At 39.4% G+C, this 71,438-nt stretch overlaps 3 protein-coding genes and 1 long non-coding RNA gene across 9 annotated transcripts in view; 1 reads left to right on the plus strand and 3 right to left on the minus strand.

Moving 5' to 3' along the window:
* Positions 1–2,590: 2,590 nt before the first annotated feature.
* On the minus strand, positions 2,591–27,882 carry LOC103476862 (EGF containing fibulin extracellular matrix protein 1). 3 transcript variants are annotated; one of them, XM_008429559.3, is made up of 11 exons: positions 27,656–27,881; positions 27,010–27,118; positions 26,854–26,899; positions 26,485–26,763; positions 9,356–9,478; positions 9,108–9,227; positions 6,653–6,772; positions 6,414–6,533; positions 5,580–5,706; positions 5,280–5,472; positions 2,591–4,374 (listed from the first exon to the last, which is right to left on the minus strand). In XM_008429559.3, the coding sequence occupies exons 2-11, from the start codon at positions 27,088–27,090 to the stop codon at positions 4,213–4,215; spliced, it is 1,371 nt and encodes a 456-aa protein (XP_008427781.1). In that variant the 5' UTR covers positions 27,091–27,118; positions 27,656–27,881; the 3' UTR covers positions 2,591–4,212. The 3 variants fall into 3 exon arrangements, with proteins under 3 accessions (XP_008427781.1, XP_008427780.1, XP_008427782.1); XM_008429558.3 differs by having other exon boundaries at positions 27,646–27,880; XM_008429560.3 differs by lacking the exons at positions 9,108–9,227; positions 9,356–9,478 and having other exon boundaries at positions 27,646–27,882.
* A 2,064-nt stretch (positions 27,883–29,946) lies between these two features.
* Positions 29,947–45,832, minus strand: LOC103476863 (uncharacterized). Its single transcript, XR_535559.3, has 4 exons — positions 42,919–45,832; positions 40,402–40,503; positions 33,735–33,884; positions 29,947–32,441 (listed from the first exon to the last, which is right to left on the minus strand). It is a non-coding gene; the product is annotated as an uncharacterized LOC103476863 (long non-coding RNA).
* Positions 45,833–53,640: 7,808 nt separating this feature from the next.
* On the minus strand, positions 53,641–66,646 carry xpo5 (exportin 5). The gene is made up of 33 exons (XM_008429562.3): positions 66,285–66,646; positions 65,667–65,788; positions 65,514–65,586; positions 65,277–65,414; positions 64,142–64,324; positions 64,038–64,064; positions 63,772–63,957; positions 62,792–62,868; positions 62,660–62,704; positions 62,458–62,548; positions 62,257–62,340; positions 62,006–62,131; positions 61,770–61,860; positions 61,554–61,682; positions 61,221–61,336; positions 60,976–61,131; positions 60,712–60,753; positions 60,513–60,602; positions 60,224–60,423; positions 60,015–60,117; positions 59,719–59,900; positions 59,370–59,470; positions 59,175–59,271; positions 58,938–59,074; positions 58,725–58,822; positions 58,568–58,614; positions 58,257–58,366; positions 57,802–57,861; positions 57,624–57,718; positions 57,412–57,519; positions 56,759–56,896; positions 55,677–55,841; positions 53,641–55,454 (listed from the first exon to the last, which is right to left on the minus strand). Exons 1-33 carry the CDS (start codon positions 66,384–66,386, stop codon positions 55,308–55,310), a joined length of 3,666 nt encoding a protein of 1,221 aa, XP_008427784.1. The 5' UTR covers positions 66,387–66,646; the 3' UTR covers positions 53,641–55,307.
* An 898-nt stretch (positions 66,647–67,544) lies between these two features.
* The window catches only part of tp53bp2a (tumor protein p53 binding protein, 2a), a 25,904-nt gene continuing 22,010 nt past the window's right edge, over positions 67,545–71,438 (plus strand). For 2 of the 4 annotated variants that reach the window (XM_008429563.2, XM_008429566.2), the window contains exons 1-2: positions 67,545–67,654; positions 67,953–68,115. In XM_008429563.2, coding sequence (XP_008427785.1) covers positions 68,089–68,115 — 27 coding nt within the window. In that variant the 5' untranslated portion in view covers positions 67,545–67,654; positions 67,953–68,088. Of the gene's footprint in view, positions 67,659–67,952; positions 68,116–71,438 lie in introns of all 4 variants that reach the window. The other 2 variants (XM_008429565.2, XM_008429564.2) reach the window with 2 other exon arrangements.

The raw sequence follows: 71,438 nt of genomic DNA on the forward strand, positions 1-71,438 counted from the left end.
CTGGATGTATTTTCCATTTAAAAGTCTGGCAGTGGATAAACGATCTTTTCAAGTTGTTTACATTTTTACAGCATTTTAACTATATATTTGCTTCGGCTGTGAGTGTGCATCCTGATGTCACATGGGCAAACATAATAAATAAACTGTTCCACAGAATGTCCCATTTGAAGCACCGCAACCCCAGATCGTTTCCTCTTTTCAACCAACGGTTAATGACAAACGCTTTACGAGGCAAAATAAAATTATTAGCTTTCCCTCTTCAGTGAACTTGTATCCTCAAAGGTAATGACACTTACCGTAACTGTTCTCTGGGATGATTATTAACTTTGTGAAACATATATTTCCTTGTAATTATGTGATAATTCAAAGGCTTTCCTGAAGATCTGAAAACGGTAAGGCACATCTTCATCTAACAAGCTCCTTTCTGAGGACTGGGCCTAATTACTGTCAGGATATAATTACATTCACAACACCCCAAGGGGCCCGTCCTTTCGCAGTCATCTCAGAGTTACTGCTCCAAACAATAATTAGGGAATGTGATCATACAGGTATGGACTTCCAGGATTTATTTTTTCAGTCTGACAGAAGACTGATTGAAACAACATCTGAAGCTGTATATCAAGCACCGGGTGTTTACGACCTGGCGCATGTTCAACAGGCAAAGTCAGGGGCACCTGGTGGCAAACCAAATCAGAGGAGCAGCTCAGACAGTTCATAAACACACGGACTGGATGCTTGTCAGTTCTGTGATTTCTTAAGTGGCATGCATTTACATCATGCTTTACCCTGTGAATGTCCCTGTGTGGCACGGTTTCCCAGTGTCAACAAGTGACTTCATGTCGTAATGACTTTACAATGTCAAAGGCCGGCCAACGAACAGCCCCCTTTCTCATTGCTTCATGCACCGACTTTCACTTTGAAAACTCCTCTGGGCTTCAGGATACCCCTCCCGAAAAAGGCCAGAACTATTGGGTGAAAACATAAAAACTGTACAGTGATTCTGAGGTGGTGGAGTTTGAATTTTATGAACCTGGAATTTAAAAAGAGTGGATCAAGCAAATGTCTTCACTGATTTTGTTAATCAGCTTGTACATATCTACAAATGTATTTTACTTGAAAAAAATTAAGTGTTTTGTGAAACAAACAATCCTGCTGCATATGTGAAAGCATACCACATTGTCAAAAGTTGCTAATTCATTGAATTCAGGTGTTTCTACAAATTCCTTATTATGAAACTTTGTATGCTGGCTATAAATCAACAATATAACAAAACATTACACGATATTAGCCTGATATCAACATGGGTATGGCAGCTGTTTGACACTGAAGGCCTAGAAACGGGCTTTTGTTTTGCCTCTTAAAGGCATTTATTTCACAAGGTACTGGAAACGATCCTGTCACGTTGGACTGTGTGAGCATGACTGCATTACATAATTTTAGCAGATTTGTCAGCTGCACTCGCATTCTGCCAATCTCCTGTTTCCACAACTCCCAGAGGTGCTCTATGGGAATCAGATGGCTGCCAGTTTCAGCTTGGCGACACGGTGCGTTATTGTGCTGGAAGCCGTCCTTTCAGGAAATAAATTGTAGCCGTAAAGAGACCCAAAGGATGATGGCACTTCTCAGTGATATTCAGGCAACAATTAGTTGGTATTGAAGATTAAAGTGAGAAAATATTTGATCCGCCATTAAAGCACCGCTAACAGCTGCTCACCGTAGGCCCATGTGATTCGTTGATTCAGAAAAGGAAAAATGAGGATCATTAACATCTCTCTCTCTGATCCCAAGCAATTTGCTAAGCATAAAAACTTTCTTAAAGACGGGATTAGTGATCACCTCATATGTATATTGCACAGGAGAGATGACAAGAGATAACTATTAAACAGGATCTCCTTTCCTGTGATCTGTAGCCAATAGATTGAGGTTTGATCTGATCAATAAGTTCTCCTGTGATTAATGAGAAGTCTCACAATAAGCAGGGAGATTATGTTAATTATCCCCGAAATTATCCTGAGTGGAATACTAATCACGAGTAAAGGAACAAAAATGGTGCTCAGAAGCTGTCCACTCGGCTGACCCAAACAGTAAGTGGGTGAGCAGTGTTTACTCATAGGGGTTTAATCACGCATGGACAAGCAGAAACACAGCTTGGATGCAAGGGTCGCTGAGTTTGGCGTTTGGGGAACGATGACACACCATGTATCATCTTTCCCACCCCAGTGCTGCTCGGACTAAAGCCTGAGACGGGAAGATGATTGAGTAACAACTTACCATAAGACCGCTCCCATCCAGCCTCGTATCTAAATATGATGCATGCGCAGGGTTCACATTAGTCCCTCAGCACACACCGACTCAGCTGCATTACTGTATCTTCTCTGGATGTCTCTAAACAAGATAGATATGATGCCTTTGGCATCATGCGAGCTGCATTTGTCATTGTTAATTTCAAATGAAATCATCGTCAAGCTTCCCTGAAGCATGGAAAGGACGACACAATGTTTTTCACCAATATGTTCCTGTTTGTTGTGTGTGCTAAGAAAAAGCTGTGAATCTGGTGATTGCTTTTCACAGAGAAGAATGAGAAAATCCATATTTTTACATCACATTTTATTTAACAACATAGCTTTTGCTCTTCAGAGTACAATCAATACAAGATACATATGACAAAATATATATTTAAATAGAAACTGAAAAAAACCCAAAACATTAAGGCATCTCATGAAGGAAGTTAACAGTCTTGACAGCATGAATGATTAGATTAGTGTTGCAGGTTTTGTACAGGGCTTGAAGGCACAACGGCATAATGAGAGCTGAAACCACACAAAAGGGATTTCTTAAAGCATAGCTGGGTAACTTTCTGCACTTACAGAGTGATGACAACATGTAAGTTTTTCAGTGGTGTGAATCAACAGTTTACAGTGTTTCAGCACTGAGGCAGAGCAGACACATGGAGCCATAAGAACAGGTAGTGAAAGATCTCTCCCTCTGCCAAATGTCTGGTGGCATTGTATTAACACTTTAATAATCCCCTGTGTTGAGCATGAACCGAACCCGCTCCAGGGCAAAAAAAAAAAAAAACTGCAATTATCTTTTATAACGCAAGCCAGCCCGGTGCCAGTGTGACTTCTAGACTGGGAGCGACATTAGAGGGGCTTGCAGCGACTCTGGAGAATAACGGCAACAGAGAGCGATCAAGTTGCCAAGGTGTGTTAGCAAAGCCATCATTTCCTGTATGTGTTCTTGAGTTTAAGGGTCTCTGTTATTGGTTCTGTGACCTAAAGCTTGATGGGATGGCATCACAGAAACACATAAACAGCTCAGTCACATCCACCAAACCCCAAGGAGGAAAAGCAAAGGCTTTCTCATTCTTTCCCCTACTCTGCCGCCATTTCACACTTACATCTGCATGCAGGCATAAACAAAGCTCGTGGCACACACGCACATGCACTCATCAACATTCGCACATACACAACGACAACTATTGTGTTTTTATCTTTTATATATACATGTTTAAGCCTGCTGTGACACAGCGTTTAACACTCTCTCAACTCGTTGGGTGATTACCTCTCTTTAAACTTTTGAACTGTTCCTATAGTTCTCTAGAAATTTTCACTTATGAGGCAAACTATAGAAACTTGCATCCCTCATTCCTAATATTCATCAATAGAAGCTCTGAAGTGCAAACAGTAGATTACTGTTGCATACAAAGCTGCTACCCTTGGATATTTTCTTTGTGCTTATGTGTTGATTTCACAAATAATAATAATAATAATAATAGATGCATCAAAAGGTTACTCAAAGCACTTTTGATTCGAACAAAGGCATAAATGAACAATAGGTAGAGCTGAATTCAACTATTCCAGTTAGGGTGTCTACCAGGCCTCTTCTCATGAGTGCCGTCACACTGTTTCCAGTTGTTTGGGATATTGCGAAGAACAATTTATAAAGATTACCTTTAAGGCGTTAAAAAAAAAAAGGCACATCTTTAAAGTTTAGGGCATCCTATCAAGAGCAAGACACCCAGTAGTGATAATATAACACAGATTTGGTGTGATTTGAGCAACCATATAAGAACCACTTTTGCTGGTGTTTGAATGATGCAGGCTATGCTATTTGCATAATTGAGAGTGAGAATGTAGAGTATGCTGATACAGGCATTTTGCTATGTTTGCTGAAACCAGACTTATGGGGTGCTGCTGGGATCTCTAAAGCTCAGAAAGGGTAAGCCCCCACTATGATGGTGAGCCGCAGCAGTGAGCTGGCGCGGTAGTTCATGGTCAAATGGTGAGTGATCATCTCCAGGTCTACCACGTACTCCTTGGGCCCTGACAAGGGCTTGGTAAGCACCAACATGGCACTCACATTACTGGAACGCTACAAGATAAAAAGAGAGAGAAGAGGAGGATGGTTACTGCAGTTTATTTTGCAGGAAATCTGTGTGACATTGAAAGAACAAAAATGAGCTACAATAATGATTCAAATAAAAAAGCTTCAGAAAAGAGTTACCTCAATTACAAAAATGATTGATTAATTGCAACTTCTATAATTAATTCAATATATTTTATTCACATTATGCCACTGATTACAATACGGTATGAATATGTTTTAGTTTAAGTCACATAATCAATTAGTGGTGGAACCAATCCAATCAAATTGGTGTGGAAACTGATACTGACAATTTTCTTGGATGTGATATTGGGCTGCGGTCACCGATCCATTCATTAACCCAAACAGAACAGCTGTGCTGCCAAAAGGCACATTTTGTCTGATTACAGTAAAACATAAATATTTAAGTTTACAGCTACAAAAAAAGACCTCCACCCAATTAGACAAAATATTGACACAAAAGCTGTATAAATATTTACGGAAGAGTATTAGGGCCACTGGAAAAAAAAAAAAAAACAGTTCTAACTTTAAACTCAGAATTCTGAGATTAAAGTCAGAACTGTTTTATTTTTTTTTCCAGTGGCCCTAATCCTCTTCCGTAAATATATCTTTAAAATGTGAACTGATGTATTTTTTTTTCTATGTAAAAGATTATTGAAGCTGTAAATGTATGGGTGAATGCTGCTTCGAAACCCTGTTGTCCGGTGACATATTTTACTGTTGAGAGACGGATACACAGCCCCCCCATTTGTTGTGTGTTTTGTGGAAACTCTGGGCTCTGCAGAGGAGCATCGAGGAGATAAGTGTAAAAAATCATAGTGAAATAGTAAAAAATAGTAAACTCACACCTGGAAGTTGTTCATGTAACAAATATGAATCATTTTCAAACTCACCCGAAGGAAAAACTCTCCTCCGTCATTCCCAGCTTTAATTCTGAAGCTGTTGTGTGTGTTGGTGTACACAGTAGTGGCCTGAATCTGGAAAATGTCTGCTGGCACAGATCGCTCTGACTGGATGCTCATGTATTTGTAGACTATTGACGGAGGGAGACCCTGGCACTCAGATGGAGATCGACAGATACAGCGACTGCAAATACAAAAAAAAATAATTAGGTGAAAAGATTTTTGAAACCAGCTGATAAAGATATGCATGACACAGGAGAAGAACAAAAAAAAAACAAACTGCTCACTGACTTTTCAGAGGTCAGGGTGTAAAGAGGCTCGCAGGGGTTTCTAGGGTAACAGCGAAAACCTCCATAATAGTTCCAGCACATTTCATCATCTTGGCAGTCGTGGGTCCCCATCTCGCACTCATTAATGTCTGGTGAAGGTAACAGAAAGAAAATTGCCCCAAAGTCAAAAGCAGCAGGACTTCCATGCACTCTTTATGCACTCAATGAAGCAGATGTTGAAGCTCAATCAACATTCAGGGTCTGTAACTTGTAATTTGCGGGTGGTAACTGCAGGAAAACCTCCATGTCTGCAGTTGAGGAGAAGCCCCTGATGCAATCCTGCACAGGGCAGCAGCTCAAGCTCTCTCAGTGAAGCAGCGTGAAAACAGAAACATTAAACGTTCTAACCACGGCGCTATTTCTGGCACAGCAATCTGAATTCAACACCTGGATGGCCGTCAGACCCAACAGGCTGGAGTCATGGTTAAAGGCTGCACCTGATGAAAGGGGAAAAAAAACTAACAGCTCTCCCTTTGAAAGAGTCCCACAGCTTCAAATAAGTACACCTAAACAAACCACGATCATGCATATGAATTTGATTGATCTGACACTGAAGGGTAACATAAAGTGCAAGTGCTCCCTAGCTTTTGCATTACTTCCACGACAGTCCTGCCTGAAAAGTGGAACACCAAATGGTATTTGTGATAAATACTTGTGATCGTCAAAAGCTTTGGGAGCAGGAAGGAAAGATAAAAAAAAAACTTGCTTATGAGCATTTTTTTGTGTAAAAAGTTAGGTTAGGACAGACAGGTAAATAAATGACATAAGAGGGGAAATGATTTATGGACCACTTTACCTTGACACAACCTGTTTCCCTGGAGCTGATATCCTGGCGGGCACTCGCACGAGTAACTTCCAGGGGTGTTAACACACTGGTACTGGCACATGTAGGTAGACAAGCTGCATTCATCAATGTCTATTCAAAATATAAACACACAAACACAAATTAAGGCTATGGTACGTGTTGAAAACCTGTTTATTTTATTTTTTTTATGTAAATGCAGAATATAAGTGTGGTTTTCTGTATTTGTCCACCTTCGCAGGAGACCTTGTCTGGAGCCAACTCGAAGCCGTGATCACACTGACACAGGAAGGAGCCAATCAAGTTGTAGCAGTGGTGCTGACACGTAGACTCCGTTTCGCATTCATTCACATCTGAAACAAAAACAGCACTTTTTTTTTTTTTTTTTTTTTTTTTACACACATTGATTTAATACAGATATTTCTGCTGAATTCCAGTGGACCTGGTACTGCCAGCGATTGTAAATACGATTTTTGCTCTTTGTCTTCATTTTGCAGAATATACAGCAGATCAATTGTCTTCGTTTAGAAACATATAAAATTATCTGGGTTAATTTTACATGTTTGGGATTGTTATATATTACTGTTTTGTCTCTGTAAGCTTGCTGCTGTTACCTCAGTTTCATCTTTACTTAATAAGGAACCAATTAAGTATGGAGAAAGCAGTGAGAAGGAATGAAAAGAAAAATATACAAGTAAATGTCAAAATTTGATGACATTCCCCCTCAACAATTTTTACTGATGTTTATTTTGTGTGTAACAGTAAATTAATGTTTTTTGTGAAACATTTTTATGGATAGTTTGCTTGTTTTTGCTGTGGCACCATTTTGCATAGTGCATGTGTATTGGGATGAAAGGTGTAGAACTCATGGTAACTCGATACTTCAAAATGTGATCGTTTTTGTTGCGATGTCACTGTTTCACCCTCCCTCCCCCCCAAAAAGAAAATCCAGTTTGCTTAATGATCTGAGAATTAAAGTTTGGTGCTCTTCATACAGTCTATCACTGCCCCCACGTGGTCAAATTATTCTTAGATTCATTTATCAGAAATTAGGTCAAACTTTTATCAGTTGCCAGAGGCAGGTGAATCAGTGGAGACGGCATTTGCAAAGGGTAGCGCAGGATTAAGTAAAGTCAATCTGTCATTGCGGTGACATTTGAGTTGCGTAAATTAAATATGAGTGGCTTTATGTGACGTTCCGGATTTCTGTCTGTATGCTAAAATGTTCAATGTATCGAGAGGCAATGCAGGAAGATATGTTGTTTAGCGACATATACAACAAATTCCAGCAGGTCTAGCATTAAAGTTAGTCAAATACAATTTCTAAAACCACCAAATCAGTTAGTGTCATTTGAAATGCTTTTATTTTTTCAGTAGAATAGACAGATAAAGTGATTTGCAAATTACTGTTCTGTTTTTACTGAAAATAGACATAATATTCCAAACTCCATGCATTAACCTCTGATAACTGGAGGTCAAAAGTGCACAGTGAAGTTAATAAAATAGACCAACTTGCACACATTCAGCCTAAACACATAGATGCATGTTGCAGCATAGATAGGGGGCAGTTACAGGTCAAGAAGGATTTGCAAGAGATAAACATCTCTCTGTCACACGCTCAGTAAGTCCATTTGACTTTAGCAGAAGATGTGTTTCTTGGGTCCTGGATAAAAGCATAGCCGCATGATAATTAAATTCTTTCTTCCATTTAATGCAGAGTAATTTACTAGATTAATTTCTTTTAATTACATTCATTAATTTGAATATCTGCAACCTAACAAAATAGAGAGAGTAAGAAAATGTGCTAATATCTAGTAAACTGACACTCTTTGCTGCTTATTACATTGTTCTAATTCAGCTTAGTTTTACTTCTTTTGAGTTTACTTTTCAGTGATATTTGCTTAGTTCAGAAATTTCTTGCTATTTTTGTAAATAAAAAATAAAAATATCTTCAATAGGAAATTTGACAAAATTATATATACCTTTGTTGTTAAGCATTGAGGCCTAACTGACGTAGGTAGGTGGAAGGTAGTGCCGGTTACTGGGATGCCGTTAAATAAATGAAAAGGGCAGAAGTCAAACCTTAAACGATCGCAAACAGCATAAAATATTAGTACTTAATGGCACAAACCAGAGATGCGCAAAGACTAGAGATGCAACAAGAAGTGACCAGAAAATGCTAAATTTCAGCTTGAGCAGTCCTTATTGGAAACTGGCTGGTTGATAATTCAAAACTCAGATCTTTTTTGAATCAGTGAATGCATCATATCTAAGTGCAGTAAGTGCTTACAGTAGCATCTTTCACTGTGGATGCTGTTACTAAGAGAAGAAATTTCAAAGCTAGCTATTATTAACAGGTGTTTTAAAGAATAGCACAGAAGAGAAAGCACAGGGAAAATATTTCTGTGTGTTTTCTGCAACAAATTGACACATCTGCTGTTCATTTACACTAGAAGTGAGTGAGAAGAAGAGTTGGGCTTTCAGTAGGTAACAGGAAGGTGCAACCTATTACAATGCATCTTATATTTTGTAGCTTTAAACCTCTGCTGTCAGTCTTTTAGAGTTAAGGCAAACATCAACATTCTCCACTCCAAATTATTTTGTCTTTGTTTTAAAATAATTAAAGGAAAAGCAGGAATTCTAATCGGAGTATCTCTAATTATAACACTTATTTTCTTAATGACTTACCAGTACATGAGTAATTGTTGTGGGCTAATTTGTAACCGGGATTGCATTCACAGTAGTACGAGCCCAGAGTATTCACACATCCGTGCATGCAGTAGTGGCTCAGGGCACACTCGTCTCTATCTGCATTTGCAAGAGAGTCATGAAGGTACAGGCGGGAAGATTAAAAAAAGAGTTACTGCCAAGTTTGTTCATCTTTTAAGTGATAAAGTGAGAGGGAAGTGTTATTTTGTTTTGTGTCTGTGGCTCACCGACACAGCTGTCCCCATTCCTATAGTAGCCGAGAGGACACTGGCACGTGAAGGAGCCTCTGGTGTTGTAGCAGGTCTGTTCAGGCCCACAACTGTGTATGCCTGTTGCACATTCATCTATGTCTGCAGTAAGCACACAGAGAGACTCTCAGAGGAAGTTAAAAATGGCTGCATGCAAGAAAAAACACGGGAAATCTACAAAGCAGAGCAACATGCCTGAACTGCAAGCACGCGATAATGCATTAACTGCTTTAAACAGAGGGCTAAATCCGTGATCACTAACGCCATCAAATGAAGCACAAATGGGTATGCACACACACGTTCACCTGTGGAGTATGAGATTAAATAAAGAGAGTGTTTATCCATCAGCTTTGGTTGAAGGGGAAAACACAGATTATATCCTCTACCATTAAGGCAGCTTCTTGATGGGGGAGGTCTGTATGTATAGCTGGGAAAAACATGGATCTGTTACTGGCATTAATTTATTGCAAGGCTCCACAGAGTCATGTTTAATAAATGTAACTAATATTTCTTAAGAGTTAATTTATTTCAGAAACTTAATTCCCTAGTCAAAACACATTTATAGATTATTGTAAACACCAAGATGTTTTTTACAGGTTTATTTCTGTTAGTAGTGCTGATGAGCAGAAGACTTAACATTAAAATGTTACCTGAAATCGACATAAAAATATTATTAAAACATAGTTAATTGAATATGACTTCGTTCATAAATATAATGTATTTGTACCTTTAAATTTTCCGTTTTTGTTCAATTTAAATGCATTTCATGGGGATTTAATCTGATAGACTAATCCAAGGTAATGTTCAATTGACAGAAAATGATTCTGGGCTTTTCCAATTTTTTTTTTCAAATAAAATCCAAAAAGAATTTCATTCAGGCCTGTTAAATCTGATACCCCTAAATAAAATAAAAACAAAAAAACAAAAAAATCAACAAAACAAACTGCTTTCAAAAGTTACATAATTAGTAAGATAAGATGAGGTTATTTTATTTATATAGAACATTTTCAGCAGCAAGACAATTCAAAGTGCTTATACATACAAATCCTGTGGTTAATTTATTCTCAGCATAAATACAGCTGTTTTGTGGAGTCTGATGTTTGTCATGAAAAAAAAGAGCACACCAGTCAAGTCAGGTCAGGCCATGGACTGCAAACCTACCAAGACATTGTTGTTCCCCTAAACCAGGGGTCTTCAGCTCCAGTCTTCAAGGTCCAATGTCCTGCAGCTTTCAGATGCATCCTTGGACTAACGGTTCTGAATGAACTGGCTGAATCACCTCCTCAGTAAGCAGAGAAGTTCTCCAGAGTCCTAATAACAACCTTATTATTTGATCCAGGTGTGTTGAAGCAAAGACACATCTAAGCTTTGCAGGACACTGGACCTCGAGGCCTGGAATTGAAGACCCCTGATGTAAGCCGACAGTAAGCAAGACAAGCATTAAAAAGAGAAGCTGTAAAGATAACCATGGGAGCTGCAGGTCTACAGAAATCCACATCTCAAGTAGGAAAGCTGGTCAGAGTTGATGGAAAGATGTTTGTAGGTAAGTACCAAACTCAATGGAACTGAACACCACTGAATACCACAGCCTGTTAGATTTTGTTTTGTTTTGCAAAAGGTATTAGATGTAATATATAGTTTTCTTCCAACTTCATAATTATGCACAACATTTTGTTGGTCTGTAAAATCTCAATAACATGCATTAAGTTTGTGAATGTAGCAGGACAAAAAAGGGAGAAGCTCAAGGTTAAGTAATACTTTCGGAAATAAATATGACAAGTTATGCTTCCAACCCAGAACGTAACCATAAAATTTCTAACATTGTTCCTGTAAATAAATTTTTTCTCATTTGGTCTGTGCAGATCCAGAGCTTTTTCAAAACAGCTTTCTCAGCATATAACCCACACACATAAATATGTCAGTAGTGTATACTGTCATCCCCGAGGCCCACCAGCACTCCTCTTGGGTGGTCTGATGCAACCCATCATATCCAGACAGCTACTGGGCATCAGTTTTACAACATGACAGACACTCATCCTCAGTACCACACACACAGCAAGAGAAAAACTACTATTACTGCATCGTAACCTAATAACAATTGGTCCAAATGTGATTTTAAACATAAACTAAAGTTGAACTTTGTTTAAGAGACGTGGAAATGCCGAACCCAAGCTTGTCAAAAATGAGAGAACGAAACCAAGTTGCTGCTCCGCTAAAAACCTCAAACCCATATATGTTCGTACAGCTGGACAGTTTCACATCCAAGTTCTTCAGGTCCACTGATAATTCAGTCGCTTAACCTTCACTCGGTCAATGGAATACTTTGCTACAAAAGAACAGAGGGAGAGAAAAAGAAAGGGAAGAAGCCTGAAATGCCCTCGACTCCATGAGGGCACAGTGATGGCATGAATCTGCACCACGGAGGACAAAAGCAAGGCTTATCTGAAGGTGCTCCACTAAGACAACAGGTGCAAACTGCACAAAGGGAGGAATGCACCCACAGGGCTTGATGCTCACTGGGCCGTTAAGTAAAGAAGGAAGATAAAAGAAGTTTTGTTCTGGAAAACCTGCGCCCTGATGTGGCATAAAATGCTTCTTGAGCAGTGCATCAAGCAGAAATGAGTAAACAATTTACTGTCCTGACATCATCTATCAATGGATGTGAAGCGTCCATAAATTATTGTTTCTTTATTATGTGAACTGGATGCATTCTTAAACCAGAAAAAGCCAGATTAAACAGGTGAAACAGAAAGCAGATGCAGACTGAAGGTTTCTAACAACATATTAAAGGAGTCAATAGCCACGTAAACTACGAATTGGCAGAACAATGGGATCTTTCTGTTGTTGTGCGAGTACTGAAGATGAACACAATGTCTGAATGGCTCTAAATTACTTGGACAAGATGTAACAATCAGAATCCTTGATCATGTCCTTGTGAGTCATAAACCAGCCCAGTTCCTGGAGGTATGCAGTGATTCATGCAGACTGGAAATGCCCTGCCCTCCAGCATTAAAGTAAATTTAAACAAACAGAAGTCTGACGCTTAATGACTAAATTTTCTCGATCTAAAGCCAAACAGGCAAACAGGCAGCAAACCCTGAAGCTAATGAAATGCTGCGGTTTTGGTGACACAATTGGCAAACTTCAACTGGTTTTCAGACGTGTTATTTTAGAGATGATTTAAGATGCTGGAGTGCATAACAACACCTGTGTTTGTGAGGTCGTGCTTAAGCATACCGTGTTAAAGCTATATCTGTGTATGCATAGCTAAATCCCTGCCGACAGGATTATTCTTTAACTGCAATTATTCTCATTGTAGCGCTTAAGGATTACGTGAAATCAGATTTTTTTGATAATTCCACGGGATTTAAATGAATTGTTAAGACAACTCATGAAATCTTAGGTGGCACGCTGAATTCTGCCTTCAAGGTGTGGCCGGCGGTGTTTTTCTCTGAAAAAGTTCTACATAAACGATTTTTTGATAGGTAATTGTAGCCAGCTGTAGATTTGGGGATCTACTACATGCAAGACAAATTGTAGGTCCATTAGTGAATTCCAAAAGGTCCCAAATGGTTAATATTTTCTCATGTGTAACAATCTTCTCATTGTGATATGAAAGCAAACACTTGGCCACGTACAAAATAAAAAAACAGAAAGTGCATCTAAGAACTGTGGGGATGTCATAGAGGTTTTTTATTAGACCTGTCACAATAACAAATTTTGCTGGACGATGAATTGTCTCAGAAGTTATTGTGATAAAAAATAAAATTGTTGCTTTGAGACCATTTTCAAGTAATATGATGATAATTGCATAATAAAGCAAGAATATATTCTTACGGATCAATAAAGTTTATATTGTTATATTTAACAATGGAAGATATTTTAAATATCCAAAATAAATTAAATGTATCAGGGCCCTGTTATGACTTAGACAAAAAAAAGGCTAATGTTCACTTCAGATGCTGTTCACTGTACTTATCTTCAAATGAAAAAAAAAAAAAGTTGGAAAAGCTGTGTGGCATGTGCACAACAAACATCCAAGAAGGCTAAAACAAAACAAATGTGCACAACAAACATCCAAGAAGGCTAAAACAAAACAAAACAAAACAAAACAAACAAAAAAAACAGAAGTACTAATTCATTGCAGCTCAAAAGTGCGTCACGCTCAGTGTTACCACTGGAGTCTAAATTCAGACAAAATAATCATAATGCTAAAAACATAAAAGAAAGCTGTGACCAAAAGTGCAATATTCAATTTGGAAGAAAATACGCAATAAAATACAACCTCCCAATGATGACATCACGTGACTCCCTCGCGGCGCGCTTTGATCCGGAAATAGATTCGTCTGAATATCTGAACCGGAAAAATGTTTCACACTGCAACATCAACTGACGCAGGAACACCGTGTGTGCGCCCACGACGGACCGCGCCAGTTTGGGCTAAAACCAAAACGTAAGTTATGTCGGATGTGTGCATGTATGCGTGCGCGTGTGCAGTACGTCGGCACGGACTTTACTGTGGGACTACGTCACAGCTCGTGACTGCTCCTCCTTCACACAAAACAACAGAAACAACAAATAAAACTAGAAAATTCCTGCAGAAATTTTAAAGGGGCATGCCAAAGTGTGCCCGTCGGCTTTGACGCAGCGCTATGATGTTAAAAATTAGCATTAATGCTAAAGAAAGCTGCAACGTAGTCAATAACCTGTGGAGAGGCAGAAGCATGTTTAATAAACTGTAGTTGTACCATTCATTATGTTAGAATTGATGCATAAGCTAAAATTAGCCAATATGCTAATGTTAGCTTAAATGCTGGCAGTAGCATGTGGAGCAACACGACCATGTTGTTTTAATTTTACTACTCTATTCAGTATACTAAACATGTCTAATTAATGAGAAAATTAGGTAAAAGCTAACTTTAGGTAAAAGTGCTAGTGCACTAGTCATAGACAGTGAAATGCTAACTTTTGTACAAATGCTAATGACCTGCCTTGCTGAGCATCACCGCTCTTTTCCTACGAATCCTCTTCTGCTCTCTCTGTCAGGTTTGTGATCTGTAGCATCGCAGGCGCTGCGTCTGTGCCGCTGGTTCCTTAAAGGAGCAGCGACGTTATTTTCTGTCCATAGACTTTTAATCAACTATTTATTCTTATTTATGTCAGATTTTAACATGGGGGACATATGTGTAATGGTTATAGTCTTGAATCAGTAGTATAATGCTGAAAACACAAGCAGTTGTAAATACCAGTAAACCCTACAGTGCAGTCCTGGGGAGCTGCAGTTCCAGACACTGTGTTCTTCTGTTGCTATGGTAATTAATCCCCTGCAGCTGTGAGAGCCAAAGAGCGGGAAAATCCTCTTCAGACACAGTTTCTATACTTGGGAGACACCAGGCGTCAGTCTGAAGGACCCTGACAAAAAGCATAAGCCCTAGCAAATTTTTGTAAACATTGTACATGAGCATGCATGTGTATCTATGTTATGACCAACTTTCAGACCAATAGGGCGATATTTATGCCTGTGAGGGGGATTTAAAAAGGGTTTTTGAGTCAGCCATAAACAGTCCTGTGTGTGTGTTTCATAGAGAAAGATTACTGATTCTGTGAGACACAAAATCTCAAATTTTTTCGTTTTTATTAATTTATGTAATCATTTTAACTCCGATCCCCAATAAAAATAATAGCAATAATGCCGGCCTCGAGCCGCACGATTTGATACCACTTTTGTGGGTGGGCACGCAGCGGTACGAGCCGCATTAACGGTGATGGAAGAATAATAAATAATAAAGAGGCGTTCTATTGGGTGTAGAACAATAGGTGCCTGCCATGCAATGCATGGAGGCAGTACTGACTTGCTTCGCAAGTCAGTACTGCTCTCCTTATGCATTGCTATGGCATGCCCCTAATTAATTATGAAATATCCGTAAACAGATTTGTCCTTGAAAAAAAAGGGCTAGTTGAGACCAATGCACCAGAATGAAGAATTGAATTATCTTGCTAATTGCGACAAGCTTATTTTTGATATATCCTATTATATCAAAAATCTTTATCTGGTCATGCTAAATCTGTCAGAGGAGATTTGAAGGTGGATGCTTTCAGTTAGAATGTTTGTGTGATGTTTTAGACACTTATTTTGAAATAAGAGAGGAAGTAGTATTTGAGTTGTCACGCTGTACTGACAGAGTTGGCCGTAAAGACTTTGTGACTCGATAGCCCCATCACTTAAAAAAAACCCAAAAAGCTAAATGAATGAAAGAATGCATGTTTTAACATAATGAAGAATGTCTTCATGTCTCCTTGAAAATTCATCCACCATCAACCTTCACATTTCCCTGTGCTTACATTACTACAGAAAGAACGACTTTGAACAACGATTATTTTCATCTAGGCGAAAAACCTTTCAGATTTTAATTTTTTGGAGATGTCAGCTTTTTATTGAATAATTTTTTATGTTTTATTTTTTATCACTGTGCATACAAGGCAGTGGGAGGCAGAGCAGCTCCAGAGGGTGGGCATTGACCTCCATGGGGTTGTTTTGGTGGTGCCCCTGAGACGGAGTCCTAAAGCGAACAGAATCCTGCTGGATCTGGATCCCATGCAAGAAAATGCAATTCACAGAAACAAATGTGGCAAACTGTATGTGGCTTAAATATGAAGATGGCAGTTCCAAGGAAATTCTGTGCGTGGAAAAGCGAGAGTCATCTTCTCACTCCCTCAAAAGTAAGCCCAGAGAACTTTAAATAAAGACATATGTGCTGAATGAAGTCCAAAGGTTCATTTTCAAGAATATCTTGTGGTGACTCCTACTTTGTCACTAAACCTCTAAGAAGCTGCCAATACAAAGTTACACAAAAGTTCGTGTGTGGGACTGGGTGGGGTGGGTATTCCACACTGTATCGTTCCCAGCTCCCATAAAACCTTGACCGCTTGCCACATGCTTTACAGTTAATACAGTTTACACGAGAAAACAGATTTTACTGCAACAAGCCATCAGGAGTGATGATGTGTTGCGTGTGGGGAAAAATGACTCCTTTCACTGAGGTCAGATTTTTTTTTTTTCCTTCTTTTTTTTCTTTTTGGTGAAATTTATTCAGCATCGCTTACAAGTTCCTTCCAAGTGCGAGCCTGCTGAAACATCACAGGGAAAGATAAGCCTGTCCAGCAGAAGATGTGAAAGGAAAGAATGAGGAGAAAGGGTGGAGGCCGTCTTCCTTTTTTCTCTCCTTTTCAAACAAAAAAAGGGGTTTTTAAGATTTGAAGCAAGATTTACGGCTGTGTGTGCTTATGTGATGTCAGGGTTAAAAACTCCTTGGTTTTCAGGGAGATTAATTCTAAATGCCTCGCGGGAGCAGGGGGAGTAACGGGAATGGCGGCAGCTCAAAGAATGCGAGTGTGTGTGTGTGTGTGCTTGTGTGTGTGTGTGTGTGTGTGTACATCTGAGGTCCTGTTTGAGGTGCTCAACAAATGGCCTTTCTGCAGAGCTGTGAATGTTTTATAGAGTGGGCTGGTTCAGAGTAAAGAGCTGCCATAGAAACAAAAAAAAAAAAAAGAAGAGAACAAGTATCTGTAATGGGTACTAGACATCCTTTGGCCTGAATGCTGAATAGATTGTTGTCTTAGTGACATTATATAACTTGCTGTAATTATCACTTGAGAGCATTTAGTCCTGTTTTCACTGAACCACCGCAATGGAAAGCAGGAGCTGTTCCAGGGAACAGTTGGAGGCATCCTGCTGCTGTTGGAGACCGGCTCCGTTTCCCCTCTGGATTATTGGATAATTCAATCTTTGGGAAAGCAGGGGGCAAAATGTGCAGCGTTAATAACCCATAAAATTTTACAACATTTAATTTATCAGCATGTCCAACACCATGCTGTGAGTGGCTGGTGTTGCTCAACCTCGAGCAGCCTAACGCAGTCAGTCGCTGCACTGGGCGACTTCCTGTAAATTTGGGTATAATTATCTCTGTGATGTAGTGCAAGCGAGTTCAAACAAAATGGAGTGGGGGGGCGGTGGGGGTGAATCAAATAAATCTGATCTTATACTATGCCAAAAAAAGAGCATGAAGCATTTCCTTATTCCCAAGATTCCCCTGTCATCAGGCACCGATCAAGAGCAGCAAAAGTTGTAGTTACTGTGCCTTTTCAAAGGTGTTCACATGCCTTGAACTTACAACCGCACGCTTTAATGTATTTTATTTGGATTTGAATTTTTATTTGGATTTTTCAGACTTGAGATGAGGAAGGAAAATTCTAGTTTTATAAACGTTATTGCCATAAAAAAAAGGAGAAAGTGTGGGTATTTCTCTTCCAGATTTGCAGATAGGGACTGATTCAAACAGTTCAGTATTAGTCAGATTAGATGCTGAAGCTCAAGTCTTGCTTCAGACCGCAGATTAAATTAAGCCTGGCCTTTAGCTGGGCCAATGTAGCACATTAATATGCTGTAATGTAAACCACTTCTCTTGTAGATTTTTCTGTATGTCCTGGGTTGTTCGCCCACCTACTGGAGGGCGAAGTGTTACGCAGCTTCTAACAAACCTTAGGCCTTCTCAGAAAGTTTAAGGGTGTGAATATTTGTGCAAAGCACTGAAATGTAACACTTTGAAACAAAATACTGGTCTTAAAAATCTTCACAATGTATCTGCTTTGGTTTTGATCGATACCCATCTACCTTTCTGCACAGTCAATATTCACAGAAAGAAACCTTGAATCCCAGATCAGCCACTCTGGCACCCTAACAATACTTTTCTCAGGTCGCAAAAGTTATTGTCATTGAAAGAAAAGAAAGATAGAAATGAATAAACAGGTTAGACTGATTATAGAAAGGGAAGAATCAGTGTGCGAAGCATGAACTCTCGGATCTTATGCAAGTGTCACCCAACTGAGCGAAAAATGGTGATTTATAGCAGCTCTGTTACAAATCACCATTCCCTTCCATCATGAGGTAAACGGAAAGATCAACACATGCGAGCACATCAGAGGAGGAAGCAGCTGGCCGTTGGACAGGCACCGACCTCGGGGAGGATAACAACATCAACATTAAGCACCGAGGAGGCACGGCAAAGCTGCTCCCACTTCAGTTCTCCCTGCCTTCAGTAATGTGATTGCAGCAAGGAGCCAGTGGCAAACCGCACGCATTAACAGTGTACTGCATGGCAGCCCTTCACCGACCAACAGGAGGGACGCCTGCATGATGTTTATGTTAACCGAAAAGAAAGGCGCTGTAGTCCTCCGTCTGGCAGCAAGACAAACCTGATGAAGTACTGTCAATTAGGCCTTAAAGGAGGATTGTTGGGAGTACGCCTCAAGAATTGCCTCAAGAGATTGTAAAGTTCCTTCTGTTTCACTCTTTGATATACAGTTGCTTGCAAAAGTATTAAAGTTGCCTGATTTATTTTACACATTTACCCCATTTTAGCCATTAACTAAAGTTTCTGAAACTCTGGGCTAATCTTTTACAAATGAAACAGAAAAGAAAAAAACATATAATTTTCTTATTAGTATGTCAGACCATAACATTAATAGCTACAAAGCTACTTTAAGCTCGAATGACGATGAATGCAGGATGGGAAATAAAAATCACTCATGTCAAAGTTTGAAAATGAACTGAAAGAAATAAATTGGATGGATAGGACTTTAAATACAAAAAAAAAAAAAAAACAACTAGGGATGGGTGTGAAAATGTGATTGATAATCTTTTTTGTTGTTGCCTTCATATTATTTTAAAACCTAAACCTTATCAGGCTGGTAATTATTGACAATAAGTAAACTATCTGGCTATTTTCTTTATAATCAAGTGGTGTACTGACTTTGTCATTTTGATCTAAATTACTAGTTTTATTAATAATTCCCCTGACTAGTTATTTATAGTTATTTATTGCCAAAAATAGACTCTTATATTGTGGCACTCTATATAAACTCTATATGTTAGTTCAAACGTTAGGAACTCTGGCACATTTAGAAAAATATCAGATTAAGTACTTCCATCATTTGTAAACCACACAATGTTTAATTACTTTTTGCCATGTCATGACCAACAAAATATTTTTCTTTTATTATAGTTGAAAATTCATTGAACATCTTGGGGTCAAAGTTCAAGGCTTTATTTAGTTTTTAGCTGACTAGATGCAGTCATCTCAGCTACTTCAAAGATTAGACATGCTGATGTGAGTTAGCTGCAGACCTATTGTAGCATTACTGTCAGTTTATTGATGCAATATTTGCATAGCTTTCATGTGAATTTCTTTGCCTTTTTCTGCAAAGAACAAGGCAGTTATGCTATACTGAGCAACACTCAGATAATTTGATGGTTGCTGCATGAAAATGTGATTATTAGCTGATTAGTTTACAGATCTCTAGTTGGCCTAAATCTGCGACAGTCTGGCGACCTGTCCAGGGTGTACCCCGCCTCTCGCCTGGTACGCTAGCTGGAGATAGGCACCAGCACCCCTCCCGACTCCACTAAGGGACAAGGGTGTAAGAAAATGGATGGATTGATAGTTGGCCTAAATTCTGCTTGCTTCCTGATATAATAAGTTAAAGCTTATTGTGTGCAAGAATATGAATAATTAATTATGAATTGTACATGTCGCTGAGGAAATTAAGGGTTTTAGAATAAATGCAGCAAATGTGCAATTGTGGGAAGTCAATAGCCAACCAGCCAGCCGTCGTCGCAGAACATCTACTAATGAAAGGCAACGTGGCTGTTGCAGCTAAAGCCGCAGTGCAACAGGTGCAATGAAGTGGACAAAACAAATCCCAGGGCACCATAATGACTGTCTGTACATACATGCATACAGATCCAAGACAGACAAAATCATCCCTCTGACGGTCAAAGGAAGACTGAGGCTTAGACAATAATATACAGGTTTTACTGGGACAAAGCAGTGCCTTGTCATTTAACTAACAGTGAACTATGTGAACCAGTTTTATTTAATTCTAACTTAGTGGAGCAATAGCATATCTTATTTCATACCAACACCAGGGTTTCCAGGATTATGTTTTTGTGTGTTTGAAAGGTTTCCTCCCTCTGCAATAATGTTTTCTTAATAGCTGCTCCCTATCTTGGTGAAAGTTTTGAAAAAACAAACACAGTCAGATAAAAATCTAAAGGAATTTCCAGGGGAAAAAAAACTGTAATGACTTTATTCACGTGGATCCAGAAAGACTCCCGAAAGGGCCTTGTCTTTTGTAGATGCAAACGTCAGGATGACACAGCAACAAGCAGGACTGTTAGGAATTAACAGTAAAGGTCAAATCGTGGCTGTTGGCAGCTTCTTCTCCAGCTTTGCAGTCACTGCTTGCTCTGCTTTCTGCATTCCTGCTTCTCACAGATCGATCTGATCCTTATCTGCACAAAGGTGGTGAGGCATTCCTACCATCACAAAAGATGGGGGGGGAAACGGAGAAAAAAACAAAACAAAACACCACTGACATTCCAGAGATATTCCTCCCAAGTGCATTGCATCTGTGTGGAAAAATAAATTTTATTGCCTGTGCTTGGCCTTGTTTGGAAAAGTACACAAGTTCTCCATCGCGCAGGGCTTAATGGTCTTAGCTTAGCATACTTGGGAGATGTTTCCAACCACTTCCAGGTGAGAAGCTCCCAGATGTAACTGAAAGCAGCCAGGCACGTAGGTGATAACACGGCTGCATGACCTCAAGAAACCAGACAGCCAAACAAGAGTGACATGTTCCTTCATGCCCAATACTGCAGCGCATAAGCATCTAATTTAGACATGAAAAAGTAAACAGGCAGCAGAGGGGGGTAGGTAAAGTCAGGACTTATGAGCAAAACAACATAACCCACAACATGACATGCTTAATGATCTATGTCATTAAAAACACGGTTAAATCATGGGACTCAAACTTTCTGTGCACAAAAAAAAATTACTTTGTTTGAAAAAGTATTACTTTAGATTTCTCCATTCCAGTCATGATTTAACTAGTTTTACGGCAAACAGTAAAAAGAACATTAAAAACCCTAACCCGAACATTAAAAAAAATCACCGTCAGAAAGAGCTAAATATGTGTGTGATGAGATCTATGGACATGATATTTTAGGCTATTATAACAGCAAAAACAAATGTTGACTAATGCTGGGTGCATTTTGAATGCACGCAGCCAATTTAATGAATGCATCATTAAATTGTAATTATGTTTTTTTGGCCAAATGTGATTTAGTTTTCCGCATGCTCGGGCTTTTAGTTGCAATTTTGTCTTCTGTGGTCACTGTAGGTTTAATCTGGTTTCAGTCAGCTTCATTTTAGAGCACAAAAATAAACGTCAATTTCCTCAACTAAAATATAAAATCACGATAACGTGTTAGCGCATCTTACACTTTGAGAGAAAATAATTTCTTTGCACTTAAATCAGGAACGCAAGTTGCGTTTTGCACTACATAGGACCAGATTTACTTTAGTCATTTGTAACAGCTTCGGATTAAAACTCATCCGGTATTTTCTGCACAACTACAATTGTGCAAGAAAAAAACCCACGTTGCACAAGTATTAATACGCTGTGAACTTTAACAGATTTCTGCAGCTTCACCAAAGTTGCAGTTGACCTCCTGGCTGCTTTTCCGTCCTTGCTCTCCATGCTCTGCTTGCAAATTTAGATGGATGGCCACATCCAGGGAGGTTTGCAGTTGCGTTACTCTGTTTCCATTTTCAGATGATGTACTGTACTGCTCTGTTAGGCATTTAAGGCATCTCTTTTTGTTTTATTGCGTTATTATAGCTCTGATTTACACTTCTCCATAACTTTGTCTCTGACCCAGCTGAAGTGTTCATTGATCTTTCTGATGCTGTCTGTTCAATAATGACCTTTGAGGTCTTCAGACAGCACCTTGATTTATACTGAGAATAAGCTACAAATGTGGACTGTTTAAGAATCAGGTGACCTTTGAAGGCAACTAGTTACACTGGGTATGATTAAGGATATTAGGGCGAAAGTACAAAACAAGTCACACTTTTCACACTTTTATTGGTAAACAAAGATTGCATATTTATTTTATCCCTTCCCGCAGCAATGCATGTGTTGGTCTATCACGAACAAATCCTAATAAAACACATCATTGTGGAAAGACGTGAAATAGTTATGGCTGTATTAATATCTTTGCAAGACAGTATCAATCTGTCTGGATTAAATCTACCTGCAATATGTGCGTTTTGTTTTTATAAACTAATGAAACTCAATCATTTTAGTCATAGCTCAAATCATTCTTGGTTCTATTCCGTTTTTGTCCAGAACAAACAGTTGAAGAAAAAACAATTTAGCTAATAAAGTTAGCAAGGTCTTAAGTCCAGTCATTTCCATGATTAGATCCGATTTTTTTTTTCTTTTAGACTGTCGCTAGATTGCATGTTTAAAAAAAAAGAAATATCTTATTTGAGTTACACTATAATTTGAACCGCCTCCTTAGTAATTACTGAAAGTTTGTGATTACCACAAGTGCCTTTCACTTCGCCTAACATCTGATGGGTGACACAGCACATCTGATGGACAGCCTTCATTTCCAGGAGGATGTGATCTCACCGCTGCGCACAGCAACGAACCACTTGTGAGCATCGACCGGCGCCAGTGTGCAGTGTGTGCAAGCAAGCGCCATTAAGCCGTCACACATACAGCAAAGCCTCTCGATGTCTCTGTGTGGCTAGAGGCTGCTGCCAGCTTCCTGCGTGTGTCACTACAACAACACACACTCGAGCTCCTGTTCAAGCTCAGCCCAGACGGTTTTACAAACAGCTGCACACATGTGAGGGCAAATTGAAGCAGCAATCAAAAGAACATCAAGAAGCTGAGGAACGTTCCTTGTTTTGTGGTTTGTTTTGCTTCTAATCAGCTTAAACAAAAGCGCGCTTTTGTGTGAGACTATATTTTTCTAACAATTTAGGGTTTTTTGGCAGAAAGGCGGCACATTAGATTTAGCCAACTTTGCTTTTTTAAAGTTTTTATTTTTTATGACACTAGTGACCTCTACACAACAGTAGATGGACAGAAAGAAGTGCAGAGAGAGAAGTGGACGACGTGCAGCAAGTTGTTCAGAGCCAGAAATCAAACCGAGGACTGTAGCCTCTGTATATGGTGTGCCTGCTCTACCTCTGAACCATGTGGCGCCGCCGATTTAGCTGATCTTTCAACAGCTAGCCACAAACCTGGGGCTTGAGCAACATACGAAGCTGGTGCTCCTCGGCCGGTTGTCTACGGCACTTCTGTGGTTATGCACTGAGTGTCAGCCTTTCATCCTCCCCTTTGCCCTACCTGACTCGGCACTCCGGGTTTCCTCTGCTGAGTGGTGAGTTAGCAGGGAAGAAACCTGATGTAAGCGCTATTTGATACACTGAGGTTTCCCTCTCCGTTGAAAGTTAATGGGAATTCCTTTGCTTGCAAGATACGTAGCTGCGCACAACAAGAACGAAAACAAAAAGACGACAATGCCGTGTCCAAGAACAATTGGATGATTGTGGCGAGTTGAAGGTAATGACAGAGAAACCAGAGACTGATGTAAACAAAGATTATATCAGCCTCCAGCGCAAATATAAGCCCACATAACAGTGAGAGACGCCATCCATTTCAAACTGCAGCCGTCTCAAAGCACTAGCGCTGACAGCAACAGTCCATCTTTGTTTAGCTCCAGCCGAGCAACAGTTCACCACTGAATGGGTCTACGCCAGCTTGCTTATGTGGTTGCTTTAACTGATATGCTGCCATGTTTTACACTCCAGTAAAACCTAATTGGGTTCCAACTCAGAGAAACACATAAAGCAACTCACACATATCGTCGCCCCAGGTGTAAAATCAAATTTGTTGCTTTCACTAGAGCCGTGTGACCACAAAACCCCACCACACAGCCACTCAACCACACGCCTCTGCCTGCTGGCGAGAGGGACTCCTCACCAACTAACACTTTGCCTTATACATTACATTTATGGGACTATACCTCACATATCTCAACAAAGGGGAGGGAAAGAGACTCCCTCTATTCAGATGCTAAAGCGGGTGTCAAGTGTGTGAGTGTGCAAGCGAGACAAAGAATGAATCTTTCAACCACTCCCCATTTCAGAGGATCAAAGAGTCTTGCTCAAACACAAGATCACACCCACGCCGTCTCTCTGTGCATCTCAACCTCGCCGAGACCCTGCTTTAGATGCAGAGGCTGCACATGAGCATACTGCTTTCTTGCAATATTGCAAAATCATCTGCTTGATTTTTTTCCTTTTTTTTTTTTTCCACCCCCTGAAGCGATGTACTTCAACACTCAAAACAAGAGGAATTTTAGACAGAAGCTGAACCACGGCCAAAAACATCACGCCGCAAGCAAGCAAAGAGTTTAAAGCACATGACATCACAGGGAGAAGGAGTGAGAAGCTTGCAACACATCTGGCAGCTACGCATAGTTGAGCTGCTGATGGCTGTCAAACAGATGGATGAACGGTTCACCTTTCTAACTCGGTTTATGGAGGCTCCGAAGTAGTTAGAAAGTAATTGTCAAATACCTACAGTGACAGGGAGAAGAAACCTTTCAACGTCGGTCAGAACAGTTGGAAAAAAATAACTGAGTTAACTTTTCAGCTCCCATTAAGAGGGATAGTAATTAATCAAAGGACTTGACTTGATAATGAGAAAGTGTGGCCACCTCTAAATCAGCAGGAGCTAACTGGATTATTATTATTATGTCAAGAATCTGCTTTACCAGGAACCCTCGCACTCTGCCGGACCTCGATATCCTTTCCACTGGTGGTCGGCCCATGGAGGGAAAAAAAAAAAAAAACAGATGCAAAATGGGGCTGCAGGGTTATTGGTGGGAAGTATATATTTCCTAAGCTATTACTAGAAATTAGAGCTGGCTGATCTTGTAAAAAATCGTAGTCACGATTGTTTTTGGCTGATACAGACATCGTAATTTTTGAAAAGGTATTAGTAGACAAGTTTGGGGAAACAATTTGTTTAGTGCAGTTGAAAAAAAAGGTGAATTGCCTTAAAACGTGAAATTCCTCCTGATGCTTTCCTACAAGAACTTTCAGTAAGACAATTATTTTTACCTTTTATGTGTACTTGTGAACAGACCAAAATGCTGAATTGGAATACAGTGATTTGTTTCAAAAACTATTTTCTGTTTACTTCCTGCCCTCTTTGTAAGGGGATCAGCCAGTGGCTTCTTTCTGCAGCGGGGGAGTGGGATGAGGTGGGGGGTCTAACCTCTGTCTTCAGTGGTCATTGGGCAAGAATCACGGCACACTTTGGAAAGGTCACCAGTCCGTCACAGGGGCAGATATTTCAAAAATAATAATGTAATACAGATGATTACTTTTTGACAGGTAGACTTTGTCGGGCTTTTTTTTTTTTTTTTGAGTCTTTCTTACACACATACCAGAAAAACCTAAATCAAACAAAACAACAAATTTGAGTAGTTATACTATTCTAGTTTCAATAACAATAATCTACCACTTATTGCATCTAAGAAGTCGTTTGATTTTGGGATTTTGGGTCACATTAGTAATAATAATAATAATAATAATAATTGTGGTAGTGATAGTGATTCAATATGCTGTGCAGCTGTAGATCAAAGCTGTTTAAGTACAAAAAGGAGTAAAACAAATGTCAGCATTCGCCAACGTTTATAGTTGTTGGTAAAACTGAGGCCTGGTGCATTCACTGACTGGAAAACATTCAGTTCAGCTAAAAATCAGGCAATTTCTTGTTGCATCACAACTGCAAATTTTAATGTAATGGAGAAGGGAGAAATCTATGTAGGAGACAAGGAAACTAAAAAGTCATACAGAAAATGAGTACGTCAAGTTGTTCCTGCCAGTGGTGGTTTGAAGTATTGAATTATAATGTGTGCAACGTTGATAGCCGTTAAAATACTTTTGCAATTAAAGAAAACACTGAAAACTAGAAAAAAAAACTCACATTTTCCTGTCTCATAAGTGGCAAGTGGTCTGAAGTGCAAACACGATTTTAAAGTACAATCCCTTTTTTTAATAGAGTAGAAACCATTTTTAAATCATTAAATGACATATTAAGCAATAACTGTTTTCTTTTGTATTGGGTATCTGGAAGTCAGTGCTTGTCAACTAAGGTAGCAGTTGTTCTGCTAAGCATACCTCTGCAGATGTTCTGCTCATCAGCAGTGAAGCCAGTCGAACAGCGAATGGTTTGGCTGGCTTGAGAGACCCTGTGGCCCCCCGTATGCCGAGTGTGATGTCCCTGGTTCGGTGGGACAACAGGAACCTGTTGGACCTGCTCGGGCGGTGGAGGCGGGTCCACCTCGTTTGTAACGTAGATGATGGCGCTCTTGGGAAGGCAGAGGTACCCGCCGAAGTGGTTGACACACTGCATCCCTCCTTTGCATGCATCCTCCAGAAGTTCACACTCATCGATGTCTGACAGGAAAAAACAATAAAAAATAAAAAATTAGGTAAAACAACCTGTATGAAAAGCTGAACAAATGAGACAACACTGTCATTTCTTACCTCTGCACTGCTCCCTCACTCTGTCATAGGTGTAGCCTTCTGTGCACTGTGTAGACATAAATCAGGACTCAGGTTTACATTGAACAGCCTCATCTCTGCTCACCGATAGAAAATTTAAAAAGAAAACGCTACACACAGACTGGCCACATCACTCACTGAGACTGTAACGGGCTCCTCTGTCTCCTGAGACAGAACCTGCGTGAAAACCGCACACAGACACACGCAGACCCCCAACATTTCGACCCAGTTTGTGAGAAGAGAGGACCTGTAACAAAAGACACGGAGAGCAGGGGAACGAGTGAATCATTTTTCTGCTCGACAAGCCTACAAGTTTTAATACCGGTTATTACATCACTTGATGGCATTGCCTAACGAGTCCCAACATCTCCCGCTGCTGGCTCGGTGTTTATGTTGGCACAGGTCCAGCTGAAATGTGCGACTTAAGCTCAGTCAAGTGTTTTTTCTGCTGTTTTTCTCCAAAAGGGGATTAGTGTGTACACGCGTAAAGTGCGTGCGTAAAACTCGTCTTCATGTGCCAATAAGTGCCAAGATCATGAGCAAGCTCTGGAGCTCATGGTAGGTTGTGAATTAAAAAAAATCCTTCAATAATTAGGCGACTCACTTATAACCTCAAGTAATTTTTTTTTTATTGCACGCTTCAAAATAATAATAAAAAACTTTCGAGTCATTTCAAACACAATTTCTCTAATTTCGCGTTTTCAGCAACTGTCACGGTGTTGAATGAATCGGTAATAAACGGAAAGCTGTATGCATCGCGCTTTGACAACCTACCTGCGTTTACCTGCGGTTCTTCAACTCTCCAAGCGGTGCTGCAGAAACCGTCTTCGGGTTACGTAGCCGCGAACCTGGACGTGTGGCGTGCCCGGCAGTCTGCCCGCTACTGCGTAAACTGAGCAGGGGATGTTAGATGTTTGACGGAGAACAAGGTTGTGATGAACATGCTGTGTGAGTACAGTGAGGCGTACTGGAGAGGGAGGAGAAGGGGGGCGGTGTACCGAGCAGGTTCAGCTCCGAAGTTGTTCCTCTCAGCGGCTGTGGTTGAAAAAAGCATGGCTCCCTCTATGGACTAACGGATAGTAAAGGAGAAAATATTTGTAGATTCCTATTTTGTTGAAAAAAAAAACCCCACAGAGGATTGCCTCAATAAATTAGAATGAAAAGAGTTTTTTTGTGCTTTATCTGGAAGAGTGAAAAGTATAGCCTACATTACACACAGTGATATTCTAGAAGCATTTATTTTTGTTTTTGAATTTTTTTTTATGATTATGACTCACCTCATGAAAAGCAAAAGCGACGTGTTTCAGATTTTTTTAAAAAATTCAATAGAGCGATAATAAAATGGTTTTTAAAATAGAAATGTGGTGGTTAAGGACACCCACCACAAGGAGGGTAAGTTAGAAAAGATAGTTGTATAAGAAGAGTGTATCCGAGCAGACTCATGGAAAGTTGAGTAGAAGGAAAAAAAGGAAAGTTGAAAAAAGGGTGCAGAAAAAAAGCAGGGATAACCTTCGATTTTGAGGGAATTGCAAAGAGTGCAAAGTGCATCTGTGTGCCACCACACACAGATGAATCCAGAACATGGGCTACAACTTTCACATTATTTATGTTAAGCTGCTTTGCTTGAAGCAACCTTAAATGTATCTTAAACAAGCTAAGGAATAAAATAGGAAAAAAAAAACTGCTCCAAACTCCTATTTCTAGGTGAAAATTGTTGTGAAAAATCAAGGCCCAGTGTCTGGAGGAAGGACAGTGAAGCTTCTACCTGAGTCAAGTTTTCACAGTCAGTTATGACTTGGAAACCATGTTCTTTACTGATGTTGGTTTGCTCTGTTTTATCAAGTCCAAAGTCAGCAATGGCCCACGTACTAGAAAATTTTAAAGCATTTCACGCTTTCTTCTGATGACCAATTTTGTGGAGATGCAGATTTTAATTTTCAAAAGCATTTGGCACATACCCTCATAACCACAACTACTCATACCAGGTTGAAAAGCCACTGGTGGTGCTGTGATTGATTGGTCTGATTGCCAAAAGGACGAATGATGCAAACATGCAGATGCTCCGAAGAAACCAGGACTTCCTTTAGTCTTCAAAATGGCCACAGGCTGAACGCACCCACACCACTGATAAAGTAATTGATGCAAAAAGATGTCCTAACAAAGTACCGAGTGTTTTGATATTTATATTTAAAATATATATATTTTGTTAGTGTTAATATTCTAATTTTGAATAGTTGTTTGTTATAAAAATTAACATGCAGAAATGCTTGAAATACACCACTAAATCTGGAATAAATGTAACTTCTGATTTTTACTCAGAATAGGAGAGGACAGTTTATCCAACTAAAAAAAGTTGCTTTAATGGTAAGACATAATCGAATTAAGTTCATTCAAGGTAATCTATTAAGTTTATGCAACTTGAAAACTTAATACGTTACCCTGGATAGGCTTGCATGAATTACTTGTTGCAAACTGAAGCAATTTATTTAAATTGGATTAACTAATTCTCTTTTTTAAGTGTTGAATAAATTAGGTTTTTGATTTCTAGCTAGTATTCTAGTGACTTTTCACATCATTAAAGTTGAACATGTTGTAGCTCATATTAAGCTCTTCAGTCAGGCCATTAAAATCCAGCGCTATCGGCTACGTGTGAGCAGCAGGTGGTATAATCAAATCTTGTGTCGAAGATCTCTGTCAGCAACCATTACATTAACCTCCAAACCATTTCATGGTGTTTACAAGATGCCTGCGCTTAAGGAACATCTGTTGGAGTTGGCATGGCTCCTTTGGACTTCTCTCGGGGATGAAGAGACAGCGAGTGATTGCTCGTTTGCGCGCGCCAGCAGCTTGCTGATATAAGTAGATTGAACGACACTCCTCACTTCCTCCGTGCATGATGACTTTCTGCCTTCTCAGAGGGTGTGGACAAGAAGATGGCAGGTAGATTCTGCATGAAGCCATACCCCTTGATGCGAGAGTTTTAATTATGAACTTCAGCATTCAGGATATTTAGAAACGTGTCAGTGCAAGGAAATGTGGAAACAAACAAACAAAGAAAAACTACAATAAAAAACCTTGTACTTTTTGATGAACATTTATTTAAGTTGGCAAGTGATTAAACATGCTACAACAAAGGGACAAACCACAGAATGAATCAAATGCATAGCAAGGCAAAAATGATAGGAGATGAGAGAACCTTCCTCCGTCTCATATTCATCATCAAAACTATTTTAGACAGAAATGAGCCCCAGCATGGGTGTTTTTACATACTTGAGCGTGAGAAAGTCTCCTCATGCAACTTACGGTTATTCTCTAATTATTAAAGGTCAATCTAAGTGTAAAGTGAGTCTTTGAGTACTGAGGTGTGGCCTAAAAGCATCCAGGTGTCTAATCCGAACAAGAGAGGAACATGATTCCTCAGCTAGCAATGAGATATATTTATATTCGGGTTAGTGTGTCACAAAGGTTATGACATTTCCACATTGAAACAATAAATTTAATGCACTTTACTGAAATTTTATGTGACAAACTAACAAAAAGTAGTGGATAAATGCAAAGTAGAAGAAAATGGATGAGCAATTTAAGAAGTCCGTCACGCAAAAATGGGAATAGTTAGAACAACCGCAAACCTGTTGAGACATCACTATCCACCTGAACCCAGGCGAGACGAGGTTTAATCAGAAAAGCTGGTGGGAAGCAGATGGCAGCTTGGAAGAGACACGATAATTTCTTCCGAATTCGCCCAGGTTGGAGATTCTGACGGCAAAATATATATTAGCTGTTTACTCCACAGGTCTCACAATTATGTAAAAGTGAAAATAAAGGAAGCCATTAGTAAAATAAAGCCAACAAAAGTTACAAAGATGAAAGAAAACAGTTCATGGAGACGCAGCAAACACGACAGAGCATGTTCAATGAATTTACCATCCCCACTGTAAAACATGGTGCTGGCAGCATCATGTTGTGTGAGGGTGACCTCTAAGGTCACACAACATGATGCTGGGACCTGACAGGTGGTGACAGATGGTGAGAAATTGGGTAGAACTAAGTAAAGGGCAGTCCTGGATGAAACCAACGAAAGACTTGAGACTAGGGCAGAGATTGACCTTTCAGCAGGACTGTGACCCTGAATTTAGAGCCAGAGCTGCAACATAGTATTTTAGGACACAATGTGTCCATTCAGTACTTGGAATGACCTATTCAAAGTTCATACTTGAATCCATGGGAGTATCTATATCAAGATTCGATCTTTAGAGATGCCCTCCATTCAATCTGACCGAGAATGAGATATTTTTGTTTGTTTGTTTTTTTGGAAAAATAAAAATAGGAAATATGTTCAGTCTTCATAAATGTGAAGCAGGTTGAGATGGAGCATAAAGGGTAACACTTTATTTGAAGGGGGGTGAATAAGACTGTCATGACACTGTCATAAACATGACATAACTCCTGTCATGAACATGAATAAGCCTTCATGAATATTTATGACTGTTGTCATAAAGCGTCATTCGGTAAATTATGACACTTTTAATACAATGTTGACATTATTCAAAATGTCTCATGACAACTTGACATTAACCAAGAAACCATTACTGTTTAAACTTTACCTTTAATAACATAAAGTTACCTAATTTTTAAAGTGCAATCAGTAATACTTTTATAACAAATTTATATCAGTAATGATTTCTTGCTTAATGTCAAGTTGTCATAACAAAGACATTTTGAATAATGTCAACTTTGTATTAAAAGTGTCATAATTTACCGAATGACGCTTTATGACAACAGTCATAAATATTCATGAAGGCTTATTCATGTTCATGACAGGTGCTATGTCATGTTTATGACAGTGTCATGACAGTCGTATTCACTCCCCTTCAAATAAAGTGTTACCGCAGGGTAATGCTTGACATTCAAATGCATGGCACAGTTTTAGATTTCTGTTGTTAAACAACCTGCTTGGTTCCAGTTCACAATAATTCATTTCTGTGTGTTGGTGTCTCAAATAAAACTGCAATAAAACACAAAGGAAGTTGTGGCTGTAGGCTGAGAAAATGTGAAACAGTTCAAGAAGCACTACAACTTCTGCAAGGGGGCCACATGTTCCTATTGTTAAAATATCAACGTCTAAGGTTTGGGTCCAACATTCAGTAAAATACCATGTGAACAGAAATTATTACAGTGTGGCCCGAAGGCACAATGTTTAGACTTGAGGAGGGAAAATATTATACACCAGAGACCACAAACACAGACTTATTTATATCATTCCTATAAGTTGGAAAATGTTCATAGCCATTTCAGCCAGACATCAGAGCTCAGAGGTTTGACTAATGTGTGCATGCACAAATATTTATTTTCAAGCGAGAAACAGAAAGAATATCATTGAACAAAGTTAGTTACTGTCTGTAGAAAACCAGTGAGTAAGTTTGATGAAAAACAGCTGGAGTCGTGTGACGTTTCTTTCGATGCTGAAGGCAATGCATCAGGTACTGTTGGGAGTGAAGTATCAGCCAATCAGTTCCTGATGCAGTACCATCCACATCAGAAAGCTCCTCCTTTGTGACAACGTCATAAAACTGAAATAATAAGAACAGAAATTAACACATTTGGTTCCCTCTGGTACTTTCTAACTTGCACTTAGGACAATCAAGGCATCATTATTCTTTTGATGGTGCGATAATACAATAGACTGCTCCTGTACAGTACACATCATCATAAGGCAACATGGCAGCAGAAGCATCTGGATGCTGAATTCATGCAAATTCAAAATGGGGCCTGCATTATGAGAGACCTGCAAGAGACGAGGCTGCACTTCAAAAGAGTGTCGAAAAGATTTTTTTTTTTTTTCCAAAAAAGAGGAGAAGCGGAGAGGTGTGTGTGTGTGTGTGGGGGGGGGGGGGGTTAAGAGGAGGAAGAGCAGACACACAGGGTGTCTATGACACACGCTTGTGTAATTGCAGTGACATCTTCATTGAGAGCCCTCCGTCTCCTTTCCTGTGCGCTCCAAAGGGCGTCGTCGATGCCGGTCGATGCGGGGGAGCAGCCGAGGCGCTGCGTTTAGCATAATCCCAGAGGCCATTGTGAGAGCAGCTAGTGAACGACTCACAGTTGCCAGCTGAGATTTCACCAAAACACAGCAGAACACGGTGGAGAACGAGATGAGACAGTGGGGTGGGGAATTTGGAGTGGGTGTGGGGGGAGCGGAGAGGCTGGGGTGATAAAGTTAAAAAAATATATATAAAAAAAGTACTTGCATAATGGTAATGATTAGAAAGAATCTGAGGAGTAATATGTTGTGCATGAAAGCTTTCTCATGTATAGCATCAAAGAATGCGAAACACATTTTCCTGCAGGTGGGCTGCACCTGTTGGCCCTCATTCTGCACCGTAACTCAATGTTAATCCCTTTGTTCTTCTTTTGACCAGTCATCAAATGTTTTGACTTTTGAGAATCAGAGATAAAGATGTTTAAAAAGACTCCTTTATTAAGCCAGAAAACAAAAATCTCTTTTTGATCACAGAATCACATATTTAGTCAGTTTAGATAACAATGTGTTTTTTTCTAATCTTATAAATGAACTATAAGATTAAAAAAAAAAAAAAAAAACTCTGGAAAACCGAGTGCAAGGCAAACTGCAGAATCTCTCCAGGTGATTGTGAGAACAAAATGCATCATCACAGTTGCCTGCAGAGATTACCCAGTTAGCCTTTAGCTTCCTTGCTCGGGCCCTGGCTGTCGTATAAAAGCCGTTTTGCACTTGGGGGCGTCATACATTCAACGAGTCAATCGACAGCAGATGTCTTACAACAATCAACATAAAGACAACCCTGACCCTGCTCCCCACTGTTCCCTGAAAGGTCTTACGTTACCATGGAGATTAGGCCACGGCACGTGCCTCGCATTGTCGGACCTTGTCCTCCAGGGTCAACCCTGCACGCCCAGTCAGAGGTCAGATGTCACCCAGGCATCCCGCGCAGGTCACCCACTGACCAGCTTTCAGCCTCTGACCTTACCGAACACTGGAATAAATTGAGAGATTGAGAAGGATACCAAATGGTTATTATCATACTTATTAATTAGTCAACAATTAAGGAGCACATTTAAATAGTTACTGTGTTTCAGCCTCGCTGTGTTTAGATTTGAAGTTGTGTGTTGAAAAATTATTCTGCACGTTACTGTATGTCTCCCTCTTGTGGTGAAGTTTAAGCTTTCACGACTAACCATTTCAACTGAACGTCATGAAGTTTAAGGGACATAAAATTAAAAGTATAATACATAACCAGATCAATACAGGAACAACAATAAAAAAAATAAAAAAATTAGTTGAAGATGAATTGATTTAGTAACTTTCTGACCATTTCTAGAACTAATTTAATCTACTAGTTGTTTTATAGCTGGAAGACATGAAGTCTCAAATAATACAACTCTGGCTTAAGTTTGTGTATAATTGCCCAAAAACCAATCACCTTTTTTTTTTCCATGTTTAACCACCATGTTTCTATATTCTTTAGGAAGTCCCTGCCTAAAAGGTGCATCCTCTGCCACTGAGCTGGAAGAATGTCGGGATATTCAGGTCATCGAGTTGCAAAAGTGTTGCTCGGGCATTGACAAAAGAAAAATCTTAAGTTTATTAAACGGAACAGGCTGACAGTCCACACTTTGTTAGGCAGTGAATGAGCAGAGTGGTTTTGACAGGCCTAACCTCTTAAGCTTCGGGTCCCACTGAGCCCGGCACAGCTAGAGCTAAATACCATCTGTCCCAACATCATGAGGGCCCCCGCCCCCCGACACACACACCCCAACCTGTCCCCCAACAGTTTAGGATAAACGTCTTAGAATTGCTAACTAATAAAAATAAAAATAAAAATTCGATAAGTATCGTTGTGTTTTATTTAATTTTAAAATGGCTTAAGGTTGAAAAGCTGCGGAGGAGGAACAGTGTTTTTTCTTCCATGTTATTTGTGGGGTTTTTTACAGACAAATACAGCAAATATTGTCAACAAAACATCTGTGTTTATAGAAATTAGCTAAAATTGCAATTGAATTTATAATTTGAAATTGCTGTTACCAACTTTTTTGCTGTAAGATGCTTCCTCTTCCTCTCTCTCTATGCACCTGCAGCTCTGCTCAAAGGCGTTCACTGGCTCTGCTGTGGGGTTCAGTCTGAATAAAAGGAGCTCAACAGCCTGAGTATTCAGAAAGGAGACAGTCCAGGAAAAAAAAAAAAACTCATCTGAATGGATAGTGATATCCCAGGAATGGAGGCTCCTCCTGTTTTCTGCCACAAACACTACAACTAAGACTATTCAAAGCAATTTCTGCCTTTTAAATGTGGATCCAAATCTCTGCATCTGTCAATTCTGAGTTAGTGGTTTAAGATCCACAAAGAATACTGACCAATAAACTACAAGTAAATAAGTAACTAACTATATACATGGTATTTTTTCACCCATTGGACGTCGTTTACAGTAAAGAAGAGCAAACGCCCCTCGTGGCCTGTCGCCCTGTAGCCTTTGCTTCAGCACTTCATTAGAGTCCTGGACATTCGTTGTACAAGCAATTGTCCTCTGCTAATGAAAAGAAAAAAAGATGACGCATTGTATCAGTTGGAAGTAAATTTATCAAAGGTGGCTGATACAATAGACAGAACAACTCAAATTATGAAACATGTCTGTAAGGAGGCCTCCTGCGGAGCCATATTGTACTGCTTGTTGATGGTCCAGTGACATGTGGTGACATCCAGACAGAAAATAACAGAGAAAATGTTGCTGTATGTCCACAGTGTGAGGTTGAAAAGGTGGGTCAGGCCGTAGGAGCTGTGTGAGAGTATGCGCATGGCTTTAACATATAAGAACACATGCTGGGAAACACACACAAGGAGCAGACCTCTGAGAGCTGCTCTGTGGCTAAAAACAATTGGGATCTGCGTGAACCGATGTGACATGTGTATTAGCCCCTGCCTTTCCGTTGGGAACCCTTCTGTAGAGACAGAAGAATGAAGGAAAAAAAAACTCGCAGGGAAAAAGGAGGGAAAGATGATGACGAGATGGAGGAATAACAAAATCTGGGGTAGAGAAACTTATTAATCTGCAGCAGTCTGAACTGAATCTGAAGGGAGTTTATATCAAAATGAACAAAATTGCGGTGAGATAAAATAAAAATAAAAAATATGAGTATTCCAGAAGTGGAGAATGCATAAATTTCCTGGTATTTCTCTATCAGAAATACCAGCTTCAGAATGTTAACAAGTAATTTCCACAGAAGATCTGGGAACTAATCGGAGAATCTCTTTTGTCAGGCATAATACATCGAGATGCACTGCGCAAGCTTTATACAGGCCTATGCTAAGGTTCTTTTTAAGAAAAAATATGTTGCAAGTTCCTTGACAAGAGCATACGTTTTGAATCCAATAAAAAAAAAAAACTAAGGAATAACAAGCTTATAAAATTAATGCATCAAAGCAGATGCATCTATCCTTTTTTTATAAAATAAGAGCATACAGTTTTAGTGCGCTTACCAACAAAAGAATGACGATTTTTATACATTTTCTGAACGGGGTACACAATATAATTTTTTCAGTATATGACGATCACAAATCAGAGTTGATCAAGGAAAAATTGGTTCATTTTGATCCTTTCTCTATAAGTTGGGACATCCAAAATGAGTTAAACATTTTTATTTACGTACTCTAAATTTAGAGGATTTGATGCTGCTTTATTGGTGCATCATTGAAAAATACAAACCTTATTGAGTGGTCTGTAAGTTCTGCAGTGTACAGTGTAGCCACCTTTTCTTGCCAGTCACAGGATATGAGTCTGGCTGCCATTTAGCCTCTGCACTGCAGTCTCACATGGAACGACCCAAAGAAAAAAAAAAAAAAAACAGCCTACTCACTGTCCACACCACATTTACATCTCATCTCAGTTATTGGATGCATAATTCCTCAATACATCTCTTCAATCTTATATTACCCCCTTGTATCCTTCAATGTACACACACACACACAACTGATGACAATTGTATTTTTATATGTCCCAGAGTATCAACCGCCGGAGCAATTTTCTGCCGTTTAAATGTGAATTTATGTGTCACGTAAATGAGCGAGGAGTATATTTAAGACCGTCTGAGGAGTGTCTCTGTCCCACTCAGCCTCTGTTTGTCTCCTTTTCTTGTTAGACTGGAACTGAACTGAGTCTCCAGAGCCGGTCCCAGGCTGTTTGGGGCCCTGAGCAAAGTCTGATCATGAGGTTTTCCAACTAGCATCAATCGCAAAGCTACATTTTACATCCCCATTGTGTTTAACAGTTTACACATCAGACGTTTGACATAGTCTATGGTACAACTCGTGATGCTTTTGCTGGTTATCTGTACTTTTTAGAAAAGTGAAGCATAAGAACAGCTTCTTAAATGTCAATATATGAGCCATAATTTTAAGAATGTTAATTTAACACTTACTTTAGAGTTTCTAAAGTTATTTGGGTTCTTTCATGTTTGTTTTTCTAATAATTGTTCATTATCACACGAGTCAATGAATTTCAACATGGCTCATACACCCCTGCTCAACTAGAAATGACTTACAGAGCAGGAGGTTGCTTAAGTTTTTATTGACTGGCGCTTAATTACTGCTTTCATTCATTTCTGCTAGGTAATTTTCTTTTTGTTGTAATTTAGTTGTCTTTATTATTTTTATCTTGCGTGTGAAACAACTGCAATGGCTCCACTCCCACAGCTTTAAATTTGTCTTCTGAGGTGTCGAGTGTTAATATGTTAATCAACAAAAATATTTAAAGTCTGACTACAATCGATTTTTATTTACTATTGCAATAGTAGTGCAAAAAGTAATAGTGCAAAAAGTATTACAAGTTTGATTTTGCACTATTACAGATAGAGGCCTCATTCTACTTGATTTAGTGCAAGTAGAATGAGTAAGATTTACATTTGTAAATCGTACTTGGGAAGGATGTTTTTTTTTGCTTTTACTTTTGATAATTTCTAGAACTCTCTATGACCCCCTATGGGTAGGCCCTAAGCTACTTAGGTTGCTCATTCTTTGGGCCGGCTCTGTCAATCTCCCTTTTTTCTTTAATACACTTTACTACAGCTGAATGATAAATGACAAATTTGTTGTTGTTTTTCTGTCCAGTGTTTCCTAAGGAATTTGCATATTTGGATCTGCTATAGTACTTTTAAGATTTCAGTGATAAATTTCCGTAATGTTGTGAGGCGATAACGTCTGAGTAATGCTGAGCTGTTCACAAAAAAATAAAGTAAAATAATGGCTAAATTCATTGCAATGTTTTCTTTTTATCTGTGTCTCAAAAAAAAAAAAAAAGCAAAAACAGAAACGAGCATAAAAACATGGGCAGAAAAAAAGTTTACAACTGGAGCTGAACAGGTCATCTGATATGACCCGCAGTTTGCAATATAAAGGAAAATGAATTTACTAATATTATTGCATGATTAACAACAATGGATTGACACATGTTTTAATAGAACACGTTAAACTACTTTGATCCAGAAAGAGCAGTGATGCAGAAACACTTTTGAGATGAAATTTCTCTACAAAAACTTTGACCTCGTTCAGCCGATCAAACCCTGACACTTATCAGAATCTCGCCATTGTGCGATGGCTGTGTCACCATATCAAGTTTATAAACCAGTATGTTTATGAAGAGTGTGAAGGAGGATTTTTCTATTTCCTCTGCTGCCCGATTTCATGTCAAAGTATGAAATCGTTGACATAACACTCCAATTAGGTTCATGTTTCACAGGCAGTTATTGGCTGCTTCATTGTCCACATCACAACAAGCAGTGACCTTTACAAAGAGCATTTCTAACCAGGCCTCTGCATTAGTTCAATGAAAGCCTATCAGAAGACAAGCCTCATTTATTCATTTGAAACAAAAACTATATTTAAGCCAACACTTTTTCTGCTCTATACAGATGGGACTGTGTTTTAAATATAGCAGACTCACGACATTAAAAAATGAATGGAAAGCTTCACAGCATGTTTTCTCCGACACACATGCATCAGCAGCCGTTATTTTTCAGGAGATAAGGGTAACGTGAACCTTTCAGCTGGTCAAACTATATTCGATAAACAAGACCTTGACCAAATGACTGATTACTTAATCTTAACACGACAAGCAGCCCACCAGCTGCTTATCATCTGTGCTCGTCCAAACTGTTCACCACTATTGCGAAAAGCATTCGTTTCAGACCGAAATTATTTTAAAAATAGATCTAAAATTATTTTTATTCAACCAAGATGTTTGTTTTTGGGAGGGAATCGGAAGACTTTTCTCAAAAAAAAAAAAAATTTAAATAAATAAAACAGGATTACTTAGATATATGTACATTTCTGTTTTTATTCATTTTTAATTAAGAATAGCTTGTTGAAAACTAATTAGGACCTTCTTAATAATCAGTGGGGGGAAATAGTTATGATTTCCATTACAGCAACCAAACCCCTCACAAACAGTGAAAACTTTATCATGTTTTCACTAGTTTTGACGATTTATCTTTGGTGACGAGCTCCAAGTCTTTGAGGCTGGAGGACCTCATTGCCATCTCCCTCATCTTCAGCTCTGCTGCATAAATTCTGCGTGAGATTGAAGTCTGACTGGGAGACGGAAACATCAACGATATTTCCAGTCACTGGTTGGTAAAATTAAAATATTACTTTTAATATACTTTAATCTGCCAGCGGCACAAATCATTTTAGGCTCAGTACCCAAAATTCATATTTATGCTAATAAAAAAACACAGCAGAAAACAGTACCACTCAACGCGGAGCAGTAATTTAATCAACACAGCTTGTTTGGATTAATTAAAAATATTTATAATTTCTTGCATAATCAAAAGTCACAACACAAGTTTAAGGGATGAAACGTGTCTCCCCTAAACAAAGCAGGATGAGAATATTGATTAGAGAATATGTGAACTAAATAGATTGGTACATTTAAGTGAACATGGTGTTAAGCTGGCAGTAAAACGTTGGTAGGTTTACTCAGACGGTTTCCTTAAGAAGATATATTTTGTAGGTGCTCACCCTACAAATTTGAAATGATATATCTTATCGGTATTTTGAAATGAAAATTACTACAGCTACAAGCTACCAATATTAGGCATCGTAAAAAAAATTTTCAAAGCACACACTTTGACATTTATTATGTATGCATATCGATATACAAAAGTCTGTTTGCATGATTTGCGGTCAAAGTTTTCCACAGAAATCCTCCCCAAATAAACACAGTGTTGCAGGCAAAGTGCTGCCTAATCCCAGATCTGGGAGAAGACTTGAGGGACCAGCAAAAAGAGCAAGGCAGCTTACATTAGTGATTGATGGTCTCTGTCTGTGCAATAGCTGACTGAGCAACATGTACACTTCTCCTATTCACACACTTAATGGCTCACCACGTTCTATATAAGGGGCTTGTCCTCAAATACATGAACCTAAATCCATGGAGTGCTGTGCGCATGTTGAGGACCGAACAGATCAGGGCTAGAGTTGGCTAATTTGGCCGAGGGACATACCATGCAGTCGCGGCATCTTGCTGTAGAGCGTGACCTGGAGTGCTTTGTTGAATCTCTCTCTTTGCATCCCTTTCTTTTTCAACCGTCCTCCTTATTCCATCACTGTTAAAAGATTGAATGAAGACAAAAAAGAAAAAAAAAAGACATCAAATGTACAGCAACACTTTGTTGACCTATGCAGAAACTATACTGTAGGAGCACTTTTCTGGCAATCCTTGATCCTGTCACGTCCCTCGTCCGGTGCCAAGACGTGTCTGGTCTGGCCCTCGGCCAGGCTGGGCTGGACTGGGCTAGTCGCCACCAAGGCCCCAACAGCCTAGCAGGCTGGACAAGCTTAATGCTGACACATCGCTAACATCAACCAGGGAGGAGACCACTGGAAGATGCTGAAACATCAGCACGCCACCATTTCAGAAATGCAGGGGAAGATTAGACTTTGGTCACAAAAAGGCTACATTTGAGAAACCGTCCTAATTGTGCTTAACTGTCTTTTTAGTAGAATCAGATTTAGATATGATAATAATAATAAAAAAAGACTGTAACAATGGTTTGCAAGAAAAAAATTGAGAAATGCACAAAAAAGGCCACACCCTTTTACATAAGCCTGTGCTTATTCAAATCAAAGAGCTATAAGTGCTTTTGTAAGACACAGGACCAGCCAAAATAATGATATCCTTCTCAATATAAGAGATCAGGTTAACTTATTTAAACATTATTTTACTTACAAAGAGACAAGAGAACAAAACACATTATAATAAGTTGGACTGGTTAAAAAATATGGTCATTTTTGAACTCGGTAAACAATTACTTGGTTGCCAGAGTTATATTTGGGTCATAAGGCAACAAAGGCAAAACGTGCATACCCTGCATCACAACAAGGCTAAACGTGTATAGATTTACAGAAATGCGTAAGAAACCGTCGTTGCACACAGCTGCACTATAATCTAGACCTTTTAAAAATACCCAAGTTGTTTTCTGGACACTTATAATAACAACTACTTCTGTTAGTGCTTACCAAACAATGCAAATGAGCAAACGAGATTGGCAGAATGAAGCACGTTATCAATATGCACAGATATAACCAGGAGTGCCACTGATCGATGATTCAAACCTTCTCCCTACAGCCTTATTTGTGACCTCTGGCTTCTCGCCTCTCGAGGGGGTTAAACTTATTACCCTTTGACTCGTGTGACCTCTAGTTTGAAAGGAGCTAGATGGAAGGATGACCACAGCTCGGGTTCTATTGGTCACTCTCTGACCACTCTGCGGCCAGGTGGGGGTGGGGGGGCTGACCATCCGAACCCTTGTGGGATGTGACCCTGGCCCCGCCACACGCTTTGTGGGTAATACCATTAATAGGTCAATACTAACCGCAAAAAATTTGATTTTGAAAACAAGTGAACAGAATGTTGATATGTTTTTTTCTAAAAGGTCTGCAAACAGCGACACACTTTAAAAGAAAAAAGAAGGATAATCTTTTAAAACTCCCTTAAATTTTGCTATATCATCATTTAGATCTAAATGTGTGCAAGGTAAAAAGCTGCAAAAAATGAGCAAACTTTGTATTTTTCAAGGTATTGGCTACAAATAATCCCATAAAATTGCCTGTAACCTGTTCAAAATTGAGCTTTTTTTTCCACTAATCAAGACCTGAAGATTCAACTTAATTCAAAAAGTAAGTGTTTTAAAGAGGATAGTCTCAGTCATAATTTGAAATGAAAGTTGTATTTCCCTGCCTCTCCATCCTGAGTAGAAATGGTTGTCCCGGGTCTCTGCCAGTACACCACGTTACATACGAGACATGTGCTCTCCCCTTACACACACACACAGGATTATTTACCAGTTCAGATTTTTCTCAAAAAAACCCCCAAAAAAAACATACAACTTAAACATAAAAATAGAAGACCCTGCTGTGCATATATTAAATGTTTTTTATTTTATTTACAAATTTGAATTAAAAAAATATCTATCTGTTTGGAATTCATCATTTCTGTAGAATAAATTTTTAAAAAATCTTTCTACTAAGATGTGTATCTTTATTGGATTTAAATTGATTGGGAGGTTTCAATCAAACATAATAACAATGCATATAGATGGCGTGCATAATGCGCTTTGTTTTCTCCACCCGTAAGAGTGCCAATAAAAATGAAACTCAAGGCTAAATAGTGCAACAAGCAGTCAAAGCCCTGACCTCTATAAAAATAAAAAAAGGTGTGTTAAAATGCAGCAGAAGGTAGTAAAATAAAAAAATATTACAGAGTTGGACCAACAGGAGCCCACTCTGCTGAAGTTGTCAGACATGCAGCTAACAGTAGAGCTTGTAAACAACTGTGTATGAACACACATTCAGCCTCACACTGCTGCACATGCAACCTCACTCAAGCGGGAAAAGCTTTACTACGAGAGAAGAAAAATCTACCATCAAAATAAAGAAGAGAAGAAACAAAAAGAAGCCAAATGTACAGCGTCCTCGTTCAGAATAAAATGTTGTAGAAAGAAGCAGAAAGGAGCCAGTACCTTCTGGAGCATCCCTGCCTCAAGAGAAGGGTGGGACACCTGCAGAACCTCGCGTGGTCTATCCAGAGCTGCTCAGCGACTGCTGCCTCATGGAGCAGAGAGAGAGTGTGTGTGCCTGCGTGTGTACGTGTGTGGGTGTGTGTGTGTGTGTGTGAGCCACAGGGAGAGGATGTGTGTGTGTGTGTGTGGGGGGTGCATGTATGTGTATGTGTATGTGTATGTGCGTGTGCGTGTGCATGTGCGTGCATGTGTGTGTGTGTGTCTCTGGCTGAGGGAGGGGATCCCTCCATCTCCCTCCTCCTCTTCCTCCTCCTCCTCGGGACTGTGCCTCCTTAACTGGATGGAGGGGTAGGTGGGGCCACTGCAATAAGCAAACACACACACACATTTCTCTACGCTTGTTATGTCCTCGCTTCCCTCACTCTTTCCCGCTTCCACACTTCCATCTCTCCGTCTCTTCTCCAGACTTCCTCTCTCCCTCGCAGACATGCTCTTGCTCCTCTTGCCTCGTGCTTCTCCCTCAGTCTGTCCGCCGGACTCTCCTACTCTCCTTCTACCTTTTCATCCCTCGCCCCCCCCTCTGGCCCCGTCCTAGTTCGCTGGGTTATCGTAGTAACATGCTCTCAATAATCTGGTGGGGACATGGGGACATGTGCTGTTTTTTTGGAGGGCAGGGGGTGGTGGGGGCTGGTGATCCTGAAACTCCTGGTCCGGGTTTGTGTGCGTTGTGGTTTTTGATCACATGGCACAACAGCAGAGCTATAAGACTAAGCTGGATGGTCAGAGAGCATGGTGTGATGGAGGGATGAGGGGAAAAAAAAGGAGGGGTGGTGGCACAGCCGACAGCAGCAGAAGCACGCCTCAGCACTGAGCCACTCACCCTCCTTCTCTTCATTTCATTCATTCATTCAACCACCAAACACATGTCCCATCTGATGCAGAGAAGAGCCATCCCTACATAAATCATTCTCCTATTCCACTGGCCACACATTATATTCAGAGTATTGATTTTTTTTTTCCTCTCCCCACCACCCCCCACCCTGCTGCAGCACTGATTGCAAGAAAACCCTGCACACTGATCAAAAACAGGAAGTGAACCACCATGGCAGACACTTTGCTTTGGTGCCAATGCTGAAATGCGGCACTCACAGTGTAAAAACTTTCGGCAACATGCACAATAGAAATATAAAAAAGCAGGAGGGGAAACATCAATTTGCAACAATGTTAATTGGTTTCTGAAAAAGCATGGAATCGACTCAGCAAGTTTTACTTTGGCCACGGAAACAGTCCTGAGCTCCTGTATTTAAATAAAACTGTTGTTTTTTTGTTTTTTTAAATGAAGAGTGACCATCAAATGGGCAAAGCTGTGGTTTCCATGACAGCACAGCTGAGGACACTTTGAACCCTGACCCTGTACCTCTGCCTACGCTGCAGAGCAGTGACCAAACCGGGTGTCCTTCAAAAAGAGGGTCAGCAGGGGTCAAATGGTAATGACCTCTCTATAACTACACAGCACTACCATATCAGCCTCTTCCAAACAGCATCTGAGGATTATTTATCCTAATCAGAGCAGAGCAGGTTTCAGGGTGCCCCCTCCATCACCAGAAACAGAACCTCATGGAAGTGTCCGCACCTCTTAAATTTCCCCACATTTTTTAATTTATTTTTATTTATTTATTTAAATTTTATATGATAGGTCAACACATAGAATGGCATGACTGTAAGGTGAGAGGACAAAGATACATAGTTTTTACTATTTTTGTATAGTTTGCATTTGTGCACCAGTCAATTTGGAGTATGCAATTTTAACATAAATTAAACTCTGTGCAGCAACTGAGAACAGAGTAACATTTAAAAAATCTGCTCAGTGAACAAACATTTTGTGTCATTCGAGGTGGAACGAAACAAGTCAAGTCAGATGGATTCAGACATTTTCAGCTTTCTGTCTTGTACTCCACGCAGAGGGAGAAGCTAAACTGAAAGCTCTGTTCCCAAATTCAGTTTGAATTCCTAGAAAAATCGATATTTAAATGTCATAAGAATGCAATGCATGATGGTTATTAATGTTTTACTTTTTTTTTTTTAAAGCAAACAGCATAAAAACGGTTTCAACCAAGCCAAGAGGAGCTTTATAAACTGGTTCCATCCGGGGAGCAAACCTCTGCATATTCAAAGAGGGTCGCTTAGCTTAGCCGCAATGATGAGTGAGGCAACTGCAATCTGTAATAAAACTCAAAGTGCAGGGATGTTCCGCAGCAGTGTTCAAAGTGAGGCCTGAGGGCCATTTCTGTCCCTCGGAATATTTTTGTGTGGCCTTCAAGTGCAATTCAAGAATGGTACAGATTCAACCCACCAGCACAGGCAGTTCATGTAGACAGGCATTTACATTTTTTTTATTTTACTAATTTGAAACCTTTCAATAAAGATGCAGGCAAATTATAATCTCCTAAAATGGCAGGTATAACCCAAGCTGTTGATTTTTAATTAGCCATGTTTCTTTTTTTTGCTTCCATTTTGATTTTACAGTGAATGGGGCCACAAACATTGAGCAACTTTTGGACACAACCTTTTACTAAGCTCGACTAAACGGGCAAGCATTTTCAAACAAAGAGTGACTCAAGTTCTTGTTTCTGAGACACACTGAAATGTCTAGATCCAGAAAAAAATTCTATTTGAATGTTTGCCAAATCATACTGACCACTTGTAGTCACCCATCCTCCCTCATACTGCATACCTTGCAAACTACCGATATTCAGATGACCAATCTTCCGACTGAGTCACAGTGTTTCAGGGTGATGTCCAGCGTTAGTTTTCCTTCACACAGTGTTTTGCTAATGAACCAAAAAGGTTCATTTTTGTCTCATCTAAGCAGTTCACGAATGCTCCTACTGTGTCCCCTGCAGGGTTTGAGGAAAACATCTTATGGCTTTCTTTCAATAGCCATCTTGTTTTTTAAACCTTAGTTCAACTGGCCTGGATGGGGACTTCATCTTGGGTTTCAAAAAAATATGTCTGGGAGAATGGGCTTTGATTAGCTTTTCAACATCAGTTCAAATAGCAGCACACATTAGCAGCTGGAGTTACAGATTTTAACTGAAAATGTTTTGTGAGACACAAACAACTTTCTGTGCATTTGTATTATGCATAGGGTTCCTGTGATGAGTCAGCAAAACATTTAAAGGGTTTGACGAAAGGCTCCAAGCAGGAAATGTGAACATTCGCTGGCTGTACCACAACGAGTTACAAGACAATATCAAGGAATGGAGTTGAAAAGTGTCTCAAGCGACAGTGGAGTTGGTGTTTTGGGAAGGATGACACTGTCTTGAGGAGGAGAAACTGGGTTGGAAGAGATTGGGTGGTGGGGGGAAGACAGATGAAGGGGTGGAGGGACTGATCAGAGGGGTGCCAGACACAAAGAGGCCACGCTATGGCCAGTGGCACGCGATGGGCAGATTAACCAGCGTTTCCTCCCCTAACCGAAGCATTAGGACACCTGACTGATTCCCTCCAATGGCAGCCAGCCAAGGATTCGTGGGAGGGTGGGAGGGAAGACACGCTGGGGCTCGCCTTTCAGCACTCAGGCTCTGCAACAACACAAAGAAGGGTGGGGTGATATTCGCGGGGAGGAAAAAAAAAAACAGGGGGAGATAGGGCTGGTGATGGCTTGGAGTTGGGTGAATGGGGGGGCTACAAGCCTTACCCCTCACCATCTGCTGCCCGGGCTAAGTGAGGACAGGGGCAGGGCCCGAGCGTGGAGCGGGGTGGAGTATGAGAGCGTGTGCACAGAAAACACACGTGTATCCGCGTGCACGCACCTGTTAGTATGTCAGTGGGTGGGTGGGTGAGTGGAACAGCAGATGGACAGGGCAAACTCCTGGCACTGCAGCTTCCATGTTGGCCATCCCACCTCAGCCAGCATCCCACACATTTCCTCCCCAGCCCCCAAACATTCTTAACCCCTGCTTGCAAAAACACAGTGTGAGACAATTCTTTATGTTTTGCTTGATTAAGACATCTACAATTAGAGACATTTCGAGACGGATGTGCGAAGCGTTTAACTGGGAGGCAGCTCTCTGCGATCAAAGCCAAACAGACGCAGCAGCCCCTTTTGCCTCCTCGCCACTTTGTTGCTCACGTTCACTTAAAATTTGCAGGTGAAATTGTAAGCTCTTATTAATGGCAGGCAAACAACTGGTGTCCTAAATTACACATGCTGACGCATTCTTCTTTACCAGATTCTCATGTTTTGCTCAGTTCTGTCCGTTCACCTCCATCGGGGAGCAGTTCATGCTGCCCCTTTATAAAAATAAAGGGGGTCAGAGCAACAGACAGTTCAGTCTCGCTTAACAGTAATCTGAAAATGCCTGTAATCCTCCATACAGAGCCCTTCTGGAGAGCGTGGTTGTAGCATTGAGAGGTGTAACCTCATCTCAGTTTAGCAGCCATGTGTCTGACCAGGCTTGACACGCAAGCAGAGCTTTACAGCTGCCAGGACACACACTGGGACACTGGGACATGAGGCACAGTAAAGCTTCCTCTGTCACTCCCAGGAATGAATATATACCTTTTTTTTTTTTTTATACACTGCAGAGAGAGTCCAGAGCTCAGTAAAATAAACACGTAAAATCTCTTACAAGTGATTTATTCTAAAGAAAACTTTGGGGGAAAATATGATTAATATTCCTCAATACCAATTTTACTTAAACATCAACGAAAATACAACAAGGAACAAAAACAAAGTTACTCCCTTAAATTATATTCATGGTCAGAAAATGCAGCACGATGGCAAATCTTTTTTGTGTGAAACATGACATCATTGGTGTAAGGTGTTATTGTTGCCTACAGATTTGAGTAATGTTTCTGTGTTCTAATTCAAAAAAGCACGCTTTAATCTCACTTTTTGCCAACAGGTATCAGTTTTGTAGGAACAGACGGTACAAAACGCTTTTTTTTTTTAAACTTCACTGGCAATAGCAGAACATGCTATCTAATGACTACAACAAAGAAGCTGAAAGTTACAGCGGATCTCAAAGTTTACACGACCCCGTTGATTTCAAACTGTTGCGATGCACTCAAGTCAGCTCATGATGAATCATTTCAATTTTCTTCTGCATTTAAAGTGATATTACTGTATTGTTTTAAATTCAACCGAAAAACAAACTAATGCAGTGGTTTGAATAAATCTTGAAACTAAAAAAAAAAGCTGCAGTAACCGGGTTGCGTAAGTGCACACAACCTTGTTATCTGCATCTTTGCATCCAATGAGTACGCGCTTGCCATCAATTAGACTGAATCTAAGGAAGCAGATTTCGCTGGCATTTATTCATTTGCATCCTTCAGCCAGAGTTTGCTGGATATTCCTCCAAAACAGAATAACAAAAGCAACATAGAAAACTTTTCAGAGAGGCTCCCAGAAGCCTGACAGGAACACCATCAGCTGTAATGACTGTGTGTTTCACGTGTGACAACAATCTTATGGTCTCCATTTGTGTTGGCTAAGAATTAAGATACCATAAAACACATTTGCTTCCAAAGAAAGCATCCAGACCTTTCAAAAGCCAAGAAAGTGTTATTGGCTGATGATACGGTTTGTAAAGAAGTGCTTGGTATGAAAACAACATTGTGCATCAGAAAATTACAGCTATGTGGTGGTACTAGCATCACGATCTTGGGCTGCTTTTGCACAAACAAAAACTATGTTTTTTGCTGAAGTAAATCAAATGGTAAATGGAAATGCTCATATTTTAAATTATATGAGCATCATAAAAGTCAGTTTTGACCCCAAACTTTGACTTGTCAGCTTCAATTTTTCAGAGTGCTTCAATTTTTCAGTGTTTCTGTCTCCAAGCCTGCATCCAAATCACCAATAAGTTGGCTGCTCAGAAAGGAAATAAAAAGCTGGAGAAGTCCAATCTGAAATCAGTGGGTTCACCTGAGGAGATATGTATACAAGATGTCCTCACTTTCTGATAGAATAGGAGAGCTTTTACAAGGCAGGGTGGGTTCGCATTGTCAAGTTAGGATGCAGCGCGTAAAAAGATTTTTACTTGCTCCAATACTGATCTAAAGACATCACAATCAGTAAACATCAGATTCAACTTGTATTTTGTTGAATTATTAATATTTTTCTGACAGGTTTTATTTCAATTTTGTTCCTTTTTATTCTTTTATTTTGTTTGCTTAGTTCAGCTTTTCAGGACCCATGTATGGACATACTGAAAAAAAAAGTATGAACACGTAACTAATAGACCCTTTATATCAAATCCACAAATAACTACAAACGCAACTAACAAATAGTTCCTGACTAATTAACTACTAGTTAGTTAGTTAGTTAGTTAGTTAGTTAGTTAGTTGGTTAGTTAGTTGGTTGGTTAGTTAGTTAGTTAGTTAGTTAGTTAGTTAGTTAGTTAGTTAGTTAGTTAGTTAGTTAGGAGCTAACTAACAATGCATTTAATGATTTGATATGTGTATCATATCATGACATGCAAATAACAATATGATTTGCATATCAACCAGAATCATATTATGTTTTGCGTGATATGATTTTGCTTTAAACACACAATATTTGTCATCACTCGTTTTTAAACCATTTTAAGAATTAATTTATAATTCTTCAAAAAATATATTCTAAGCCAACGTCTGATAGGCACAGTATGTCAGTAATGGTTCTGTGGGTTTTTAAAACAAATATTAATTAGAAGATAGTTCTTCTAAACACTAGAGTAGCCGATGTCTCAAAAAAGGTGCAACTGTACAGTTTATATACCAATAATTACTAAAAAGGTCTACAACCATGTTCTTTTAAAAGGACTGAACATATATTGGGTGTCCTATTTTTTTTTTCACTTAGTGTAAACCTTCATAAGCGTCCTTTTACTCAGCTATATGAGGAATCCACCAACATATAAAGTCTGGGGCTACTTAACAAATTTTGATTTTAAATTTGAATTTTATTACCTAGTTTGTATCTGTTTGCCTAAATGATAAACTGACGGCACTATAGTCCTTTATATCCTCTGTCAGTAATACCTCCAGTTTCAGGTGTTTCATTTAGTTTGTAGTCCATTTTATCTTCATTCAGAGTAGACTTAGCAATCAATCACAAACTAATACTTAGCTATATGTAAGAGACCTGTGGGAGGTAAAAGGTTAACAGCTTAAAATCAATTACACTTCAAGATCTACAACAATGGTGTGTTTTCATGCTCTCCCTCCACGTGTTTTTACACAGAAAATAGTTCCATTATTAACCCTATGAAGGTGTTCTGTTAGACCTGCAAACGTATTGTGAGCAGCAGACAGCATAAAAGTTGTCATCAACGAGATCAGGAAGTACCTGAAGAAATTATCTTTTTTTTAAACCCGTTGTTGAGTTTATCCGAAATATATTGCTAAAAAATTAATTATTTAAAAGCAGTTTTGTAACCAACAATTTTCAAAATTATTTTGTGAGATTAGACCAGAACAATTAGCTCTCCTCCAACTCTTCTAAAAAAAAGGTCTCAGGCTTAGCCACCAATTACATTTAAAATATTAAAACGTAGCTCTTTTTAAAATAACTCGAGCAATGTTAGTAATTTTGTTGCAATGGAAGTGGAATGGATTTCAAGACTTTTTTTTTTATCTGCTGTTTTTCTTTTTCTTTTTGTACCAGTGGCTTAAATAAGAACTACATACAAATGCACAAAATGGTATAGGTTTCTGAAAGCACTTCATTTTTTAGTCACTAATTGAAATGTGTCAAGGATGAAATAAACGAAAACAACTAACATCTATAACTTTGTAAAATTACATGAAGTTTAAAAAAAAGTAAAGTGGTAGTAACCTGGCCCCAAAACCTTGCAAACCAAACAGACCAGGAACTGACAAGTTCTACATACCACTTGGTTTAACCTTCATCAGTGTATTGATTAAAATAGATCAGCCAACAGCCGAGCAACTACTCATCCATTATGTAACCGTGTTCTAACACACATCCTGTTGGTGTGAAAAAGAGACTTTACTCATTTTTTGGAAGCGTCAGAATAATTTCTTGCATCCACCAAACAAAGCAACCGAGATCTAATGACTGCGATCTAAGATCAATTGAATTAAACTGAAGTCCTTTTAAAAGTAGAACTTACAGCTGTGTTCAGCAGGAAATGAAAGAATATTTCCAAACCCTCGAAGCTTTGGAAACAGCTGTGCAGCCTTTAGAAAACCACTCAGTACTGAGACTAAAAGAGCTCCAGTTTGCAGGGGAGCACAAAGGACCCAAAGCGTTGGGAGCGTCTGATTTGGAGATAGAAAAAAAAAAAAAAAAAAGGTCATGCTGTCGCGTGAGTCAAGATTTAACTTCTTCCACACTGATTAGAGAATCAGATTAGAGAAAGGGAAATAAACGAAGCGATGTTTGGCATAATCACACATAAAGGTGGTTCAACAAAATAAAGAATTTCTTTCAGACACAAAGTGGGTTTTCATTCGGTATTAGGATGTCACCTACATGGTGGCCAGCAGTGCCAATTTAGCCAGAGACTCCACTTTTTAATCTTTTTGGGAGGAGGCATTGGAAGACAAATACTTGTTTGAGCAAGTCCTGATTAAATGAAAACAGCAAATTCTTGAATATGTACTGATCAAAAACAGAACGTAAAGGATGTAGAATACACACGATACACCCAGAGAAACAATCTAACCTTTAACTTCTGTATATTTATTCAGTGGGGGTAAAAAAAGAAGATCCCAGCTGAGAAATGATGTACAGCAATTATTGGCAACCTAGCAATTCATGAGAAATAAAAATAGCAAGTATTTTTTTTTATTATACATCAGAGAAAAATCTGTCAAATAGCTCTTTATTTGTAATCCATTAATTCTTGCTTCTACAAGATCTAAAAAAATGACACAAGCCAATTTTTCTTGCCCAGTCTTCAAAATGCAAAGGATAAAAAAATAATAAAATAAAATAACACATCATTCAAGTCAGGCAGATGTTGTGATCTACAAAAGTCAGAAAATAGTTTCTTGACTTACAGTTAATACAATTTTAAATAACAGAAGTGACAAGGCTGATCATGGAAATGTATCTTTATGCCCCAGAACTGAGCAAAGGCTTTATGAGGCCCTGAGCAGAAATTCAATTGGGAACAACAAGCCAATTATAATTACTATAGACGTTTATTTTATTTACATGGAGCCATGAGAAAACCAGTTCAGTAGCTGTGCGTATAAAACATGCCCTCATCTCACACAGAACTAATCAAAGTTAACATTATTTAAAAAAAATAATGTTGAAATAATTCTCAAGGGTTTTCACAGTAGGTATGTCCCAGGTGAAGTCATTTTCTAGGGCTATCCGCTCCAAGTAGCAACCTTAGCCCAAACTTCATGCTGGTAAGACTTCAGTCATCTAAACTTAAGCTTGCTATTCACCGGTTGAGGTTCTCGTGACGAGTTAACTAGAAGAAAAATACACTTTCGTAGCATTTGCACAAAATTACTCAGCAGAATTTGCGAAACATGGTCAAGTTACTTTTATTCAAAAGAAGAGTAGCGACTATTCCCCCTGCTGCTGCTAACAAATTATGTTGTAGTGTTTACTTAGATTTTGATGAAGACAGCAATAACAGAACTTTTGGAAAATTCAGTAGTTTTTTGATTGCTTCTTGCACAAAATACACTTTTTATTATTACAGACTAACAAGAATAAAAAGTGACCTGATCAGGAAGACCAAGCTGTCAAGAGAGTGAACTGACATTCCACCTTATTAGCTGTAGTTTTAAAATTATCTCCATCGGTGCAACAAATTATGCTGCTTTAGTTTGTGCTTTAGTTTTCAGTGACTAGAAATATTTCCAGACAAAACTTGCTTTTATTGAAAGCAATAGAAAAATGTTTGACCCTTCTTTCTGTCAGCTGTGTGAAGCAAAAGGTTAAAAGACGAGCACATCCACATTACTCTGTGCTCCACACACAAAGGAAACTCCGGTCTCTCTCTGCACCTTCTCTGGCATATTATTAAAAGCACCGCAGTTTGTCTAAAACAATATGAGCATCTTTGCAGTTTGGGAAAACGTTTTAAAATCTGGACATAACTTTAGCTCATCTTCCGGTTGTGTTTTGTCCACGCACAACTCGCAAAGTGCAGATCTACATTTTATGTGGCAACACATCCAACTACATGTTGGCTTGGATTATTTAGTGATTTATGGCTCTTCACAAGAAGCATGTTCTGCTTAATTAACCTCCTTCATTGTTTTACCTGCTTTTAAAGTTTTTCCTCATTTCCATATTTCACTATGACGAACCAGTCTGACAGTTCATCTGTGTCACCTTTACAAAGCCTTTTTCTTAAAGCTACTTGTATCTAAATGTCACAAATTTACATCACAAAAGCAGTAAACATTTTTAGGTGAAACTTAACATTTATTGAAAACTTCTTCTACAATATAATAAACCTTTTAAAACCTAAAGTTACACACTAAAGAAGATAAAATGGAAAAATTGGTGAGGTTTAAGGATTAGTGCAGGGTGTAGGTATTTCAAGGTTTCGAAGTCCAGATAATTTACTTGTTTCAAGTTGATTGTTTTAACCAACAATATTTACAACGATTTTCAATTATAAACCTATATAAGACTTGCATGTCTTCAATGAGAGAAAATCTGAATTGTTTGTCTAAATGGCAGATGTAAAATCTTGTTTCCCCTTTTTTACAACAAGCAATGTGCAAAGACCCAAATGAGGCAGATCGTTTTGTTTAATGTCACCATGTAGCTCATCTACGCGTCACTGGGGTCTAAATGAAAAGAAACAAACATTTCTAACAATAAACATGTCCAATCTATAGCAAAAATATAAACCACATAACATTTTCAAAATTCCCGTGTTTGTCTTTGTACAGAAAATCTTAGTGTTGAACAGACATTCCCAAAAAAAAGACCATTTGTTCACACACACACATATATATATATATATATGTGTGTATATATATATATAAAGCTGTAAATCCTTTCATTTGTGGGAGAGAAATATTTCTTCAGTCAAACAGTATTTGATATGTAGACCAGTCAAAGTGTATTTTAAGAGGTTCAAGCTGAAACAGCTGCCATATATTTTGGTCTGCATATATAAAACAATAAAAAAAAATTTAAAAAAAAGAGAAAAAAAGGGAATTATGATCTGCTAAAACAGCAACAAACAGCGACCCGATAAATCATGTTAAAACAATCCTTTAAACAACAAAGGAATATAGCGCCTGTTCATAAAAATTATCAAGTAAAAAAAAAAAAAAAAAAAAAGATCAGGTAATGAAAAAATAGGTATGTGTACTTGGAATAAGCTACACATTTGCTGATCCTTAAATAGTTTTATTGTTAAATTATACACAGACCGAAGTGTCTGCTTAGAAGCCTACAGTCAGTGTTTTGGCACATATATCTGTGGAGTATGTGCGCTGCACTTTTCACGCAAATCCAAATAAATGTTGGATCGCTCAAGTTGTTTAGAATAACCAAAGTTAGCTTAGCTGTCTGGCAATGTGTGTTAAACAGCTTCTTCTTCTTGTATGCAAGGTTATATTTACCTTTAACCAAAAAAAATGTAAAAAAAAAAAAAAAAAAAAATCAACACTGTAGCAGTTTATTCAAAGTTTCTTAAAAGTTTTTTCTTCCTATCAAAGAAACGTTGAACCTAAGGTACCACTGATAAAACTCCTTCAGAATCAGAAACCGTGTTAAAGCTCATCCAGTCACAGGAAACACCCGTCACCAGAACCACGCACTACTTCCCCCCCCTTCAGTTTTATCCTAGAATAAATCCTTATTGAATAAATCCCCACAACATATCTGCCAACTCTAAGCTCACATACTTAGTTTTTAACACCAAACACACCCAGCTCTGTGCAAACCGCATAATACAGATCTGTTCCTCTCTGTGTGCCATAAAAAAAGCTCCCTCTGAAACAAACTACTTCAGATTTTGCTTATTTGAGGATTGAAAGATTTTAAACACCTTTTCCTGAATACAAAAGCTGCAGCTGAGCTCATAATGGAGCTCTTCTTAGTGTTTGTGTAGCTTTAGCTTGTTAAAATGATAAAAAAAACCAGAAGTGGCAATAAAGAGAGAAAAATAAAGTCAGATTTGTGGCTTCTTTAAAAAAAAAAATTGTTACTGTGCTCTGAAAAACCCATCAGACAATATGGACTTCTGTTTAATTTGTGTGTCAAAGTTAAATAGTTTGCCGCCGCAAAAAGAAAATTGCGTGTTTGTGCGAGTCCTGCTGAGATGACCCACTGAAAAGCAAGTTGACAGATATGTTGGGCAGCTCCACGCGGCTACAGCTGAGCGTTGTGGAGATGTTAAAACACACAACAAACGTTTCCAGCCAGTAAAGAAGTCCTTTCCCCCCTACAGCGTGTTGCTCTCCTGACTGAAGAGAGCTTCAAGGCCCAGTTGTTCAGTCTCCACTATGTCCTTTTCCGGCTTCGGCTTCTTGAAGAGTGACGGAAGGTTGCGGATGTGGACCTCCTTCCTGAACTGCTGGCAGAGAGCTTTCTGTGGGGGAGAAAAGAAAAAAAAAAAGTTAAAACAAGAACATTTTCATTAGATTGTTTGGCACCATTGAGCTGGGGGAACATTTTCTGCTGCTGAGAACAGAAGATTTACAGCACAGTCAAAATCACACTGCTGATCTCCACTGTGGGGTCGGAGGACGAGAATTTACACCGAGGATTGAAAAGTGAAGCGCTGCTCTCTAGTGGTTAAATGTGGCATTACCCCTATAGTTCCTGCCAGGAGCTTCTTGAACTGGTCTCTCCTTTTCTTCTCTCCAGCCTTCTGGGCGTTGGGATCCACCAGCCTTTGATCGTAGAGGTCCAGAGCGTCAATGCTGATGTTTGGAACTTGGGTCATCACTGCCCGCAGCTCCACGTAGCGAGGCCGCTAACGCAGATGGACAGACAACAGAGACAGGGGTTCAGAGGAGCCTCTGCCGCGGAGGTAAAGACACACTTGTGTAAAGTCGTGATGACACCCCGCTTTGCCGTCACTTGCTGCAGAGGATCACGTTACATTGCTCAGCCAATCAGAGCTGCGGAGGAGCACTGATTGAAGGAGAATTTGAACTTTTGTCTTTGATTACTTCAACAAAGCTCACAGTTTTTACCAAATTCTATAGTCTAAATCTGCTCCTTAGTCGCATCTTTTCGGGGTTGGTACTGCCTCTAGTGGCGTGGGGGTGGTAACACAGCTAATATAATTACATTACTAAATCAGAATACCGCAAAGTATTTTGTGTGTCGGGGGTTTGGGATAAGAAGGGTTCGGTGAAAGCGCATATGCAACTGGGGGGTTCAGTACCTCAAAAAAGGTTAAGAACCACTGCACTAGAGGAACACTATGTTACTGCATTTTAGCCAATAAAATGTTTATTTTCTTATTTAAAACAAAAAAAGCTCATTTAATTATTTGTTTCTTTGCATTTTTTATGTATTTCTAATACTGTATAAAAAAAGCTTTGGTAGATAAAAGAAATAATAAAAATCAGCAAAACGTGCCAATTTATGATAACCGTCAGTATAACTATTAGAATAACCGATTACTAAAATAATTATTAGTTGCAGCCCTAGCAACTAGGCAGCTATTTACGGTTCATAGGAAACTAAATGAAAACAAATAATTGGTGATTTAATTGATATTGAATGTCATGCTCTTTACAAAAATAGATTTGACTGGCTCGAACTTTTCATATCAAATCTAGCTTGCGACTACTCTAAACTTCTGACTTTCTGTCAAAGAAGTTAACTCATGTAAATATGATTCCTATAAACAGGCATGAAGAGCATTGGCGTTAGGCTCACCAGGTTTTCGTAGATGAGCATTGCTAGGTTACAGAGGGGAGTGTTGCAGGCTTCATGTTGTCCGTGAACCTGCAGGGCTCTGAGAACGCTGGTGTAGAACCATGTGACCGCTTCAGGGAGGAGGTTACCTGCTACAACCTGGGGGGAAACGGTCATAAAGAGGAGTCTGGTTGAAGCAAGAAGATGTGGCTCATGTACACCAAACAAGGAGTTATTATCAGAATCATGGAAGTGCTGCAGCTTAATTTAATACAATAGTTTTGGCACTGTTGCTAGGAGGTAACGGAAACATAAATGCATCCAAAACTGCTTCTATTGGCAGACAAGAACGCTGCAACTGAATAATGCAGTCATTAAAAAAACAACAACAACAACAAAAAACAAAACATCTATGCTACAACAACATTTTGTCCCAAAATAGTCTGTAGGACTGTATAGTCTTGGCTTTTCCTTATGTTGTTCAAAGACCACTTAGTTTTTGGGGACTTTTGTGTTTTGAAAATGCAGAATATAAGTTTTAAAAATTCTAAATTTTTTTTTTAAGACGTGGACCATGAGCTGCAACAAGTAGTTTCAGTTGAAGACAAAAAAAATACAATAAAACCCTAAAAAGAAAAACAAAATAAATAAAGCTGCTGCAGTCTGGACTCTACCGGCCGCAGGAGGTTCCAGCAGACCATGGACGCCGTTCGGTGGCAGTTTGTGGTGTCCTTCCAGGACAGTGAGGTGAACGAGAGGGTCAGCAATGACATATACACACTCTGGGAAAGAGGGAAAAAAAAAAGCAAAACATTAAGTTTAGGAGCCCTATTTAAATGTGAACATGGCTTAGATTTGTTTTGTTTTTTTTAAATCTGAAACTGACCTCGTGTTTCATCAAGCATCTTCCAAGCTCACTCAGCTCTTCTGTGGGTTGAGGGGAAGACGCCACCTGCACCGACTCCATCATCACGTCTTCCTCTGCGAGAGCACATTTTTAGCAAAACAATCACATTTTTTTTAACCCCTCACTCGAGATAAGAAAAGTATAACTCCACTTCTACCATCGATTTCCTCCTTAATTGCTGCTGGTTCAGGCCCTTTTCTGGAAATACAGCTTACATCTGAAAGAGAGAGGAAAGAAGATGGGTGTTACGAAGCCGTCATAACTCACGTTCCACTCGGTTGGAGAAAATGCTGATCAGGCAGTTGTGATCTTCCAGCTAGGAAACCAGCTAAGTGATGTTCTCTGGTGTCTGAGCGATCAAAACACCTGCGCAGCGTCGAGTCCGCGGAATTTGATGCGACGCAACCAGAGACAAAATAACACCCGGTTTGTGACGCGCGTCTTAAAATGTGCTAAGAATGTCACAAAGAAGTTTCTGGTGTCGCTTCATGTGAAAAGAAACTCTATAGAGGTGATCCTTATAATCATGATTGCGCTCTTTAAAAAGAAACAAGATAATGACTATTTTTTAAATGTAAAATACGAGCAAAAGCAGTGACTTGTGGGACTTACTGAGCAGATCCAGAACCTCCCTGGTGAGCAGGCGAACCAGCTGCTCCTCCAACATCTCCTGAGTCACAGCGCAGTCCTCGTAGACCGCCCGCTCCTCCTCATCCTCGTCACTGAGAACAGAGAGAGGTCAGTTTGAAAATTAAAACACCGATCCTACGTATTTAGAGCCCAAATGAGGACTTTGCTGAAATGAATCTCTACCGTATTCACAAGTTTCAGAAAATAACCCGCTGCTCCTAATTTAAACAAACATCTGCTGCAACAGCGTGACCGACAGCTGCCTGCCGCCTCATCATTTTACCGCAACTTACTTGACGGACGTCCTCTGGTTGATGACCTGCCACTTTACGTTTAGTCTCTGCGATATAAAGCAAAAGCATCGTCAGGACACGTTGCTGTGAAAATATTTAAAGCTAAATTTTATGCCAAATTAGACAAAAAAACTAAGTTTAAAATCAGGGTTCTGACCTGCAGCATGTAGGTGAACAAAGGCCCCAGCAGAGGGCGCAGCAGACTGTCGTGATACTCTGGAGGACATGAGATCACTAGCTGCTTCAAAAACAGCCGTACACACCAGTCAAGGCAAATCAGTGTTTCTGCACAAAATAAGAGCTTTGCTTTTTGTGTAAATAAAACAAAGCGCATTCAGACAATTTTTTCTTTTTAAATGACAAAGGATATGAATCATTGAGCGGAGTCTGTGGTCAGGCACGTGGTCGAGGGAAGTAAAGGCAGAGCCGATGATTCCTTCAGCCAGACTCTCCACGGTGTAGAAGTCCTGCAGCAGAGCCGGACCCGCGTTACCCAGGATGTGGAAGCTGCAGGGAGGTGGCGGGAGGCAGAATGCGTAAGGATGAGATGGCATCAAGACAAAATATAAAACCGTGCAACAGTTTGTATAGCGATAACAAACCATACCAATTTTCGAACAATGAGTTAAAGAATCCCTGCATGCGATCCAAGAGGCTTTTATGCACCGGAGCGTCATAAATATCCAGAGGAGGCTGTGGGAGACCTGAAAACATTCATTTAGGAGGCTTAATATTTTTGAATGAGTCTTCACTTAGGGCATACAAAAAAAAACAATTAACACATTGAGGCAGCTCTTCTTACCAAGAATTACGAGTTTATCTCCGTCCATCACATCATAGGCTCTGGAGAAAGTCTCACTGAGACGAGCCACGTTCTCTGGCATGAACAAGCTGTTCTGAGTCCTGCAGAAAACATTAAATAAACAAGCTTTACAATAAAACGAATTAAGAGGACATCATTAACATATGTTACTGACAATCACATATTGGTCAAGTAATTTCCAAAATATTTTTTCTTCTTTTTAATATAAATTTTGTAAGTGAGAAAACTTAATATCATAAACAAACTCCATCCGTCCAACTTAGCTGGTTAATCAAAAATCCGCAGTGAAGGTGAGCTGTTGAGGTTATTCACACATTGGCACGCGCACCTTATTAGAGCCAGCAGGTTGGGCAGGAAGGCCAGAAACTGAGCCGCACAGGGGTTTCTGTAGATGGGGGCTCCAGCAGGTGTGCCACCCACCACGAATCCTCCGGCTCTCGCTTCTTCCAGGTCCGCAGGCCATCGCGCACGCTTCACCACGGCAAGCATCGCATACAAACAGAAGCTCAACTAGGAGGAAACACAAGCGAGTGATCGATGAGGATCAAAAACAAAACAACCATCCTTCTAGGCGTAAACGACGTTGGGCAGAGCTGTATTTGTATTTTTTTAAACTCCGCTTACTTGACCCCTGTTAGGTCCAGCTGTATCTCTCGCTTCTCTTTGCTCTGTGAACACTTCATCTGCTCCAACAAACGACAGGAACTTGACAGGATCCCAAAGCACGCTGAAACAAAGGTCAAAGTCAAACATGTTTCAATAATTCTAAAAACAAAAAGAAAAATGTGCAGAATTTTACATAAAAAAAATAAAATAAAAAAAATCACAGCAACCTTGTCATCTCCTCAGAGGTCCACTGTGTGATTATTGGGGCCGTTAGCTCATCTAGAAAAGCCTTTTGCTTGTCAAAGTCTTTAAACTGGTTACTGATGAGTACCAGAGCTTCCATCTGGGAGCATTTCTCCAAGAAAGTCAGCAAGGCTTCATTTGCAAACAACTCTTTGACGTGGTTGTAAAACATGTCGAAGCAAGGCTGCGGAAGAAAAAAAAAAAAAAGGTAACAGCACAAGTTAAAAAAGATGACTCAGGTTGACTTTTTATGTTTTATTAAACATAAATTACCAAGATAAACTGCGGGTAATCCCGGCAAATTTTGATGATAGCCGAGCACGCGTGTCTCCGAACATTCTTCACGGCTCGACTCCGGGGCGCCTGGGGAAAAAAAAAAAAAAAAAAAAAAAAAAAATCGCTGGAATGTTTCATTTACAATTCAGATAAGAGAGATTATGAAAAATTACCCTGCCAAGTGAAAACAACTTACCTTGTTTTCCAAATCAATGTGAAACGTGACGGCTTTGAATAGCTGTGGAGCCAAAACACAGACAGCGAGAGGTAATCAGTAAGAACAAAGAGGCGTGGCTTGAGAATTGTAAAATTAGCTGTAAATGTAGACGAAGGTACATATATAGAAATGTTTATGTGTAAAATACTGAAAAAAATCCTTTAGTGGAAATCAAAAATTTCAAAAGGACACAAAGTTTCTTCTTTTCATGTTTGGATCAAACGGACCAATTTTCAATCGAACCTTGTAGAGAACCTGTGGCACGAACTGTGGCCTGTGGGTGACGAAGGGAAAGAGGGCAGAAATGTTGCTCAGCACACAGGACAGGATGAGCGGGTCTCTGGTTTCGTAGTTCAGCACGCCCTGCAGGAGCTCCATGCTCTGGTCTATCGGCAACTTCTGCGCAGGTCGTAGAAGAACGGTGAGAATACATCACGTTTGCCCCCTTTTTTGTTGTTGTTTCTGTACTGTGATAAACATTTAGTCACCTGCTCATCCATGCTTTTGAAGATCTGATGCATCACACACTCCATGAAGACAGTCAGCGCATCCCACTGAAGGACGGACGGAGACATCAAGGAACACAGACCCTCTGCAGTCTTCGCTGGAGACAAAAGAAAGTTTTCAGAGTAGAAGAGTTAGCTACTAGTGGAAAGAAAATAAGGACACAGACTTATAATTTGACCTCAAAGGAGACTTTATGAAGGCTACAAGTATAAAAATAAAAAAAAACAACCAGCATGTTGCATTTGCTGTGGTGCTACAGATATTACAGAGTCAAAGTTTTTCTGAGCAAAAAAAGGAAACAGTCAAACCCTTACACGTTGTTTCTCCAGGATCAACCGGACTGGCGACCTGGAATCGGAGCCATTCTGCTGCGGTGTGGAAAGCTTCTACCGGAAGGATACGACTTAGCGTCCTCAAAACGTCGCCGTGCTGCGACCGATAAGCTTTAAGACAACGCAAAAGAAATAAACGGCATGGAAACCAACAACGAAATCAAGGAGCCTACGAGACAATGAGTTGATAAAACCTACTGGAAAAGAACGAGTTGAAGTCATCGTCGCTGTCGAAGTCCATTCGTGAGTACACACAACTAGGGCTGTCTTGTTTAGAAGGAAAGCCAGTCTGGAAGGAGACAAATAAAACTTTACGCCATGCTGTGAGAAAGTATTGTCATCCTTTCAACTTTAACACATATCTCACAATATGACCACTGTGTGGTTCGTTTTCTCCATCAGCCCTGTGAACGATCATACAAGGAGACTCTCACCCTAACAAGGTTGGTTGTTGATACTTTGAGGTATTCGAGGGCCATCTCCACAACGACAGGGACTTTTGATAGAGTCTCGTGTCTGAACAAACTGGCCCATGTTGACACAGTGCAAGATTTTAAAAACTGCAGAATATAAAATGAGAGGGGGGGAAACAAAAACAAAAACACATCAGCTCAAGCACAACCTTTAAAAAGAAAATTTCAGCAACATTCAAGCGTTAGCCCTGCGATAATTAGCAGTAACTAACCTGACTGGAATGTGTAGTAAAGGCTAATAAGGCTTCGGTGTACTTGCTGAGATTTGGAGGAACTTCAACCTCTGAACACGGACCCTGTGGGGAGACGGGGGGGGGGGGAGCATCATTTCAGACGGCGGTGTGATCAAAGCGCACGCTAAACGGAGAGGACAACACTCGTACATGTGTGACCACACAGGGGGAAAAACTCACCACTAACGAGCAGAGCTGGAATCCTAGAGCGCAAAGGACCTGACAGAGCCGCTTCAGGAAAACGTAGCGCCGCTCCACCACCTCCACTTCTCTGAAAGCGCAACAAGCACCGTGACGCACACTGTAGCTTGACGTCAAGAGTAAATAAAAACAACCGACTCATTTTTTATTTTTACAAGGATAGACATGTGACAGAACTCACTGTGGTTTGGAGGAATTTGGACATATCGCTAAACCATCTGCGGATCTGGACACAGATACAGGATATTAAAGTATGTGTTATAAAACGATGCCTTCAGTATAATCGGGAGAACGAAGCAGCGGCTTCACTCACTGGGCTGCGGACAGGATGTACTCGATGGCCACGTCGTTAAACAGCAGCATGAAGGGTTTCCTCTCCTCCAGTTTGCCCTGCAGGAGAACACCATAAAAACTATAAGTACGTTCCACTTGTTCACCTGATTGCAAGTTATGACACAAATATCTTTTCAGCTTATTGAATAAGAGCAAGAGTTCAGCGATGCAGAACAAATTAAATCTGGTCCTTCAAACAGTTTCCTATCAAAAACTCTGCTAAACTGGGAACAGTGTTGGTGTAATTCCAGAAAGCGCTCATAATTAGGTATTGCTTCGTAAAACCAAGGCATGCAAAGCGTCTCAGCTACTTCTATCTCTTTCACCGTCTCGTCATTCCAGTGTTTAGAGACGACATCATAATTTTATGGCATAAGAAAAAGGTCCCACATATTAGCAACATTATTAATGTCTAATATTCCTTTTAGAAAGATGTACTGTGACTTTTTCCTCTAATTGTACCAGAAGCTGTACGGGCAAGTAATAAAAAGGAATAAAATATTACTGACTGAATGATTTTTATTTTAGCAGCCTGATAAACTTATTGTTGTTCTCCATGTCAAATTAGGCATTAATTGTTTGCAGACATTTCTGTGTTGGAAAATCCCGAATGGATGTTGTAAAGTCTGAAAAATAATCGCTCCTTTAAAATAAACAGGACTTTCCTCCACTTGGATGTCCTGTTATTAGATTTCAGAGAATCTGTCAGGGCTAATTGTTTTTGTTACTCAATATAATGTTTTTTTCCCCAAACCTTCAATTTATTATGAAGAACCAGTTGGTTTCAAAAATGAAATCAGGGAATACCAAATGTCTTTCAGAGTAATAACGATCTTAAATCGTTGTCAAACACTGTAAGGCTGCTGGCCAGAATTACTACGAAGGTGTCCTTTATAAAGAAAATTATAAAGGACGACTAATAAAACGGATGAATCTCCAGGCAGTTTTTCCGCAACTCACCTTCCGGCTTAAAGCAATAAGCAGGCACTCTGAAGCCTCTAGCTGCAGCTCGGGTTCACTCAGCAGCAGACACAGCATCTCCAGCAGCTGACAGTTCCTGGAAGTGATGTGCACCAGTGTCACCCAATCTACGTAGCCTGCGAGCGTATTGAGCGTGGCCACGGCCACTCTGCAGTGAGCTTTGGCCTGTGTGCAGGTAAAATGTTAAAAATAGACAAATGAGTACATTGCGAGGTGGGAAATGAATGAGGGGTTTTTGTAAATACCTTCAGTTCAAGTCCTGGTTCCTCCTTCTGGAGAAACAAAGCAAAACTGTTTAAAACTGCTGCTTTTTGGAGACCTAAAATAATCCAGTCGAGGCTTTACTGACCAATTTGCGGTAGTCCTCAACATTGATATGCAGAATGGCCAACAAGAAACTGAAGATGCTGTCCATGTTCTGGGTGAGTGTCTGTTGAATGTCTCTACGCCGCTGTGAGGGCAAAGTCTGGAAGGTGATCACGTCCTCTGCCAGCCTCAAGAGGATCAGCATGACCAGCTCGGTCTGCGCCTCCTACCACAAACATCCATTTTTACTTCATTTAGTATAAAGAAATTATTAATTTTCTCAAAAATGAAAAAAAGAGGGTCATTTATCATAACTTTTACTTTAAGAACTCTAGAAACGTCATGAACAAAAATTAAAAAAGATGAACACAGTCTCATGTCATAGCCACGAACATCAATGTATTTTATGAGATAGACCAAAACAAAATAGTGCACAGCTGCAAAGTGAGAGCAAATATATGCATAACAGGATATTTTACAGCTTTCTTTCAACAGTGCAGCTTTTCCTATATTATATGGGTCAGATTTGTGATAACTAAACTCTCTTAGTAATAATCTCTATGGCTAGCCAGTCAGTTTTTATGGCAGATTCTCATGTCTGGGTAGGCTTGCAACTGTGCCACACTTATTGCATTCGCATGTGATGGAAATGAAGCAGTACTCTGTGGCATGTTTAAAGCTGGTATATTAGCTAGTATATTGTTTTATAACCCAACCCTGCTTTAAACTTCTTTCGTTACCCATCTGCTGTGTTCCTTTTGTCTTTATGATACCGTTTGCTCACTAGTGTCCCCTAACAAAGCTCTGAAGTCTTCTCAGAACAGCAGTCTTTATGACAGTGTCATATTAAAAATGAATAAATGTAAATGCACGCTACACTTTTCAGATTTTTTTAAAGTACAATTCTTTCTTTTCACTTCATAGCTACAGCCTACTAGGTATTGGTGAATATAATAAAACGTGTGATTTAAACATGGCCAATAACGTCAGTGAAAAATTTTTTGAGCTCACTTTATTTGTTAAACAAATAAAGTGAGCTCATGTTTGGGTAGTGAAGCGCGGTGAGTATGACTAACTGGAATATATTTGCTTGCAAACCATTACGTAACCCTATTCAAACTAAAATGACACTGGATAAGGAAGCATGCTACACTTACTGCAGTGTTTATGCCACTCACCCCTTGGCTAGAGAGAGACTCCATCTCTTTCAGCATGTCTGGCCAATGCTGAGGCCATTCTCTTTTAATCATTTCCACCACAATCCGAGATAGGGCATCTTTGACGTGGCTCTCTTCCTCCAGGATAGAATGGGTGCCCTAATGAAACACGGTGACAGCCGTCAAACACAAATTGGGTGGTGTTCATCTGATCTAAATGAGGTGGTTATTTTACTATCCTTTTACTTTCACACCTACAGTTGCTAGCAGCTGCATGGCACACTCCTTCAGCTGGACCTTTTCTTGCTGCTGCATGTTGTTCCATCGAAACCTGGGAGAAAAATAAAATGGATCGTCACACCACACTGCTTTTATCATATTATGATTTTAAGTACCACGTAGTAGACTTACTTGATGACCTGCTCCAGTATCTGCAAGCCAAAGTGTCTGACTACAGCCGGCTGACTTTTGTCTGCTAAGCGAAGGCCACATGGGACACAAAGGGTGCTTGTCTCTTTAAATTCTTCACAAAACTGTTCAGAGAAATACGTCGGATTACTTTACAGCGAATTTATACCAACTAAATGTTAAAAGTGCAATTAAATTACACCTGAATGAACATGCAGCCAGGTACACGTGTTAGGCATAAAATCAACAGCTCGCTCTAAGCGAATAAAAGAAGTCCGAGCTATTTAATAAATAAATGATCGGTGGACAACACATGGAGAGTTGATTTGATTAAATTAAGTTTTCGTTTCCTTGTTCCAAGGTCTAATTTGTTATTCGTGTGAATGAGTGAACATGAGTCAACTATTCATTTATTCATACTAGGCTAGCTTCCCCAACATGTTAACTTTTTAACATCTAATTCGGTACGACTGAAAAGACGTTTCCAAGCAACTGTTACAAAAAAGTACTGAATAATAGAAGCAGTTTATTTATAGTTTACGGTCACATCATTACAATCTCCTGTTCGTCACAATAAATGACAAGGTAAGCTAACTAGCTAGCAATTGGTAATAGTGCTACCTTCAGGGCCTCCAGACGGTAAATCTGGCTGGTTTCTGCGTCCATCATCACCATCACGGCTTTTATAAGCTGATCACACATGGCGGCCACCTGCTCAGCCATGACTTCAGGTAGCGTCTGTCACACCGTTAAGACGAAAGCAAGCAACTCCCTTATGCAAAGCGCCGCTCTACCGTGGGTAACGTGCAGGCAGGGAAACACCGACGTCGGCCAACGTGCGCGAAGAGCGAAGCTGGGGTAAATTCGAGCCGCTTGGCTTGCCGTTAAAGCGGAATTCTGGGAGTTGTAGTCCTCTTTCCTTCTTTATGTCCTACTTTCCTTCTTTATATTTATGATATCCATGTTTAGTTGTTTCATTATGAATTTGATCATTTTGTTTAGATTTAAGAAATAAGATTTTTTTATTTATGTATTATTTTATTTGTATGTATTTTTTTAGTTTTATTGAAATCACTTTGTCTTTATTCTTTATCTAATTACATATTTCTTTGATGTTGCCCCTCTATAGCCCTGTCATTGCAAGTACCTCAATCAAAATTATATATTTGATCAATTCATATATTTAATTATTTAACTTCTTAATTTATTTTTATTTTAATCACATACATTTTTAAGTAAATTGCTGTCATTCATTTGTGGAATTACTTATTTCTACTAAAGATAGTGTCAGTGAGTGGGACTAGTTCGAAGACTAATCAGTCAATGGGTTCAATATGACAAGCCATAGACAAATCAAATATTTCATGGTGGACTGGTGGATTTTTACCTTTTTTTTTTTAGAATTTCATGTAGGATCAATACAAGTTTTAATAGATAATTTATTCTTTTATTGATTTAATTCCAAGCAGTAAAAAGTATTTTATTCAATATTATCCATATAGTACATGACAAATTAACTTGATTAAATAATTTGAATTTAACGTTCTAGTTTTAGTTAAATCATCTACTAATGACTTACTTACTGGATTTTAGCAGTTTTGACTCTATAGCGTTCAACGTTAGACAATGTTTTTGCATGTCAGGCTCCCACACACTTCAATTTTGCATTCTATAGTCGTCACTTCAAGAGAGCAAAACCTTTCGCTATTTTCCCATTCAATTCATAAATCATTTTATGGTGCAGTACAAGTTTAACCTCCTGCCAGCATCCTTTGGTTTTCCCACACAGCGCGTCTGACCCTTTAGCATTTTCCTCTGTCCCACATAAACAGTGGGGGTGTCTTCAGCTCCTAACCAGGAAAAGGGGGCGGAGCCTGAATTCCAAAGTGGAATGAACTTCCTGTGGCTACGTCACTTTGGGATCGGCTGCGAGCTGTTGAGCAACGCAGACAATCAGCGGAGTTTCGGGTTTGTTACGTTTGCATCTAGCAGTAAGTAAGACATTTAGAATTATTATTTTGTTCCAACCTATTTCCGCTTTTTGTTTGTGTTCTATTCTTTATGTTGTATACATCGTTGTGGGGTATTTTGTAGCAGTTACAAGCTGTTTCAAAGTTCTAAAGCGATGCTCGCTTAACAACGGAAACTTCTGTCCCGAAGGCCGTGTTATGTGTAGCAACAGGTCCACGACGCTGGATTCCATTAACATTACTCTGCTTCATATTTACATATTTCAGTAGAAAAAAAAACAAAAAAAAAAAACAGTATCCTCTTTCTTTTTTTTTTCAGCTGAGGTGAGGACCTTCGAGCTAGAGAAAGTAGCCTTGCCTGTTGTCAGGTTTAGGCTGCGGGATTAAAGAGCTCTCCAGTCTCAACGCTTTCGTCGAAACTGCCTGTGGGGATTCATGCTGGATTGGTTAGCTAAATGCGGTACGAAGCTAAAATGATGCCGGTAAGATTGGATTTATTTACACAAGTTTTATCGCTGTGCTGTAACATATCGTGTCTGTTTTCCTACAGTACGATCGTCATGTTCTTACGTTGTGAATCACCAGGGTATTTAAATTCACGCAGTAAACTGATAGGGTAGCTTCTTCATAAGCTTTTGTTAAGTGTTTTTTGCGGTGATCGGTGCTTGTGAGTGTGCTAGAGGACGTAAATTGCTTCCTAGGATATGTAGTATACAAACCCGCATCAGTCTATTCCCTTAGGACACATACTTGTAAAGAGTGATCATCTTAAGAGCCTAACTACAGAAGCTTTATCATTTGCATAGTCTGTACTTGGATATTCATATTTCTTTGAGCATATACTAGAGCAGGGGGCATATGCCAAGTGTTGTTGGCAAAGGCTAAGCTTAGCTCTGGACTCTTGCCGTGTCATCACTATCATCATCTTCATCATCAGTGGTCCATTGCTTTTGCTGCAGTGTGGGATATAATTTATCAGTACCTCCTTGATGCATGTAGGGAGAGCAGTGGACAGATGTCTGTGTCCTATGTACGGAAAATTAGTATTGAAATGTCATGCTGATGAATAATGATTGGCATATTTCATAGGGTGCTAAATGTCAGAATAAATGATTTTTAAAAATACATTTTAGAATGTAGCATAAAATGTTACATTTAATTCAGAAATTAGGGCAAATTTCCTAGTTTGTGCTGAAACCTGTAAAAACGTTGCTGCAAAATCACAGGAAATTGTTTATGAAAAATAAGTTTTAGACGTTTGCATGAAAATGTTCAACAAATCAAATTTGAGTGTTGAACCTTTATGGTGTTTACTATAAATGTATGTTTTTTTTTGGGTTGAGTGACAGAATATTTTTTGTCACAAGGACATTATGCACACACTATTTCTCAACATAAACATCAGTCAAGTTCTTACGGGCCACTACAAGAGATCTCTCCTGCTAACAGCCGACACTATCTACTCTTACTCTGAATAATTTGAATTAATGAGTTACAGTAACCTTTAATTTCTCTTTGGGGTTAATAAAGTTTGAATTTGAATAAAGCTAAACATTTGTTTTTTTTTCTGAGTGTGTACAGTACATAAACATTAAATAAGCCATGGTTAGGTTGATATAAAACAGTACTTGTTTTCAGGTAACTAAAATCCAATTTTGTTATGCCAACAGGAATAGGGAGGAAAAAGTATTTAGAAGAGTCAGCACAGTCAGTCGCAAAATCACCATCACGTCATTGGAGCAAATGCTGTTGCCTTGCTAATAGTTAAAGTTGCATTTACCTTTATTCGCCTATTGTCATAAATGCTAGAAAACGCAGCATGTGTTGATATAGTACCAATATATTTGTCATCTCAAAGCATTTTACAAGTCAGGACGTATTTATGTTGAAGAATATATAATAGTACTTTATTTGAATACATCCTACCATGTAAATAAATTTAAATTGCGCACATCCCAGTTCTAAGAAATCCGTCTAAATTTGTTGAATAATCATTAACTGTACAACAACCCCTCATCTCGAGTGAACATGAGGAATGTGTTAACAGACAACGTTGCCAGAAGTTGCCTGACGTTGGTGTCTGGCAACCTCTGACATTGTGTTGTATTAACGTTATTACTATGATTATTTTCTTATCAAAACAGCCTTCGAGTTATTTTTAATTAATCGTCTGGCGGCTTAATTTATATCACAGAAGGAACAATTTTTTTCACTCTGGCTGTCTGATTTTAAAGTAAAGCCAGAAGATCTCAGCTTGCAATAAGCTGTATTAACTGTTTTTTAGCGTAACATTTTCTTAATCTCTTTTTTATTAATTAAAGTTCGCCTTACATTGAACGAGGTTTACTGTTGAGTAACAGGTTGTACAAGATGGAGTGATGTTGATTGTATAAACTCATCACGACACATCTTACGCAAGCCCTTATCTTGATTAGCGTATCCTTCTTGGCAACCGAGTTGAATTTGAATAACACCTGTCGTGTTTATGACCTCAGCTTGTTAAGGACATGTAGTCAACATCGTTGCTATCGACAGGCTTCTCTTCTCTCACCCCAAATGATTTTTTTCTCATTAATAGCATGGATGGATGCTGCACGTGTTTTGATGAGATACGGTTTCTTGTGTTTGATTAAAAGGGAAATGGCCTGTGTTCACTCTTTTCTGATGGGAGGTATTGTTTTTGGTTTTTTTGGTTTTTTGTTTTAAAAATTGCAGCACCAATCAGTGACCCAGATTGTAGAGGCTGGTTCTTGGGGAGGAGTGAGTATGTAGTGGCATAATTGTTGGCTGTGATTTAAATGGGGGTAACCGGCAGGGGGGGGGGTGTCACTGTTTCCGGAACACAATAAAGCAAAGGAGCTCTTCAACACTGTGTGGTGGAAACCACATTGTTTGTGCCCCTGTGCCATGGCTGCACTCCGATAAGGGACACTCGTCCCCTTTATTGAACCAGAGCATTGTGTAACTCATTTACATGCGAGTTGCGGTTATCTCTGCTTAAACAGCTTTGTCGAGCTGCTATTTGTTATTCTCACATTTAGGCTTGAATTCATTCTTGTTTATTGACTAATAACTTTTATCAAGATAATTTAAAGGAACAGTTGTGGGAGAACAAATTTAAACAACATAATGTGCTATGGAAAACACTTGGTTTGTTTTACAAATGCAAAAAAAAAGAAAATCCTGTCGGTTTCCTATTTCTTTCCCATGACAAAAGGCTGCTTTGTGAGTAGATTTTTAAGTTAGTACTTGATATGTTTGTGTACATATTTCGGCTATCATTATTCCATCACACATTTTTACCATTTCTCAGTTACACTATCTGATGTAGCAGATTGTGAGAAAGGGGAGTCATACTTCAGGAAGTATTTTTTTGCTGCGTGTCAATAAAAACCTGAGAAGGGTTTCGCCCTGACATCTACACTCCTGTTAACTCTGTGGAAGAGTTGTGGTGTTTTCTCAACTACACCATGTGATAAACAAGGACATTGCATGGACTGATGGACAAAAGGACTGTTGGATTTACATGATCTTTTTATGAACTAAAACGGTAATTTCACCCTTTTTTGTGACACAGAAACTTGGACTCTTATCGGCCAATGCTGCTCTCTTTTTGTTTAATATGATCAGTTCAACAACCTCTTAAGGTACACTTCATGCTATTATAACATTAACCAATTGGTATTATGGACTTCAACCAAAACACTTTGTTTAGGAAGTAAAGAAGTAGCTGTTTCTGCCAGTTTTGTCTGCAAAGGATTAACTGAGTTCTCAACCAATTGGATCACTGCCTCATTCTCAAAGA

This window comes from Poecilia reticulata, chromosome 15 (assembly GCF_904066995.2).
Source record: "Poecilia reticulata chromosome 15, P_reticulata-male-v2, whole genome shotgun sequence".
Taxonomy (NCBI): domain Eukaryota; kingdom Metazoa; phylum Chordata; class Actinopteri; order Cyprinodontiformes; family Poeciliidae; genus Poecilia; species Poecilia reticulata.

Excerpts from the sequence above, each read along its gene's own strand:
- LOC103476862 (XM_008429559.3), bottom strand. The coding sequence starts at position 27,090 with ATGTTGGGGGTCTGCGTGTGTCTGTGTGCGGTTTTCACGCAGGTTCTG. Across the intron at positions 26,900-27,009 it reads AGGAGCCCGTTACAGTCTCA|TGCACAGAAGGCTACACCTA; the intron begins GTGAGTGATGTG and ends ATGTCTACACAG. Across the intron at positions 6,534-6,652 it reads AGACAAGGTCTCCTGCGAAG|ACATTGATGAATGCAGCTTG; the intron begins GTGGACAAATAC and ends TATTTTGAATAG.
- xpo5 (XM_008429562.3), bottom strand. The coding sequence starts at position 66,386 with ATGGCTGAGCAGGTGGCCGCCATGTGTGATCAGCTTATAAAAGCCGTG. Across the intron at positions 64,065-64,141 it reads TTGAGGACTACCGCAAATTG|AAGGAGGAACCAGGACTTGA; the intron begins GTCAGTAAAGCC and ends TTGTTTCTCCAG. Across the intron at positions 59,901-60,014 it reads CTGGACCTAACAGGGGTCAA|TTGAGCTTCTGTTTGTATGC; the intron begins GTAAGCGGAGTT and ends GTTTCCTCCTAG.